General features: G+C 33.1%; 4 protein-coding genes and 1 long non-coding RNA gene across 6 annotated transcripts; 1 reads left to right on the top strand and 4 right to left on the bottom strand.

Annotated features, from left to right (window-relative positions):
• Positions 1–13,604: 13,604 nt before the first annotated feature.
• On the bottom strand, positions 13,605–17,444 carry LOC124930751. 2 transcript variants are annotated; one of them, XM_047471102.1, is made up of 9 exons: positions 17,234–17,444; positions 16,534–16,941; positions 15,987–16,503; positions 15,630–15,900; positions 15,355–15,546; positions 15,109–15,282; positions 14,383–14,583; positions 14,199–14,312; positions 13,605–14,114 (listed from the first exon to the last, which is right to left on the bottom strand). In XM_047471102.1, the coding sequence occupies exons 2-9, from the start codon at positions 16,805–16,807 to the stop codon at positions 13,806–13,808; spliced, it is 2,052 nt and encodes a 683-aa protein (XP_047327058.1). In that variant the 5' UTR covers positions 16,808–16,941; positions 17,234–17,444; the 3' UTR covers positions 13,605–13,805. The 2 variants fall into 2 exon arrangements, with proteins under 2 accessions (XP_047327058.1, XP_047327057.1); XM_047471101.1 differs by having other exon boundaries at positions 15,987–16,941.
• Positions 17,445–20,094: 2,650 nt separating this feature from the next.
• LOC124931838 (transcription factor bHLH48-like) lies at positions 20,095–24,129 on the bottom strand. The gene is made up of 7 exons (XM_047472411.1): positions 23,378–24,129; positions 23,144–23,269; positions 23,006–23,071; positions 21,004–21,072; positions 20,825–20,896; positions 20,502–20,736; positions 20,095–20,417 (listed from the first exon to the last, which is right to left on the bottom strand). The coding sequence occupies exons 1-7, from the start codon at positions 23,792–23,794 to the stop codon at positions 20,380–20,382; spliced, it is 1,023 nt and encodes a 340-aa protein (XP_047328367.1). The 5' UTR covers positions 23,795–24,129; the 3' UTR covers positions 20,095–20,379.
• A 2,416-nt stretch (positions 24,130–26,545) lies between these two features.
• Positions 26,546–29,051, bottom strand: LOC124931492. The gene is made up of 4 exons (XR_007098700.1): positions 28,910–29,051; positions 27,613–27,851; positions 27,266–27,353; positions 26,546–26,973 (listed from the first exon to the last, which is right to left on the bottom strand). It is a non-coding gene; the product is annotated as an uncharacterized LOC124931492 (long non-coding RNA).
• Positions 27,750–30,377, top strand: LOC124931491 (FT-interacting protein 1). The gene is made up of 2 exons (XM_047471969.1): positions 27,750–27,892; positions 27,993–30,377. The coding sequence occupies exon 2, from the start codon at positions 28,015–28,017 to the stop codon at positions 30,370–30,372; it is 2,358 nt and encodes a 785-aa protein (XP_047327925.1). The 5' UTR covers positions 27,750–27,892; positions 27,993–28,014; the 3' UTR covers positions 30,373–30,377.
• A 4,534-nt stretch (positions 30,378–34,911) lies between these two features.
• On the bottom strand, positions 34,912–38,576 carry LOC124929671 (bZIP transcription factor TGA10). Its single transcript, XM_047470071.1, has 11 exons — positions 38,370–38,576; positions 38,144–38,265; positions 37,627–37,715; positions 37,461–37,550; positions 37,318–37,386; positions 37,181–37,252; positions 37,011–37,088; positions 36,868–36,943; positions 36,500–36,771; positions 35,760–35,999; positions 34,912–35,100 (listed from the first exon to the last, which is right to left on the bottom strand). Exons 1-11 carry the CDS (start codon positions 38,534–38,536, stop codon positions 34,948–34,950), a joined length of 1,428 nt encoding a protein of 475 aa, XP_047326027.1. The 5' UTR covers positions 38,537–38,576; the 3' UTR covers positions 34,912–34,947.
• Between the last annotated feature and the right edge of the window lie 33,513 nt (positions 38,577–72,089).

The following is a 72,089-nucleotide window of genomic DNA, read 5'->3' on the forward strand; positions in this document are numbered from 1 at the left end:
AGTTGTCATGTTTAGATTACACATGACTTATACAACATAAAATAAATTACTTGTTATAACAATATGATATGTTTTTTTTTTTTGGTATTCTGCAGCCCAATCTTGTGGACTGACATTTGGAACACGAGAAATTGTGAAGATGAAGGAGACTAATAACATTCATTTTCGTGACATCAATGAACCATCTTCTTTGTTCCTAGGAGCCAACAAAACCCCAATTACCTATGATATATCTAACTTGCCTATGGCCCCTTTAGCTATTGATCAAGAGTTGGAAACTCCTCCTTCATCCATTTTACCCAACAACACCAGTCACTATGATAATGATCTATACGGTGGTGGAGGAGTTAACCCACAACAGACCGATAACTTCTTCAACCTCGACAACTACGTGGATGACTACTCTCTTTTGTACATATACAAAAGCGCTATGAGTGCAAAAAAAGTCGAGAATGGTGGATCTGAGTCTAGTGGCACGTCAAAGAAGGGTCTCATTCTTGACAATCCTCCCATGTTCAATAGGTACATACATGATTAACTCTTAAAAGTATTTTATTGTATAAATGATTTCAATTTTTCTATACTAGCTAACAACATAAATTTAATTACTTGTAGTAATCATCAAATAACCAAAACAGAGAACATAAGAGGTTCAAGCCAAAAAAGGCCTTTCCTTGCTACTAGTTATCACCAACCCAAATACCAAGCATTGGCAAGGTAAATTCTTTCATTTTATTTATACACATTCTCATTAGATTAAATTATATATATTGATCAGATTCTTATAGTTTTAATTTAACTAATTAATAAATGTCAATACAGGCCATCCTATCCTTGTAATGTTGAGACACCATACATGAACACTAGTGTCATGGAAAACACAGGTTCTCAACCTTTCCATTTTATTAACTTCAATTAAATCAACATTTTTTATAGTAAGGGATTTAAAGGAAACGTTATGATTGTGAATTAATATGCGTCGTTTCTTTCAGATGGTAGAGCGTCGATTGGTAGAGTAACTGGGGGCATGTATCCGGTATACATTTCCATTCTTTTGTTTGCATTGCATTACTTAATTTGGTATAAAATCAATGTTCTATCCTTTTGAAAAATGGGCGTGGGGGCAAATTAATCAGCCAATTTATTTTATATTCTGCAGCCAAATTCAAATTATCTGTTTAGAGGAGTGAATCAAGTGTCACATGGGTAAGTTTCTTTTTCAGTCCAATTTAATTTGTTTCAAGTATTTATAACAACTATATATATGAACTTAACAAACTCTGAGTTGCAGCAGAAAAGTAGATAAAGAAGTTAATGATAAACAGAGACAACTGCATTTAAGGGGTTATACACTTGCTGGTATATGTATTTTCATATTATTATTATTATTATTATTATCAATTTATTACAATTGCATGAATTATATATATACAGAACCTCAAGCCATTCATAAGCCACCAGTGATCTGGGAAGGAAATTTTGTAAAAGGTAGCAGCCTATTTAAGTTCAATAACATGAGTACTACAAACAACTTATCTGTTGTGTCAAGTCCGAATGGAAATCCTTATCATGGTACTGTTAGAGGAGGCGAGGGTAACAAGAATGTTAAGGGAAATGAATCGATGATTATAAACTCACAACAAAATGTTATCGACACTGCTGAAAACAACCCTCGTCCGGGGCTGCCCGAGGAGAAGAGCGGGCACATTGAAGCCGACCCACCATTGATAACTTTACCATCACTAGAAGAAAATGGAGATCATGTGGATGCGCTTTCTGTGAAAGAGGATTCTTCCTTGGATTTTTTGGACAATATTGATTTTTCTTTGGTGGGGGATGAATCGATCCCGTGGCCAAAGATCTAGCCATAGAGAAGATTTCTTTATGAGATGATATTAGCAGCCAATGAAGATCATGAGTGAATTGTTATTTATATTTTATTGACTATGTTATTTTGAATGTTTTATTCTTAATTGTGATGAAGAAACAATTTTAGAAGATTGAAGAATAAAAATCTAATTGTCTTGTTCCCACTATTGGGAAAGAACTTATTAGTCATTTAAACAAATCTATTTTTGTGAATGCTCAAAAATGTTATTTTTCTTCGTCCAAAGTTTCTTATAATAGTGTCCTTGAAAACTGTATCCTGAAAATGTATAGCAATGTGTTAGAGCAAAAATCTGTTTTCTTTTAAACTTTAATTTTATACTTTTTAGTTCATTTTTTTTATGATATTACATGTGTTTGCTGGGTTGTGAATTCGATGGTAAGACTAACAAAAATTATCAAGAGTATGCTTAAAAAGTTTTATTAATAACAATTTAAGTTGAGGATAATTATGACTTATATATGAGGTATTCCTTATATGTTTACTTTAGTCTACTAACATTTTCATTCATTTTCTCAATATTAATTTTCATTTCTAAACTATTCACCCCTCTCCAATTTCACACATATTTAATTTTGCGAAATATAATTGTATAATTAAAATTAAATATATTAAATTAAAAAATATTATAATCAAATACATTATATAAACATTCAAAAGGAATATTACATAAACATTAAAATAACATATAATAAAAATAATATATATTACTAGACATTAAATATTTTGACTATGTTCAAATAACCACGAACTATGTCTTATATGTTTTTTTTGTTCACATCGTTGACAAACTATTCCTCTTTTGAAAGGTTTTCATTTCAAGTTGAATATGCAAATTGTGATCTTTCATTATGTTTTTCTTTTCTTCTTCTTGTGTCTTCAATTCATTCACATTTGGAAGAACATCTAATAGGATTAATAAATAATTATGTTAAGATCGTATTTTCAAATTTCAAAAACATGGATAGATAATGACATAATTTAATATATTGTTATTTTTTTTTATGTAATGCATTTTTTTTTATATTTAATATAATATATTTTATTTTAGTGTATAATATTTATTTTATTTAGTTATTTAATTTAGTATGTTTAATTTTAGTTATATATATTATATTTATAAAATTAAATAATTTTTAAAATTTGGAAAAAGAATATTAGTAATTTAGGGATAGAATATAAAAACATGTGTATATAGGAAGGTGAAATAGAATGTTAATATAACTCAATGAATTTTATAAACTAGGCGGATTGACAATAAGTATAGATACTACGCAATAGGTGCAACAATTTTGATTGAGTTTTCAAAAAAAAAAATTAAATATTGTCAAAAATTATTTTATATATTATTTTATTAATTAAATTATTTTATTTATTAATTAAAATATGTTTTTATTTAATAATAAATAAATATTTTATTTTTATTATCATTATTATTATATATTAATAATATTGAAGTATTTTACTTTAAAAAATATTTTTTCTTAAAACACCATTAATCCATTATTAAAATAAATCAAGGTTTATTTAAATAAGATGTAACGAACGAGATCTTGAAAGGATCCGTGTTTCTCACCACGACAGACCTTAGGATGATAAAACCTAGGTTCAAACTAGGGGATGAGATAATGAGGAGGATCGAGACGGAGAATGCGTTTATAATCTCCGCCTCATTCTACTTCCGGAATTTTATTTTACTACCATCCATGTCCTGTTCGGCACCGTTATCTAATATTATTTAAAAAAACAAAAAAATTATAAAATTATATAAATGATGTTTTTAATATTATATACATGATAATATATTAAAAAATTATATTATTATAAAAAATAAATTTAAAACATTTATAAAATAAAATAAATAAATAAATATATGGGCAACTTATCTAGGTGGTCCTCTAATTACTCCGATCGTTCACTTTTAGTCCTCAAATTATTTTTTAAAACAATTCGCCCTTTAACTTTTAAAAAGGTCAACAATGACCCTTCCGTCAACTTATTAGTTAAACATAATTGTTATGGTAGAATTGAGATGAGATCGGAGCGATAAGACATAAATACCATCCCGATATTCAACTACCGATCAAACAAAAAAAACTTCACCTACAGTATAATTCGCATAGAAAATTGCCTGACGGATTATGATCCTTTAAACCATTCACTTATAATCATTAAACTTATATAAAATATCAATTAAGTTAATTTTATTAAATTTAATATTAAACTATTACATATATATTTATATTATTTAAAACTATAAATAAAAATTACATAACCCAATTAATATTGAATCTTCGTGTGAGATCAGTCCTCACCTCTTAATCTATTCGTAGAAAACACAAATCAATATTTTGTGATGTTGTATGTATTACTACCAACATAAATCAATAAAAAAATATAATTAATATTCCATATTTTAAAATGTATCACATATCTAATATAAGCCCACTCAAACAATTCATAATATAAATATGCTTTATATATATATATATATATATATATATATATATATATATATATATATATATATATATATATATATATATATATATATATTCATTTTTGTTAATATAAATATAATTTTTATATTTATTTATAAAATTAAAATTATTTATAAAATTGTAAAATAATATAATCTTCTCTTCCCAAATTTAAAGTTATAAAAATTTAAGTGATTTAAAATAATATAATCTTACTATATTTAAAATTAAAAAAGTTTAACTGGTTTAAACATTTACGTAAATCAGACACAATAACGTTTTTTAAAATTAAAAATTATAAGATTTAAAAATAATTCGAGATTTCAACCGTATTGATTTTACCTATCAAAGGTATCGAGTTGGATTACACTAAATCTCGAAAATTACCACAATTATGGGTTGCTTTTTAAAAATTCAAACATAATTATAAGGTAACAAATTACGTTAACATTTAATGAATGTAGTTTAAGGGTAAATGTCGTATCTAAGAAACGTGCAATTAAAGTGAGGACAATATAGTAAAAGTGTGAGAGGTCGAACTTAAGGATGACAACGAGACAATACTCCATGAGTACTTAACTACCCATTTTGAATCCGTAAGTACCCGAAACTCAACGATACTCAAAATCTCATTATAACCAGTTAAGAATTTTACACATACACAAAAATATTTATAAATTTATATTAAAAAGGAAGGAGACAATAGCAAGTTACTCTTATAAATATGAGTTAAATTTATCCATATAAGTTTGGGGAATGTTATTGTCTATTATTTTATTTTAGTTAATACAATATACTTTATTTTTTCTATTAGAACTATAAGTTGTACTAACAATAGAAAATATGAATATTTAAAATGTCATCAAACACACTCGAAACACAGTGAAATTAATTATTTAAAAAAAATAATTAAAACATAAGTCAAAACATTCACCAATGAATAAAACATAAAATATTAACATTAACGAGTTCGAAGATTCTCAAAAAGATTAATGAGTTTTTATTGATTTTTTAAAGTTTTTATATCGTCATAATAATAGCGTTGTGGATTAATCCATCAGTCGACCTCGATCATTGAACGTCTTACGATTTATTTCGAGTCAAATAGTCTACCAAAAGATAACCGGTATAGAGATTCATCGACTCAATCCAACCAAACTCACCGTTTCTATCCAAACTTTCTAACAATTGACTATTGACTTATGTATCATCCACTCATTAATAATCATTTTCTAAAATATGCTTTGAGAATTTGTTACACCCATATTAATAAGAGAGCTTTGTTAAATGAAACTAAATTCCTGATTTCAAGTCCCTAATTCTTAAATTTCTGTACTTTCTACACTTTAACCCAATGGTTAAATTGACTAAATGACCAAAAAGAGCTCGGATGAATCCCATAACTTTTTTTTTCCATATATTATTTACATATTCACGATCACACTCTTAAAAATAATATACAAATATACTATAAATGTGGACATAGAGGCCAATTACCCATTCTCAACAGAAATTTCAATTTTTTTAATCTCCGATCCCCACCCTATTACAACTAATTGTACTCAATTCCAAAATCCAATAATCCTTCTGAGACAAACATACACATTTGGTCTAGGTACAAACCGACTAAACAAGACTTACCAAAGATGGAAAAACATAACAGAGACTCTTATTACAGACTTTCCAATATTTAAGACAGGATCAGTTATAACATTTCCAGCCCGTGATAAGATCCAAATCATTTATGGAATTTATAAAACCAAAATCCCTCTCCGGTGCAAACAGGGGTGGATCTATGCATATCAGCCCACACCGATTTTTTTTTAATGATAAAAATGTGATATTATTTTTAATTTCTTTAAAATTTTCAATATAATTCATTGTTGTTAATCTAATTATTAAAAAAACGGTCAAACTTACATTTATTCACTCGTTTTATTCAAAATTTTCTCTTTATTTTTTTAAGCCCGCCCTAATTTATTTTCAAGCTCACTCAACTCTAAATCCTGAATTCGTCGTTAGGTGCAGAGAATACACATCTATAATTTTCAAATACCCAATGATATCCTCAATCTCAATCGTGTAAGTTTTTTAAAAACTCACATAAACATGTTATAATCAATATTTTTTTTATTTTTTTCTTGTATTTTTATTAGAAGAAGAGATTTTTGTGAGTTGTGTCATTGATGATTAAAAAGTTGTATTTAATCAAATTTCTTATATATATTTTCATAAATTAATGAAGAATAAAATATTGTTGTAAAATCATAAATAAGATATGAAACCGTGTTCATTTTATTTTAATCATATTTTTTTAATATATAGTTGATAGACCACTTTGCAATTATTAATATCCTAATATTGTATAAATATGTGTAGAACGTTTTATATATCACAAATTTTGAATGATGAAGAAGAAAAATAATTCAATATGATTTTTTTTTTTTAATAAAAGTGAGATTTTTTTATGAAATTAAATTATATAATAATTTAAATATATAATAGACTACCTCATATTATCTTAGTCTTTTGATAATAAATGTACATACTTAAATAACTTCATCAGTTAAAAATACATTTTAAAATATATATAATCAGATTCACATTTAAAAATATGTGTAGAATGTTTTATACATCACAAATTTTGAATGATGAAGAAGAAAAATAATTTAATATAGATTTTTATTTTTAATAAAAGTGAGATTTTTTTATGAAATTAAATAATATATTAATTTAAATAATAGACTACCTCTTATTACTTGAAATCTTTTGATAATAAATGTACATACTTAAATAGCTTCAATATCATTTAAAAATACATTTTTAAATATATATATATAATCAGATTATGTCAGATTCTGAGGATTTAAAAAAAATGATCAAAATATATTACAAAATTAATAAAGTATAATCATTTTCTCAACAGAAAGATTTACTTAATCATAATGGCATTAATGAATAGTGCTCTTAATAAGAAAAAGTAAATAAATATAAGTTTATTATATATTTTCAGTCTCACATTTTCAAAAATAATTGAATTAGTTTCTTATCATTAATACCACCTTTTCTATGTTTGACTAAATTTAATTACAAATATTTTTTCAACCAATCCTATTCTCATTTTTTTTAAAAACATATACTTTTAATTAATTAACCCATTTTTCAATAAACTATTTAAAAATAACTCATTAATTGTTATCAAATCAAATAAACCTTTATTTTTTTTTCTATCATTGCCAGCTTATTATCTTGTTGTAATAAGTCTCCTTTTCATTTTTCTATTTCATCCAACGTCTCTAATTTACAAAATCTTGAGTTTTCAAATTTGAAATCTTTTGGTCTCGTTTGGATAAGCTTATAATTGAAATAACATTTCCTTGTAAAAATGTTTCTTTTAATATAAATAATGTTATAAATATATTTACCCAAAAACAAACAAAGCCTCTTTTTGATATTACTTAATAATATATATTTAGTGAGTTGTTTATTAATAAATTGTGAGAGATTGGAGAGATCGAGGACGAAGAAGGTGGTGATCGATTTTTCATTTTCTAGAGCAACCACACTGTGAGTTAATTCATTCATGTTTTTTTTTTCTTTCATAAAATGAACATTCTTTCTTCTTCTTAGTACACATTTTGTTTATTTGTTTGTACTTTATTAATATTTTTCGGAATGGTTCGATGGATATATATACTAACTATATATTTGCTTGTGTCCTAAATAAAAGAACGGTTCAGACCAGATCGAGCAGCCTGCCTATCATCTATCCATAGGTAATTTAATTCTCTATTTTAATTTTAGTATTACAAATCATTGAGTTTTTGTCTGTCTATTTGATTTATTTCTAGATCTGCCTTGGTTTTTGTTTGTTTTTGGTCTGTAATGATGTGACTTTCTAGATCTGCCTTGGTTTTTGTGTTTTTGGGTATATAATGATGTGATTGATATAAGGTATGCATTTTCTTGCTCGGTAGATTTGTACCTATGGCTTGTTTGATGAAAAGATTTTTGGAATAAAATCCAATTTTTATCCTAAAATTCAAATTTTTATTCAAAAATCCAAACATTTTATTAACTATCAAATTAAATAATTTTATTATTTAAATACTAAAATTACCCTCTAATTTTATCTTTTCTCTCTAAACCATCATTCTCTCACTTACACCATATCCTCTAAAGTCAAAGGACAAATTAGTCTTCAAAGTTTAAAAACTACTTTTTTTTCTATTTTTTATCAAATAAAGGATTTTTGGATAAAACCCAGATAAAACTAAAAAAAAACTCTTTTCTCAAACAAGGATATTTATATATATGTTTGTCACAAAATTGCAATGAGTTGTAATCTGTCCATTTCCTTAAATATATGGTTTTTATAATGTCTTTATTCTTTTCTATATATTATTTTTAAATTGTTCATAAAAACAAGGTGAATTGTAATTAGCTCAACTATCTATAAGAGTCTGATTTAATAGAGCAACAATTTTATATTTAATTTTCATTAATAACTCCTGAGTTGAAGCAGGTCAATGTTAGTGGAAATCATATGAGTTGTTTTCTACTGAACAAATCTATGTTTTTAGTTATGTGACATGTTTTTTTTTTTATTCTTTTAAATTGAATCATATATATATATTATATATATTATATATATATATATATAGTTAGTTAGTTTTTAACTATATAAAAATATCTGATGATTCTTTTCTACTAGGAAAATAACATCCATTTGGATCAATTCAACAATTTTAAAACAAATTTAAACTTGTACAGGAAATGGGTTGTTTAGAAAATCAGACCTAGATCTATTATATATGTAGATGTAAGTATGATTTTTTAATGCTGTTTGCAATTTATTAATTATGCTTCGATGATTTTTGTCGTTACGTGTATGTTTTGTACTATTTCTGTTGTCGTTACCTGTGTATGTTTTTGTACTATTTCTGTTGTCGTTACCTGTGTATGTTTTGTACTCTTTCTTTTGTCGTCACATCTTCTTTAGTAGATTTTGTTTTCAATTACATACTTGTAACATAATTTGTACACTAAATGCTTAATTGTTGCATTTGATTTTATTAGGATTCTTTTGAATAAATTACACTTAACTAATTTATTTTATTCAAAATTGTCTTAACAATGGAAGGTTTTTTGTCACCAAAGCTTGAAGATGGATCCAAAAAACAACATTCCTTCTAACGGCTTCAATGGATCATCTTCCATCGATCGAAACGACAACCAAACCCCGGTTGTAAACGATTCAACTCAACTGCCTGTTGTAGCCCCCTTGGCTATAGAAGAACCAACTATCTCACTCCCATCCCAATTACCCAACAACCTCAACCATGTTGGCCATGATCCACGACAATTTGACATAAGTTCTCTATATCGAGATGGAAGAATTGACCTAAGATTGGTTCAGAAAGCCAGCAACTTCATCAACGAGCAGTACATGAACCAGCAGCAAATCGCCAACAATGCTAGTGCAGCCGCGATTGGTAGTGCATCTAGCAGCACAACAAAGCGGGGGCCCATAATTGACAATGTTCATGTGCTAAACAGGTGGTTAATGCTTAACTCTTAATTAGAAGTTTTTTTTTGTAAATGATTTTTTCTATACTAACAACATAAATATAACTATTTGCAATTTTCATGAAACAAAGTGACACAAGTCAATCAAGCAGGAAAAGACCTTTCCATTCCCCCGATTTCCAAGTCCCAAACTTCTTGAATGGACCTCATTGTCCACAGCCCAAGTACCAAGCATTGACAAGGTAAGTCTTAACATTTTTTAATTGATGCATGTTCTCATATTATGTTACTATGGTTAGAGATTTTTATTTGAATTTAACAAATAATTTGTCGATATAGGCCGCCACATTCTACTAATGACAAGGCACCATGTCTTATTAAGGAAAATACAGGTTTTCTAATGTCTCTCTTTTATTAACTATAATTAAGTAAACATCATTCATATTAAAGACTAATATTATCTTTGTGCTTATTTGATTAGATGGTGGTAAAGCGAAGATTGAACTAGGAACCAGTTCTCAGGTTAACATTTACAATTACTTAAGTTTACATATAGAATAGTGTAAATATATTCTTGTATTATTAAAATAAACATTGTCATTGTCACACTATATATACCCTTAACAAGTAAATAGAAATTGAACATTATTATAGGTATTTTGTAATCATTTTGGGTTAATTTGATTTTACATCTGAAATTGAAATTTGTGCAGCTGCCTAATCAGATTGGAGGAATGAACCAAGTTACAAATGGGTAAGTTTATTATTTAATTTGTTTCAATTAACAACTATATATAACCTAAGTTTATGCATAATATGAACTTAACCACAATTCTGAATTCCAGAAATAATGCAGAGCACGAACAACTTTCTGAGTCAGAAAAATTACATTTGTTATTACAGTTGTTAAAAGATGCATGTAATAAAGGTACTTAAATATTTATTATTATTAGTATTATAACTCATGTCAATATTAGTTTGTTTTATTATTCAATTATCCTTAACTTATTGGGGTTTTCTTATAAATTTGTTTGTTTCAGCACCACCAGTTGTGAACTCAGAGCCCCAAATCTGTATTGGTCATGTAACTGGAGGAGGCGTAATCAATACCAATGAAGTTATGATTCCATACCCAGAAAAAAATAATGTCTGCGCTGAAAACAACCCTACTCAAGTGCTGCCCGAGGAGAATGATCGGCTGATTGAAGCTCGATCGCCACTGATAACCTTTGCACCCTTAGAAGAAAATGAAGATTTTGTGGACCCGCTGCTATGGGTAAACGATGACGAGCCTTTGGTCTATTCGAAGAAGTTGGATTTTTCTTATCTTGGGGAAGACATGTAACTAATGATCGAGTCAACATGAACCTTGTTGGTGGGATGCTTTTAGTTCTTGAAGATCATAAAGGTTGACTTTGCATGATAGGTTTGTTATTTACATTTAAATAGTGTCTTTTGGTTATTTGTCATGGATATTATTTGCTTGCATAATTTCTATTTGTGATGGAGAAGGACAATTTTGAACAATTCTTGGATTGGTTAATTATGTTTTATGGAGTTTACAAGACTTTATGCTGCTTTCAAGTATTTTCTTTAAATACATATTTGAATGAAACCTATTCTAGATTAAGTGATTATTGTTGAGTTAACTTTGTACTATTCTTTTAAGATAGTTTATATAAATAGTAATCTTTAATAAAATTATCTATACAACATTCTATTGTCAATCATACCACTTCAACAATGGTATGTTTTTTGTCACCAAAGCTTCAAGATGGATGGAACCGAAAAACAACATTCCTTCTTACGGCTTCAATTGACCATCTTCTATCTATCCAAATGAACGGCCAAACCCCCGTTGTAAACAATATAACTCAACTGCAATGTGACCCCCTTGCTATTGAAGAACCAAAGATCCCCGCTCATCCGAATTACCCAACAACCTCAACCATGTTGGCTATGATCCACGATATTTTTACATAACTTCTCTATATCGTGGAGGAAGAATTGACAATCTAGGGTGACCATTATTGACAATCTTCATTTTTTATTTTTAAATGATTTCTTTCTATACTAACAACATAGATACTATTACTTGTAATTTTCATGAAACAAAGTGTCCAGTAGAACACAAGGCAATCAAGCAGGAAAATGCATTTCCATATGACTGATTGCCCCAAACTTCTTGAACGACCCTCGTTATCGTTATCGCCAACCCAAGTACCAAGCATTGACCACGTAAGCCTTAAAAATTTTTAAATGGAACATCTTCTCAAATTATTTTATAGTTTGGGAATTTTATTTGAATTTAACAAGTAATTGTCAATATATATGTGTCATCAAATGGTAGCGCATCGACTAAAAAATATTATATTGTGCTTCTTCCGATGGTAACGCGTAGACTGAAAATATTATCTTGTGTTTCTTCAGATGATAGCGCGTCGCTTGAATTAGGATCGAGTGACATTTATCGGTTAACATTTACATTTACTCAAGTTTGCGTATAGAATGGTGTTCGTAAATATATATAATTAAATTATCATTTTAAGAAATTTTGTATTATTAAAATAAATGTTTGAAATGTAAATATATATATATATATATATATATATAACTTGCACGTTATTATTATCATATGATTAGCTAATGATGATCACTTTGACGGACAAGTTTGATTTTTCTTTTTGGGGAGACATGTAGTGATTGGAATCAATTTTCAAATTGAACATTTTTTATCATTCAACTTCACAAATTAATCTTTTTTCCGTTCATTTTCAAACTATTTAACTTTACTATTCAAATTTAGTTTTTCTTTTCTTTTTAATTAATTAATTTATTTACCTCTAAACTCATTATTATTATTATTATTATTATTATTATATATATATATATATATTATTAATTTTTTTGTTAAATATTTAAATTATTATTTTTATAAATTTAATTATTTATATTTTAATATATATTAAATTTCAATTATTATTTTATATAATTTTTTATTATTTTTTAAGTTTTCATCCAATATTATATAAATAAGAATGGTTTAAATATAATAACAAACACATTTCAAAACACATTCAAAGTGTCACTTAACAAAGTCAATACATATTAAAAATATAAACCACAAATATTCATTAACTAACAAACCTAACTTAAAATCTAGTATTAACAATTCTAGAGAAGCAAAAAAAAAATAGTATTCAATGAGATGGATAACTCACGAAAAAACATAATTTGTGAGACGAAAAAACATAATTTGTAGGAGATGTGACCAAGAATGTAAAATATGAGACGTAGTAAAATCGTTAATAATTTAAATAATGATCATTGTAATTATTTTTTTTTATGAAGTATTAAATTATTATATTGTTATGTTTAAAATATTTTAAATTTATTAATATTTATCAGTTATTTATGAAAAATTAAATATTTATTATATTATATAAATATTAATTAAAATATAAATATATATATATATATTAAAATATAAATAATTAAATTTATAAAAATAATAATTAAAATATATATTAAAATATAAATAATCAAATTTATAAAAAAATATAATTTAAATCAAATTTATAAAATATCCAAGATGTTCAACCATTTCCTTAGCAACTTATTAAAAAATTTCTGTAGTAACATCTATTATAATTTTAACTAGATTCAAAAACATTTCATATAGAAACATGAAGAGGGGCAGCCAAACATATACAAATATGACAATTGACATCAATGATATTAAGAATTAATTCATTCTAATTAAATAAAAGTCTTTACTAATACAATACCAAATCCCCATCATAAACTAATGGATCCAATCAAATTCCAAACTGAAAATGATTTTTATTATAATTTTAACTAGATTCAAAAGCATTTATCCTTATATACAAACAAGAAAACAATCACGCCTAATTCCAAACTTCACGAAGGAGTTCATACCTTACAGTTCTTCCATTAGCGACGTCAACAGATGGAGATGATGGGAAATTCTGAATGAAGGATGTTAGAGGTGACTGCAACTCCTCCAATTCCTCATCACTCGTATACCCTTTTCGTTGTATGACAGACGCATTCCTCGAAAGTTGATGAGATTTAGTTCCTGCTTCTGCAACTTTCTCCGCCACGTCCTTCGAACAGGGAGGGGTATAGATAACCGGAGAAGCTCTATAAGGGAAGCTTCCAGCTGATTCTCCAGATATTCTGCGTTCTATCAGACACTGAAACAGTACACATGTAATAATTTATGAACAATGTGGATTTTTAGCATTTATGCAACGTTTGAAACTCGTAAGAAGGGATACCTCGGCATTTAATGACTCTAAAACAGCACCAGGAACAGGGTCTGGGCAGAACTCGTCTGGGGTGAAGTTGCAGAGTATTCGTTTGACCAATGGAAGACCGATAGATGGACAAACCTACAAAAAGTATGTATTATAGTTTAGCCATCTTACTTGTTGAAGTATAAGGAAATTGCAAGATAATAACCTCTTCTCTAACTGGCCGATTTATAAGCATGTCTTTTGGAAGCATCAAAAGATCACTAAGGGAACTGAGAAGGTTGAAATGTTTTGACTCGACATTTCCACCTTGATTATCATCATCTGAGTTGATCTGCTCATTTTCCTTTGATGAATCATATTCATTGGTTCCAAACAGCTCAACAAGCAATCTAGACCAATTTCCGATCTATATGAAAAAAGAAAAAGGGGAAAAAGTCGGAATTTCCGATTAGATGGATAATCTTTTCTGTTTCAAGCTATAACATTAATGCAGGGTGAAACAAGGCCTTGCTTGGTTGGGATTCTCTTCTCAACATAATCACTTCTTTTAAGAATTAATTACCTTCATCAAATGATGTTGTTTTGATTTTAAATTTGATTCATTATGAAATTAGCAATGCAATAACACAGGTCATTTAAATATTTTTCAATCTAAAAACCATTTCTCTCCAAAATTCAAACAAGCTCCAAGTTCCGAGAATTGTCTTAAAGTTAATTTCACATTTACCTTAGTAAACCCTCATGAGGCTTTATCAATGCATTTAACTTCTCAAAACTAAGAACAATTTTCTTTCATTTTTAGTTTTCAGAATTATATATGGAAAAAGAACTAGCAGTTTATAATAAACCAACAATCCATTGGTTGTGACAAAGGCAAGTACAGCAAGATGACAGTAAAAAACAAAAGAAGAAAGGAAGAGAGAATACCCACCGAATTTTTCAGTTGTGCACCTGAACCAAAACTCAAATCCCCCGCAGGTATAGGCAAAACGTTAGGATCGATTATAGGATCTGATAAAGGATCAGTTGGAATCTCGTGAGCTGATTCACGCAGAATAGCATTAAACATAGCCACATCTAGCCTTGAAACACACTGTTCCATGACCTGGAGACATACAAGCATGTTTATGATAGACTCAAGATGGCGAAAATAAGAAGTTTGATGAAAAGAAAATACCTTTCTTGACAATGCAGGGAGGCAGCCACATTCATGCCCGCCTGCTCGAACTGGACAAAGTCGTTTAAGAGCATCCTCAAACGCATTTTTCCAGAGGTCAATCGAGTAGCTTCCTTTCTCATGATCGTCTGACGATAGCATTTTACCAGAATTCGTTTTTTCAGTTGGGGATTGCATGTTTGGAGTCAAAGCCTAGAATCATGACAACATATTTACCATTTACTTGTATCATAATTCATAAAGAAATATCACCACCATATGTACCAGATATTTACCTGCCACCAAATAGACTCAACTATCCTATTGAAAATCCAGTATTCAACTTTCTCTAGTGTGGCTATGAATGTGCTAGTCTCTTGCCAGTCATCGAGGAATTGCGTAAATCCCTGCTTAGAATTACCTTTCCATTTCAAAGATGATAGCTTGCTTTCACTTTTCTTTCCTTGACCTGCTACCTCAAAAATTCTTGAATGGGAGCATGAATTCCCAAAGACTTGCGAGATAATTTCCCTCAGAACAACAGTGTTGGACAACCAGAAAGACAACCTTAGGAAAAGGGAAACAACGTCAATATATACTCTTTGTCATTTTAAATTGTCTGAAAATCTGCTAGAATAATATTTTGATCATACCTTGGCACATCATTGCTGGAGGATTTGGCAACAAAAATAAGTCCAGAGATAGCACTTCTTGCAACTGTTGCCCGTTTGTCCGATGACCAATATTTGCAAGCGTGGATGTATAACCTAGAAAGCCTCCTAGCAGATGTATGCACTTTATGTGCTGAACTTCCATGCTCAGGTACAACAGAATAGAGTGAAATTTCAAGGGCAGCAACTTCTCTTAGCTCCTCTTCAAGTTTCTGAATTCTCATCTCCATCTCTTCAATTTTTTTGTCCATACCAGGTTTCTCTTTGTGCTCATCATTTGAGGCCTCCTCCAATACATCCACTTCCTTTACCTCATGAACAGGTTCGCCGTTAACACTGCAAGGATGAATTTTCACATTCTTTGAGGAGGCAATTTCTGTCAAGCCTTCATTGGATTCAATGCTGTTCTGCAATTCTCCATCTGGATCGGGTTCTCCATTTTCTTTCTTCTCTTCCCTCTCTAAACCAATGGAATTCGCGCTTATTTCTTCCTTATTCTCTTTTTCAGAAACTTCAGATGGTTTTAGATCTTGAGATGGCTCCTCCAATCTGCTGGTATCATCATCATCATCAGCATAATGTATGACCATGTTCTTATACACCTCAACAGGCTCTGTAGTAGGTTGTGAAAGGGTACATGGACTGGGATTCAGTTTTTCTGAAGAAGATTTAGATTCAGCTTCACTCTCAATCAAAGTATTACTGGCATGTTCTAGTGGAAGCTTTCGTTCTCTCCTTTGAGATCTTCCAGAATATTTCTTCTGATTATTGTTTGGAGTTATCTTCTTGTCAACCTCTTTCATAATACAAACTCAGTTAAACTTTAAAGACATCTATCATTTAGGAATCTAGAATCCAAGTTCTTGATACAATGCGCTATCAGTAAATATTCCAACCAAACAACTGCATTCGAATTCAACAGGTCTTTCCCTTGAATCTACATGAATAAAACACGTCAACAATCAAATTGAATGCGTAGATCAACATCAAAAGTAAATGCAGAAAGTTTAACTCCATCCATTCACTAGCTAAGATGAAATTGAACCCAATTAGGGATCTCGAGCAGTCTAAACACAACTGTTAATGAAATTGGTAAGCCATAACACAATTTATTCCTAGTTTAAGGGAATTCCATTGACGGTAGACAAACCAATCCAAAAGAAGTAAGCAGAATTGAAGCAAAGTACATTGGGAAGAAGCAGAAGATAGAAAAGAAACAAACTCACCACCGAGAAATCTTCTCTTAAACTTGGAGTCTCTCAAAAAGGTTCATTGGCACGACGATCGCGTCGCCATCTTTCAAAATTCGTTCACTCTCTCACACAAACACACACACACATGAGACATCCATTAATACAGACTCTCTCTCTCTCTCTTGAATTATGGAAGGTTATGAGTGCGGGGGAACAGCATGATTTAAAAGAGAAGAAGAATACGTAAATACAGTAGAGAGAGATAAACGCAAATGGTGGCCAGCGATGGGCGATGGGCGGCTGGAAGAAGAGCGGTTGTCGGTGGACGCCAGTAAACCGCAAGTTACTTAATGTAAGTAAGAGTTTAATTTATCAGTTAATTCTCACTTTACTCTTACGGTTTCATTTTCACAAGTTTAAATAAATCAATTCAACTTTCTATTAATACTGGTTTATTTCTATTAATTGAAAAATGTGAATATAGAATATTGACCATTTATATACTTATTTTTTACACTAAACTTTTTAATGGGTTGGAAAATGTGTTTGAAGATATTTTTTTTAATAAATTCAATAAAATTTATTATTTTGTTTATTTAATTATTAAAAAAATAATAAAATTTATATTTATTTATTTATTTTATTCCCCACCCCTAATAATATATGTTTCTAAATTCATTTAATTTTTTTTATTTACTTTTTACCTAAAATGATTTTATTTGAATCAAATCTTTCATATAAATTAAAATAAAAGTAATAAAATACTAGTTTTCAATTACCAACTTTTTTTAATAAAATTAAATTTGACTTTATGAAGTAAGTTATAATTTATAAATAATATTATGCAGATTTAATATAATGTCTTTGATAATTATTTATATATATATATATATATATATATATATATATATATAACTATTCATAAATTAACTTTAAAATAATTAATCAAATAAAATCAAATACAAAAATATAAACATACAAATAATTTCAAATGATTTTTTTTATTAAACAAAAACATAAAAAATAATTTATTTCTAAAAAATTCTCCATATATTTAAGTCTTACCATTAACTAATATATTTTAAGAGAATTGATATATAGAGAGCTAATATATTTTAAGAGAATTAATATATAGAGAGAATTTGGTGAGGGAATGACTTGACATCACTTCATTGTTGGAAAATGTAAAAGTGAGAGGAAAAAGAGAAAATAGAGAAATTATTTGATTTTTTCAGCGAATAAGATTATGTCAGTCATTCTCTTACCAAATTCCCTCCCTAATCATTTCTCAAATTTTACTCATATTTTAAATAGGCATTTAATTGTATAAACGGTACATTTAAACATAATAGAACAAATTTTGTTATATTAAAATCCTCTAATATGTTTTTATTATCAATTTATTAGTTTGGACGATTTAATAATTCAGATTCTATTTTCTAATAAAAATGGAGAAATATAATATTTATGTTAAAAGTGGAGAAATATAATATTTATGTTAAAAGTTAATAAAAATTATCTAATTTAATTAGTTGATTATAATGTTAAGTTGAATTGGAGTCTTGATTCAAACACCATTCATTGCACTATTTGGCTACATGTGGTTCCTTTATGATATCTCAATTAAAAAGAGTTTTGATAGAAGAGGATAGAATTTTAAATTCAGATCTCAATAAAATAAATAAATAAACACTTAAAAGAGTTATAAATATGAAATTTGTGATGTTTTTCCTCTAATTTTGTAAGGTTTTATGTTATTTCATTGTGCTTGAGAAAAGCTCAAAGACAAAGAAGGTGGGCCAACCCTAGTCAAGTCGAGTCTTCGTTCCTTTTTGGGGGTCATTTCGTGGGTGAATAGATCGAACCAAGTATTGATGGGGGCGGGCCCAATTATGATTTTCTGGTCGCCCTAGCCAACTAAGCAACCGGTTAAACCAGCTCATTAGCATCAATGAACTTGTTTTCTTTTGCTGCATTATTTAATAACAGTAATCATTCTTTTTAGTATGTGCGGCAAAATAGTGCTCCATTTAAAGTAACCTTTTTCTAATTCAAAATATGTCTGCCATATTAAGCATTTTCACCCAACTAACTGCTTTAATTATACACACATCTCCTCTAAATAAACACTTCTTAAGAGTTGAATCTAATTCTCACCTCCAATTTTAAACATATTTCCTGAATTTGGAAATCTTTGTATAAATTAAACAATCTCTTTGCAGTAATTGATCATGGAAAAGCTTTATTGCCCACTTTCTTCTTCTTCAAGTGTAGTTTTTTTTTGTCAATGGCCTATATTAATGGTTACCCAATTTGGACAACAATGCAGCTAGCCAGCTATGGATGTTTAATTGACTAAATTTGGTCATTAGTTAGATGAAAGAGTTGGATTTGCCCATTACCTAAGTTATTTAAACTCGACCCTTATACATGTTCCAACTCAAATGGCTCGAGAAGACCTTGTTTTACTATCCTAGTTGGTTTATTATATTAATCAAAGAGTTTATTACTATTTTTCAATTCCCGGAATTGTGGGGTTCGTGCTAGCCACCTTTAGAACCAAACCCGGTTCACAAAACAAAAATCAACTCTGGTTATTTAAGAAAAAGAAACTTGTAAGAAAGTGCAAAGAAGAAGCACATCCCGATTTCCACTGAATTTTATACTCTGCTATCATATTATTATTATTATATGTAGATGCTTTCTTCCTATTTAATTTAAAATATTTATTTCTCCAGAATCCAGATCCAGATTTTGGAAGATCTTGGCCAAATCTCTCTATAAACAAATAAATAAATAAACCCCTTTAAGTAAACCACTCATTATGACAACAATTACTTATTCTTAATAATGAAACAAACCCCAAAAAAAAGGAACTAGTTAAGGACATATATGAAACATGATAATACAAACTTCCCTATAATAAATAGTGAAATTTTAAAGTGCATTACCAAACCATATTCAGTATTTTCATACATGAGAAGTATCATATCTTCTAACTCTTCTAAATCAGTATTATTGCTAATTAAATAAATAGGCTAAATTTAAGCCAAACATCCACTTATTGGCGCCAATCCAACATGGTCTTCTTCTCTCTAATTCTTCCACTAACTGCTAATAATACTGTACTGATAATAATATATGTATGTACAGTATTACTATCTTCTACTGGTGTTACCTTCTCATAGCTCCATTTTCGCATGATTTGAATATAAAGATGCTGTGCAAACAATTGCACATCATCATCATCTTGTAATTCGAAGAATCCAGTGCCAAAAAGAAGGTAAATAATTAGTTAACTAACCTGAGTTGGGTGAAGAATCGTAGCTCATTATTGAGTTGTCGGGGGTATTAATGAAATTGGGATTATCCTGTCTTCCCCAAACTGGATGATGAAGAACAAGTCCATCAAGAGGAGGTGGCCACAATTGTTGTTGATACTGAATATTACTTCTGTTGCCATTAAACTGACCTTCAGACCATATTGGCGGTATCATCATTCCTTCTGGGAAGTTACTCTCTGTAGGGGATGATCTATTCTGCCATTTTTGCAATTCATCAACATTATTATATATAACTAGTTAATTACTCATTCAACAGAAACATCATACCATAAAGAAAACTTACTTCTAAAGCCAGTACACTCTCAATGTTGAAATCAATCCTTGGGTTAACAGCAGCAAGTCTCATAGACAAAAACTGATAATTAATTAATTACATAATTAAATAAATCCAATTAGTGCAAAGAACAATAAAATTGAGTTAAATTATATGTAGAATTATTCATCATGATGTGTATGACTGACCTCCACTTGACGTTGTAGGGACTGAACATGATTAATAATTTCATCCAGCACCATAGCTGTACCTGAAATCTGAACAGGATTATGTGTTACAAGGATGGTTGAAATGATAAAAAGCAATTAAGAACATTTCAATCCAAACAAGATCAAGAACCGTATGTTGAATGTCTTCTAAGACAGATTACATATTTCATATGGATCCATATGAGATCTCATTTAGAAACAATGTCAGTTTCTCATTTGGGTCTGGAATATATCCAGAAACAGAAAGTGTTTACAAATAGGGTTAAAACTCAAAACATTCCCAAGCAATGATAAAACTTTGAATATCCTACTACATCATTCACTTTGACCTGATCAATATTCACTATCAAAAGAGTATGTGATTCACTAAACAAGCTTCAATCTTGCACCACTCTCTTCCTCTCAAAAGAGAAATAACTCACACATGAGTCGCAACAAGAAAATCAAGAACATAGCTAACTTAATTGTCAATTTCCATTTAGCTAGGCTTTTCCTAATTGGTGACTCAACTTCCACAAATACTCTACTTGGAGAGCTGTTAATAATCAAATTGAAGGGGCTTTGATTATCATGAAACTGCCTTTTCAAGCATAGTGACAATTTTCATATTGTCCTAAAAACTATGTTTTTTTTTTAAAAAAAGGTCACGAAAATCAATCAAAGTTTTTAAGACAAAAAACAACAAAGCCAATTCAATTTATCACATTGTCCTAAAAGATATCAACATATGTTATTGTCTTCAATCCATTTTCCAATTCTTGTTTGCACTACTACAATAGTTAACAAGAAACGTTTCATCCACAAGTTCATAACCATCCTCAACAGACCGATCATGTCTTTATTATGACAGAAAATGAGGAACCATCCTCTTTGGAGAAAAAATCAAGAGAGTAAGACATTAATAATGAAAAGATTCCAAATAGTTAAGCCTCGGGTAATGGGGATTGATTCATGAATAGAGAAACTAGAACCCAAATAGAAGATAACAAAATCTTACTCTTTCAAGGAAGGTCAACAGACAATCCAATAGAACTTCCACATTTAGTGTAACCGATTGAAGTGGGTGTATAAGAATAGAATTTTACTCAAAATATCACATAATGCAATTCAACTGCCAACAACAGCTGTAAATTGTGACCACAGGCTATATGAAACTGGTCCATTTTCTGCACTTTTTGTTTTCTTATAGAAATTATTGAAGAAACATCAAACCAAAAGGCTTGGGCAGAATAAACACTAAAAGTGGATATTTATTCCTTTAAACTCTTCTCATTTCAATATATTGTTAGGGTTAAAACAAGTAATTTTATTATGGTGTTACTGTTGAGTTTGAAGCATAATCTTTAAAAAAAATTCCCATTTTGCCAAGCTCTCTTGTCAAATAGATTTTATCTTATAATTTGATTTTGAATTTGTGGCTGATTGAAACTAAAAGCTCATATGATCTTAGGTTTTTCTGGGTTTTCTTAGTTTTAAAAATAAAAACAAAAAACAGTTTTTATCAGATCACTGTCATTTTAACAATTAAATTACTTGATACACCAAAATATCATATATTTTGTTTTTATTAAATTTATTTATTTATAAAATAAAATTTATTTTTAATGTAGAAGCTAAGATGGCCTCACTCCACTCTTACTGCTTAAACTAACTTAGTGGATTGAACATTTTGATAATTCATATTACAAAAATCCTTAATAACCTAATTTTTTATCAAACAATTAAAAAAAAATAAAAGACTCAATAAAAAAAAACTTACAAAACCCAAGATCAAACCTGCCTAGATTCTTGTTTAGACGAAGACTTTGCACATTTCTGGCATAAAGTAAAATTAACTTTTGGTAAAAGGTGACAGTGACATTGCAGTATTTTTAAGAGCTTAATCATACTTATGTATGAGCTAGCTATTATAATAATAATAATAAGATTGATCTGAAAAGGGGAATTCTTTAAAAATAATTCAATGAATTCTGCAACCTACCTTGTCACATCCAGGGACCAGTTCTTGAAGTAGCTTCATACGGGCATTGATTTTCTCTCTCCTAGCCTATATCAAAATCATTATGAGATCAAATTATGATATTAATAATAATTAAGATCAAATTATGAGAGAGCTTACTCTCTCAGCTAAGCTATGACTATCTGTAGCTTGCCCCCGACGAGCTCGAACATGAACATATGGCAGCTTTTCGCCGTCTTCCTCGTTAATAACCACGTTCTTGCATTTTTTCCCGGTTCTTTTACACTAATTCATTCAACATACATACTGGATTGCATTAGCTTGTTTCAGTTAAGAACAAATTAAATAAGTAAATAAATAAAAAGTTGATGATTAGTGGTGAATGGTGATTACCTTCTTCTCCATCTCCTTTCTCTTGGTTGATTTCTTATCTGTGCTAGTAATCAATTGTTCATCATGTTGATCTATTGATATCATTGGCTTTGGCTCTGAATCGACAGGCTCTTGCTTCACCTTCTGCGAATTAGCGCTTGAATTTGACGGAATTGAGCAGGTCTCTGAAGTTTCCGTCCCCGCGGCGGCAAAGATAGAGAACTTCGCTGCACGTTCAAGTAGAGCTGCGTTCGACGGGAAAGTGGGAGTGCAATTGAGCGGGTGAGAATTGTAAGTAACTCGATTATTGTTCCAATTTTCGGGCGAATTAGTCGGGCGAGAAGAAGAATCTAAGTGCAATAGCTCCATTGCTTGATTAGCAGGAAGTCCGAGAAGAGCAGTGAAGGAACTTCCTCCGGTCTCCGGCTGTGCAGCCATGAACAGATTCGTGTCCAATACGTTCACAGCAAGTGGATCTAGCTTCAGATCCTACAAGAGGCAACTTCTATAGCCTCCTGCAAACTACTTCTCAGGCGGTTCTTCGTTTGATTTGCGTGGATTCTTGCTCCTTTTTCTCTCTCTTATTATACGAGAGATGAGCGTATGAATGAATGAATGAATGAATGAATGAGAAAGGAAGAAGATGAAGGATGATCTGGAAAGCGCAAGGCGCTGTTCTAGTAACTGTAGTAGTGTGTAGTGCGGGGACCGTACACAGGCCCCAACCCGACACTGTTTTAATCGGTAGAAGATGATCAGTCGTTTTCTTGCATTTATATTACATCTTTTCCTTTTCATCAAGTTTTGAATTTTTTATTTTAATTCTCATATAATATGATCAATTTATAACTAATATAAACAACAATTTAGATAATAAAAAAATTATATGATAATTTATAAAAGTTTCAAAGGTTTTCGAAAGAATCTCTACCCGAATCAAAGAGTACGAGTAACAAATGACCCCAACAAAAAACTTAGTAATATTTGAATTTAAAAACTTAGAAATTTTGGAGACATCAAGAGAGGAGAAATAAGTCACTTTACTGTACTAAAAAAGAGTAGTGGCAGGAGAAAATGATAAATCATAAGTTGTAATTTATTGATACAACAAATGCTATAATAATTACATGGATAATAAGTACATACATAATTGAGGTTGAGGGATAGAGATATGAAAAGAAAAGAAAAACTACATATATAGTTAAAAAAAACTTAACTTTTCAAACAAACATAGTAAAACTATAATGAATCACTCCTCCATCAGGACCATGGACAAAGAATCTCTGACAAAGATCAAATGTCGAAGTTGAAATCATTGTTCGTATCATAGATCGAAGTCTAATGTAGGGATTAGGGTTCTCTGCTACCAAATATTACCTGCTCCATCGGTTCCCTCTCAGGGGAGGGGTAAAAATAGATTTTTTTTTTAACCCCTCCATGTGAGAGGGAACATGAGAGCCAGGAATGTTTGAGAGCAGAGGATCCAACACGAAATATAGCATCATCTGCAACTATAACTACAAAGAATGAAATCCCAAATAAAGCAGAGGAAGATACATGTAAGAGGTTATTTATTGAAAAGTTATGTGTCTCTAACCCAAACTGTAAGATGGCACACACGAACCAACTCTAATTTCATACAAGAAACTTCAAGAAGATAACGTAGATAGATCCAAAGTTTTATCTCAATTTCTAGTGTTGTTTTTTACATGTTAAAACTTTTAGTGGTAAAATTGGTTTGGGTAAATGTTTATATACAATCTTAAATACATTGACTAATAACAATAATAATATTCAACAACTCATCTATGAATGAGAATTAAATCGATAGGTGTTTATGCGGTGACCATATTTCATCATTTATGAGAAATAGAGACATTTTATCATTCATGATTTTTTAACTTAACCTATTTACTATATAAAGGTAGTCAAATTTTGAGAGTTAAAAAGATATTGCTATAATTTTGTGTCCTTTGGCTTATGCGCTAATAAATACCTAAACAGGTCTTTATGTTTTTTCTTAACATGGGTTTCGCTCCACTTTGGATGGGTCATCCCCGAAAAGATCAAATATCAACAAAGGATCCTCCATTGAAGAAGATCTCACCAAAAACAAACGTCAAAGAAAACAAAATTAAAGAAGCCCCCCCGATAGCCATGAAGACCACCGGAGGAGGGGAGGACAATCGCCGGCCCTAAAAATTTAGGGAGAATCAACTAGCATTTAATCATAACTGAGTAAGGTTTCTTATATGTTACAGAAAATTTGAAGTGGACTTGGCCATTTACCAAGCAGCTGGGCCACTTATGTTATAATATAGAATTAATGAATCACTTCTTAATTTTGTTTTCATTAGTGTGTAAAGTGTTAGGGTTTGGATATTAGAATTGGACCACAGAGGATTAGCCCAAAGTTGAATGTAATTAAAACCCAGAAGTACGCTTAAGGAGTTAGGAAACCATCTTCATCGATGGCCCAATTAGTGTATAACGGTAGATATCACGTCGCTTTATTCTCGACAAAACTATAACAAGTACAAGTGTACAACTAATAAGAAATTTAACATTAGGTTTTCCTAATTCCTTCCTAGCTTATTGATGTTCAATTAGGCACTGGATGACCTGGCAATTGACTAAGCCATAGGTTAATTATGTGTGGCAAACCATAACTAAGCCTATTTACAAAAAAAAAAAATCTTCCTAAGGTTTGACATGGCCTTAGAAACCACACGAAAAAAACCTAGTGCAAACACAAGCATGCATTTTGAAGAGGGTAATTGCAGGACATCATAAATGAGGCTGTAGGTTGATATAGTCATCGGCTGTTCATCGTCACTGGACCTAGACAATGACCAATGCAGTATAACAACTCAATAAAGTCGGCCGTAGCAGTCGGACAGTGGGCCGGTCGAGCGGGGACGAACTATGTATAGTCCCAACAATGAAAATGACCGGACATGTTGTTTTGTCCTACACATTTTTTTTATTTTTTTTTCTGAATAACCGGGATTAAGCTATATATAGGGAGAATGGATCCGAAAACAGTAAGTGGGGGCATCGAATTAGTGACAATGAAATAAGGGCCCAGTTTTCTTAATTAAAAATGCATTGGTAATAAAGTCCAAGAAGGTAAAGGGGCCCAGAGGCTTACCAAAATTATTGGCCCATTCAACAAACCTAAGAAGGATGTAGGAAATCAATGGTCCCCACGAACCAGCTGCTATTATTATTAGTTAAGAGAAAAAAAAAAATGGTTGTGTGGTAAGTACAGAACAAACTACAAACAAAGGAAATGGCACTGTCAAGTGTCAAGTTGCATTCCACAATTTATTTATCTATATTTAATATTACTGAGTATGCAAAAGGGGTCCCCTTATGCAAGTTGAATCACAAGTAGAAAGTATAACCACTTTCAATTAAATGGGCTCTTTATCTGTTTATCATATCTTTATAAACAGATGCAAACTATAAAGTATAACCCGAAGGTTTACCTGGGCCCGGAAAACCACACTAATTTGGGCTTTATTTGGGAAGGCATAGGCCCAACATGAGAGGTTGTTGTTTGGTTCCAAAGGTAAGTTGGGTTCTTATCATCCTTAATCCATTGGTATCATCATCTGTTTAATCACCAACAACACATGTAAGTAACTTTATTGAACTAGAAAGATCAAGAAGTGCGAAAAAACATGTCATGGAATAAAAATCTTTGAGCCACATTTGGAGCGGGGAGGAAGAGTAACTAGAAACTTGAATTACAAATCTAGGGCCAGGCCAAAAGTTATTGTTTTACAAAAGAAGCTTAAAGAAGGTTCCAATTTGCAGTTGCAGGAAACTGGCTGTGATGACAGTTGAAAATTGAATAAATCAGCACAGAAAGATAGAAGAGAATAAAGGTAAGAACAGCTTTACCTGTCATGGACTTATTCCATGAAGCTTTTGTGCATGGCTTTTTCTATGCTTTTTACTTCTTTTTTTCTGTTCTGTTTCCACTTCTCTTCTAGCAGTGTTAAATAAAAGAATATTAGCATTCTGTGTATGAGAATATATGAGTAGTAAGTTAAGGGTAAAGAGGTATTTTCTGCTACTTTCACAATAGAAAAGAATAAAGGAGGAAAGAATCTATGAAAGATAAAATTCGATGGCTTTTTCTTTATGTTCTCAAAAAGTATCTTTGTCTTCGTGAATATGATTATTGATATAGAATAAGCTTAAATTACTTCTTTTATGATACAATTGAAACTAACAACAATAGTCACCTTTTAAGCCAAAGCGTTGTAACAAAGCACATGAAAATGACCATAACTTTAGCATATATAGCATTCTAGTTGTTGCTGCCATTTAGTTCAATATCAATAACTCACAAGAAATAGAAAGCTTAATTTCAGCCTTGAGATAGCCAAACCTGGAGAGGGGAGTCCCAAAAGAGGAAAGAAAGATCACTTGAAGATTTGATTTCCTTCTAAAGTTCTGTGTTCGCAGCCTTTTACATGGTCAACTGAAAGAGATAAACTATCATCAGAAACAGAAAAAGAAAAGGTAACATTGTCTCAAACACAGCTTCTTTGAGTTCACAAAGGCCTTTGAATTTTCATTACTAATCAATCATCTATACTTGTGGCTCTTTCTCCTATAACAGCAATAGGTATTGAATATATTCAATGGCAACCAACAATCAAGATGAGTTTAAACTGAAAGATACAAATCCAAAGCTAGGGGAGCGGTGGCCACATGGTGGACTGCGTGGTGGAGGAGGATGGATTAGCAGCGAGAGAGCAGCAAGCACATATGACCTAGTCGAACAGATGTATTATCTCTATGTTCGGGTCGTGAAAGCCAAAGATCTTCCCACAAACCCTGTAACCGGAAACTGTGACCCTTACATAGAAGCGAAACTTGGGAATTTTAAAGGGAAGACTCAACATTTCGAGAAGAAAATGAATCCCGAGTGGAACCAGGTATTTGCATTCTCAAAAGAGAAGATACAATCCTCGGTTCTTGAAGTTTTTGTGAGAGATAGAGAAATGGTTGGACGAGATGATTACCTTGGGAAGGTAGTTTTTGACATGAATGAAGTGCCAACTAGGGTTCCACCCGATAGTCCCTTGGCACCTCAGTGGTATAAACTGGAGGATAGACGAGGGGAGAGCAAGTTGAAAGGAGAGATCATGTTAGCAGTATGGATGGGTACCCAAGCAGATGAAGCTTTTCCAGAAGCATGGCATTCGGATGCTGCTTCGGTTCAAGGGGAGGGTGTTTTCAGCGTCAGGTCGAAGGTATATGTTTCTCCTAAATTATGGTACCTTAGAGTAAACGTGATTGAAGCTCAGGATGTAGAATCCCAAGACAAAAGCCAGCTGCCTCAGGTTTTTGTCAAGGCTCAAGTTGGAAACCAGATATTGAAAACCAAGACAAGTCCAACCCGAACAACTAGTCCATTATGGAATGAAGACCTACTTTTTGTGGCAGCTGAGCCATTCGAAGATCAATTGATACTGACGGTTGAAAACAAGGTGAGTGGTTCGAAAGATGAAATAGTGGGAAGAGTAATCTTACCACTTACCACGTTCGAAAGACGGTTGGATCATCGAACAGTTCATGCTCGCTGGTTCAACCTCGAAAGATTCGGATTTGGAATGCTGGAGGGGGACAGGAGACACGAGCTAAAATTCTCCACCAGAATCCACCTCAGAGCTTGTCTAGAAGGCGCTTATCACGTTCTAGATGAATCAACCATGTACATAAGCGATACTCGCCCTACTTCCAGGCAACTATGGAAGAGCCCAGTCGGGATCCTTGAATTGGGAATTTTAAGTGCTCAAGGACTTTCACCAATGAAGACAAAGGAAGGCAGAAAGACTACAGATGCCTATTGTGTGGCCAAGTATGGACAAAAATGGGTGAGAACGCGAACAATCTTGGAAAACTTCAATCCAAAATGGAACGAACAATATACCTGGGAGGTTTACGACCCTTGCACAGTGATCACGCTGGGAGTCTTCGATAACTGTCATCTGGGAGGTGAAGGATCTGGAAAAGACTCGAGAATTGGGAAGGTAAGAATCCGGCTATCGACCTTGGAAACGGATCGAATTTATACCCACGCATATCCACTAATTGTTTTGCAGCCTTCTGGTCTGAAGAAGATGGGTGAACTGCAGATAGCCTTCAGGTTCACCTGTTTGTCTCTAGCAAACGTAATATATCTGTATGGCCAGCCTTTACTGCCGAAAATGCACTATCAGCATCCATTCACTGTGAGCCAGCTGGACAGCTTACGATATCAGGCCATGAACATAGTAGCAGTAAGGCTTGGCAGGGCCGAGCCTCCATTAAGGAGAGAAGTCGTTGAGTACATGCTGGATGTGGACTCTCACATGTGGAGCATGAGAAGAAGCAAAGCTAACTTCTTCCGAATTGTGTCTCTCTTCTCAGGGCTGATCTCCATGAGTAAATGGCTCAGCGATGTTTCCCACTGGAAGAATCCAGTAACCTCAATCCTAGTTCATTTCCTCTTTTTCATATTGATCTGCTACCCTGAGTTGATCCTTCCAACGATCTTCCTTTACATGTTTCTGATTGGAATATGGAACTTCCGGTTCAGGCCAAGACACCCACCTCACATGGATACTAAACTTTCTTGGGCAGAAGCAGTGCACCCCGACGAACTAGATGAAGAGTTTGACACATTTCCTACCTCGAAAGCCCAAGATGTAACAAAGATGAGATATGACAGGCTTAGGAGCGTTGCTGGGAGAATCCAAACCGTAGTTGGAGACATGGCTACACAGGGAGAAAGATTTCAATCTCTGTTGAGCTGGAGAGATCCAAGAGCTACCTGCCTCTTCATATTCTTATGCCTAATTACAGCAATAGCACTCTATGTTACTCCTTTCAGAATAGTTTCTCTCATTGCTGGACTGTATCTGTTAAGACACCCTAGATTTCGAAGCAAGATGCCCACGGTTCCAAGCAACTTCTTCAGGAGACTGCCTGCTCGAGCTGACAGCATGCTTTAATCCAGCACCAGGTTCATTGCTAATGCTACTTACTGTTTAACATATATATATATATTTATCAATAAAATTCACCATCTGTCATAAACACAATTACACTTCATATTATCCTTGTACTATTCCCTAGTTCTATCGATTGAGCTGTTCTTTAGATAGCAGCAAAGACACAATTAATTACCGTGTGAGTAATTAAAACTCAGAGCTTTTTCGATATAATGAGGAATTTGAAAAGAGGGTTTTCAGCTTTGTATAAAAATATGTAGATGGATGATTAATCATGAAAAAAATAGTCGATAGCAAAGAATTACCTATGGAATGTTTCAGAAACACTTGTTTACCGAGAGCCGACGGAAGAAGAAGGTCGTGCTCCGACCTCCGATCACCATATGCTTCCCCAAGAACTTCTTTATTGTATATGGATTGGAACGAGAAGAACCCTCCATTTCTCAGGCGAATCCAGATTATCTAGTATGGAGATTGGATATATAGTTCTAGGAACAAACAAATCCATCTCGATGTTTCTTTCCTAAAAACAAAATAAGGAAAATATTTAAAAAATATATATTTTTCTTTTTAATATAAAAATTAAATAATATTTTATGCATTTAAAAATTAAAACTATATTTTATTATGTGAATGATAAATATAATATTTTCTTTTTAAAAAAATAAGTTTAATGAAAGATGAATAAAATATTAAAGTTTGATTTAAAATCTAAATTTAAATATGGGTGAACTGTAAAATCAAAATTAAATTAAATTTATTATAAAAAAAATAAAATGATGAATAGAATTTAATAAATTTGATTTAAAATTTAAATTATTATGCAAACATTAAATATAGAAAAATATAAAAATTAAATTAAAGTTATATAATGATAAATATTAAGGATAAGGAAATAAAAAAAATATATAAATTTAATATAAAACTAAATAATAATTTTTAATATAAGAAATATATAAATTAAAAAAAATAAACTAAAACTATATCTCGTTATAAACTAATAATATTTTTTTTAATATAATGAAATACGTGAATAAAAAAATATAAAATTATTTGTTAAAAAAATATTTAGGCACATAAATCTTCTTTATTTTGTAGTTATCCAATAAATTAAAAAGGGAAAATAATCGATTTTATCTCTCAAAGAGAAGCAAACGGGTTCAAGTTTTCTTGAAGTTCAAACAAATAAATCATGGATAACCAAATTAACAATAAAAGTTTTCAGTTTTTAATTTTACCAAAGATTTATCAATTTATATGATGGCAATGGAGTTGAGTGCATAAGAATAAATTAGGACTAATTTTGGACGAGACACGAAAAACAATTCGAATCGAACACGAAAAAATCAGGAGGTTAGGGTCATTTTTTTTTCGGGTCAAAATTAGGTCGACCTATTTAACCTAATTAAAAACACGTCAAAATTGGGTCGACTTTACATTACCCAAAGTAGACCCGATAACCCGTTTATAAATTTCTTTTTAGTTGAGTTTTATGTTATTCTTTCTTATTCATTTATTCATTTTCTTTTGTAAAAAATTTTATAAACAGATTTGTAATTTAATTTAATTTTTATTTTATATTGATGTCATTTTAATTTGAAATAGAGATGTGAATTAATTGCATCGGATTTGGTTCGAGTTGAGTTAGATATATCGTGTCAAACGAGTCAGATTCATGTCAATCACAAATAAACATGTCAGGTTTAAGTTAAAATCATTTAACCTGTTAAACTGCCAACAAGAACCCGTCAACCTAAAAATTACCTAGATTGTCATCCCTAGAATAAACATGCATTCTCGTCCCGTTTTACTTTAGAGATTTTTCTACTAACATACATATTTATTCGATTTTGAGAAATTTTCGCGAAACACTATTTATATTATATTCTTTAAAAGAAAATTATATAAACGAATTTTTTATATAGTATATTAAAAATTCATATTATTATAAAAAATAAACTTAAAACTCTTTTAAAATATAAAAAACAAATAAATATAAATATAGTAGTGATTTTATATATTTAATTGTGTTTAAAATGTTGGAGACAGAATCGAAGTGAGATCGAGCCGGAGACACAAATACAATCATCGCCTCATCCCCTTATCCCGACAACTATCGGTCAAACCGGAAAAAACCGGACAATTTTGATAAAAAATCGCATTATAATGGTCATCTTCTAGAATACTTAACGACCACCTTATGAAGGTTTGGGCTTGAATACTGACCTTAATAATCCTCTATGGGCCTCAACAGATGAGTTTGATCTCTTGACTCTTAAGAGACCGTTGGGCTTCAACAAGCATCTCGGATCACTCATAAAATAATTAGCATTCAAACAGCAAATGAATTCAAATTATTGAATCATGCAATACTAATTAAGCACCAAACCACTCATCCACTCATGGTTAAATTCTTGAAGAGAATGATATAAACTGAAAATATAAAGGGATCAAAACCTGTCCACAAGTTTAATTTCTTTATTATATTTTAAAAATATCTATATACATATGTACATTGATTTGTTTCATAAAATTTCTTATACTATTTATATTTTTGTTAGAAATATCTTTTTCTAACTTATTTGATTTTTTTTCTTAAAAAAATTCGTTTAATTTTATTTTAGCATTTACTTCATTTGTTTCATAATTTTATTTATTTTTTATTTTTTTAATTATTTTTTTATTATTTTGTTTTTTCAGATAGACAAATTGTGTGGTTAATTATAAAAAAAGTTACTATGTCATAAATACTGTAACACTATCAGTATATGTCAAGGGAATGGGTTTTAAGATTTAGGGTAAGTTCGTAAAACTATATATATTATAAGTTTAAACAAATAAACTTTTTTTCAAATGACTTTGGAGCTGAACAATATAAAGGAGGTCAGGTGATTTGTGTCATAAAATTTTTTATATTATTTATATTTATTTATTTATTTTGTTAGAAATATCTCTTTTTAACTTTTTTTTTTGTTTTTTTCCTAGATTCTCTCAAATTAGTTGAACCACTAAATTAGATATTCATATTTTTCTTTATTTATATAGTTAGTTTTCATTTATTTAAAACCTAATTTTTCTTCAACTATATTATTTTAAATGTATAAATTATATTTTAAATCGAATATTATCATCACTTTTTAAATTTCGTATATTTATTTTATTTTAGTAAAAGTATTTATGAAACGGTTCGATTAATATATTCACTTATTACTCGTAATAATGTAATAGTCATATTCTTTATAGCCCATGGAAAAATTAATGGAATCGCCTTTGCAACTATGCCTTAAAAGTGAAGAAATTCTTGCTGGAGAAATGAAACATGGTCCTCTAGCTCTTGGTTGATGAAAACCTTCCCATTATTGTTATTGCCACCCTTGCCTCAGCCATCAACAACAAGTTATTCAACAACTTCTTTAATAATACTATAATGAAATAAAGCCCTCGTCAATGGCTGCTCTAGCCACCGACAGAGACAGCGGAAAACTCTCCAAGATCCTTAACATTAGAGTTCTGATACCATGTTAAATTTCTTGAAGAAAAATATAAATTGAAAATTGTATTATTAAAGTTGTTCTCAAAATAATTACCATTCTCATTTATATATGAGTTCTAAAATAATACTTGATTTGAGTTACTTAGATGGTTCAATTGACTACCCAATATATATGATCAATCCACACCTGCTTAATTAATTATCTACTCATCAGCCATCATGCATATTTGTTGATTTCATTTTAGAATATAGACAACAAGTAATAATAATAATAATAATAATAATAATAATAATAATAATAATAATAATAATAGAGAAAATCATTTAAGCTCCTAAGTTTCAAAAGTTTTAATTAAGGTAACATTTAATTTAATTAAAATTATCATTTTATATTATAAATATTAATTATAACTATTTTTTGTGTTAATAAATTAAATATTAATTACAAAAAAATGTAAAAAAACAAATTTCTATTTGTGTGGTTTATCTGTGTTGGAGAAGGTCCACCCATATTTGATACTTGAACGTTCATGTCATTATATTTCAGTAAAGTAACAAATATCAAATTTTATAATATTATAGATCATGTACGATCCAATTTTATTCATATCAATTAATGGGTGTAATAAGTACTATTGTGTTAATAATTAATATTATATTTTTTTTAAGTTTTAACACCAATATTGATATGGTTAATTAGTTTGACTCCCTTATATTAATTGACGTATATTATATAAAACCAGTGAGAAGTACGTAAATGAAATTATTGGCTTAAATAAAATATAAAAGAAACTTGTTAATTAAAATAAATAGATCAGAGCTAGCTGGTACATGCTTATTTCCTTTCCATCTATTCATGTACGCCATTAATTTTCATTTGATCATATAATTATGTGTGTAAGTAAGCCATAAGATATAAAGATGAAATTAAAGAGGCTAGGCGCATGGCCATGGCATAAAGTTTCAAGCCAGCCAGCTTCTATCGAAGTCACTTGGTTCGCTACTTACTACCGATCTAAACTAGCTACCGGATCGAACACATCGACTAAATATATATTTTTTTTTAATTAATGTCCTAAGTACTACTCTTGCTGCCTTGGCCGAGCCACCCAAAGCGAACTTAGGGCTCGAAGACGATGAAAGTACTCTCCTATCCCCAAGAAACATCTTGCAGCCTGTCGGATTGTCAACAATTGGTGTAACCTGTGAATTGTTTGCTGTCTCAAATTATCCGCCTGCAAATTAAAAAAAAAAAAATGGACATTCCAAACAAATTATTAGTCTTAAGAGGAGAATAATAATATTGTTGTCACGTTCATGTCACAAACACAAGACAAAGACATTTCCTTAAGCTTCTTTGATGTGAAAATGTTTCTTTTTTCACATTTCATACAATCATAAATAGTGGGTCCATTACTGAGACTTAGATCATGGGCCCATAAGATATCATTGAAAAAAAGACAATATTTTTTTTTTGTGACTTGACTGTGAGAAGAAAGAGTTGAAGAGCAGTGTGAGATTAGAGTATACCCTAGGTTTAGGTGCATGGGAAACTTCTTATGAGCTGGAGGAGGAGTAGGTAATTGGTGGAATTAGGTTTTCCAAAACAGGCCACCTAAGCCCAAAGATTCTTCTACTTCATGGGCCCCACTCATAATAGACAACCCAATCTTCCATTTCTCTTTTATTGTTGTTTTGAGTTTAGGTCAAATGATTTATTTATAGATTAGTTATAATAAGTTAATGGATGGATCTATGTTTGAATTCAATAAAATAGAAAAAAAAAATGTTTAAATGATTAATTTAAGTATAATTACTTTTTTGAAAATGATTTATACAAAATGATATAAATAAAACTCGTTTAAGCTCAACGAACAAATTTAAGTATAATTACCTGTCGAACAAAGCCTTCGATGGTGGAGAGCTTGTTCATGGCAAGAGCCATCTGACCCATGTAGTTAGCCATGTTTGGAGGACTGATCAAGGCATCTGAGGCTATTGTTTCCGACAAAGATTGGTTGAGTGATTCCAATCCTTGAGACAATGCTTCCTCGGCTTCATGTGTAGATTGTTGTAAACCACATATGGCTAAGAGTTGTTGCTCAGTCACTGGCTCCACTTGATTCAAGATTATCTTGATCAGCAAACCAAACCCATGAAAAAAAATGTGAGTTTTGTTAATGCATGCAAATGTTTTTTTTTTTTTTTAAATAATCAATTTATTAATAAATAACAAAAGTACAACAACAAAAAAAAAAACATCTAAATCTTAAACCCTAATCTAAAATTAAGAAAGTAATGATTATACAAACAACAACATTCATTTCAATGGCGATAAATTAAGAGAGCCGTGTTTCTCTCTCTCTTCCTAGCTCCCTTAAACCGTATGGAAACTGACATGTCTTTATGAGTTGGGTTGGAATACTGCCTAATTCAAACCCTACTAGGAAACAAATCACGATCCGTTCATCATTTCTATACGTATTTCACGTTTAAATAATCTTCTTCAATTCACCAATGTTGTACGTACCTTTCTTTTTTAACCTAGAGCTAGCTAGCTAGCTAGACCATCTCATTAATTTTCTTTCTAGTAGGGTTTGTCGGAATCAATACACATTTTAATTAAACATATACCTTAATGACCTCAGAAGGTCGGAAACCGCCCATCCACATGAAACATCGCTCGGCCGGAGTCTTCCACATTCCAGAAATAAGATGAAAAACGTCACTCTTTGCTATCATACTCTTGAGGTTAACAATTTCATCGTAATGAGCAAGACAGTTTTCGACGAAGAGACGGAGATCGTTCTCCGGAATATGCTCCTGCACGGCTGCCTGAAGTTCGCACAAAAGCCGGTGATGCTCCTCAAGCCACCGTGCATACTCCAGGTCGAACATGGCAGCATCTAATTAACAACATATAAAAAACAACCAAACAATTCAGCACAAGTTATAATAATCATGACATGAAGAAATTAAATAATGATAATAATAATTAGTACCCGAGCTTATGTTATTAACTAGGGAAATTCCTTGATCACCTCCTCCAACAGCAGAACCTCCACCAAGAAAGAAACCCTAGGGAAAAATTATATTAATTAAACTCTGATCAATATGATCATGATCAATTCGATTTTAAGCTCACCTGAGATCTAGCCCTTTGTAGTTCTTGTTCAAGTTGTGTAAGCCTTATTCTACTTGATTCTAGTTGCTGAACATAAGCCTATAATTAAAGAACAAAAACAACATTATTTTGATTGTTTTAAGGGCATTAATTTATAAATGGTTTGATTGAGTTGATGTCAAACAATGGACCTTCTTCCTAAGCCTGCTTTTCCTTGCTGCTTCTCTATTCTGAGCCAGTCTCCTCAATGTCTGCCTCAGAATATTCATGATAAGTAATCAAAACTTTTTTTTTTCAAAAAAAAATATTTAATAATAATGAAATTGACCTTAGGGTCTGGAGTTTTAGGTCCTTCTTGGTCTGAACTTGAAGTTGGCCCTTTCTTGTTTCCCTCTCTCTAAATAAGGAAAGAGAAAAAAATAAATCATAGAATATAATTAATTAAATTAATGTTTATATATATATATGTACCTTGACATGAGTTTTAGATGGTCTTTGATCAAGTCCAGTTTTGCCGGAAACACCAGCTGCCGGAGAGACTAATCCGATGACAGTACTTGCCTGTTAAAAATAAAAATAAAAATAAAAAAATAAAATTGGATAACGGAATAAGTAGTATATATTATATATATAATACCTTGCAGTTGGTGGAAGAAGGATGAACGTGCATAGGCTGAGAAGGGAAAATATTGAGAGTTGGAGGAGGTCTCATGATCTCTGAGTTTTCTGCAAGAGAATTATTATTAAGAGAGAGAAAATAAAAACTATTGATGGCTATGGCTGCAGAGTGGTTATTAATTTCTATAGTACAAATATTTATCATGCAATTGTTGTTAATAATCTGCACGCCAATATGTAGTATAATAGTACTCCCATTCCATATTCGAATAAAATCTCAACGACAGAAAACGAAAACTGCCTCAAATCCCCTTCCCCTTCATCGTACAGTCAGAAATCCGATCAATTATCTGTTACATGTCATGGTCCATCTCCAATTCCCAATATATTTTTAATTTTCAAATAAAGCCGAAAGACTTTCCGGTCTGTTGATCTGGTCAACTTCAGTTCGTACAAACTTATAACATGTATTCCTCATGACTTTCCGTTTAATTAATTAATCAAGAAAAAAGAGAGAAAGAAAAGAAAAAGCTTACGCCTTTGTTGTGTTTCATGGCCGCCGGCATCTGATGAAGATGGGTCTGCTGCATGTCCATCGAGATATAGGAAAAGGGCTTGATCTAACTCACCCAGTTCATAATTTCCGGCGTCTTTAGTACTTCTGAATATCAGTCCAAACACACACATAAACGAATTAAAAATTGAATCTTTATATATTATTGACCCAGTTAGTGTGCGTGTGTTTTAGATTGATTTCTTTACATGAAATTTCCAGTAATTGCTGACGGAGACGACATCGTATTGTAAGAAACCTGCGGATGATCATAATGATTGTGTTGGTGCTGCTGTTGTTGTTGGTGTTGGTGTTGGTGATGTTGAAACTGTTGGTGGTGGTGCTGCTGCTGGTTGCCTTTATTTGCAGATGCCATGAATGAAAAGAAAGAGAAGATTTTGATTTCTTTGTGTGATAGATCAGCTAATGGACTATACAACTGTTCTTGCTCTTGTTCTTGTTCTTGTTCTTCATGATGATGATGATGATGAAGAAGAAGATGGGTCGGTTATTGGAAGCTAGGTGGAAGAAAACGCGAAGAAGAGATAGTAAGAGAGAGAGAGATTAGAATTGAATGCTAAAGAGCAAAAGACAAAGTTTCTCATATATCATATATTACTTACTTTGGTGTTTCTAAAGGGATGAGGACGACTTTTTTTTTTTGTGAACCGAAATTTCAGATAAAGCGGTCTCCAGCTATCAAACTTCAACACTTTCTCTATCTCTCTCTAGAAAATTATAAATATCTCTCTCACCCTTCTTCCGGAAATGATTCCACCTGACAAAACCATCCATCCTGTTTTCTATACATTTCAATACCACGCATGGGCCTTTTTATGAAACCGCTTATGGTTTGTTTGTCTATGAATTGACAGAAAAGCCCTCGCTTCTTGCTTCTTTCTTTTTCACTTCCAATTTGTTGATCCATTCTTCTATAATTGTCCGAGGAAGAAAGTAAAATTAAGGGCTTGTTTGATTGATGTGGGATTTTATTTAAATAATCAATTTTATTGGGTTATTTTTTAAGGCTTATTTAAAATTCATTTACTTTTCATAAAAAATAGTTTACAATGCATATTATTAAGTTTTATACATCAACCAAATTCAACATGAATCTAGAACATTGTGGGTGTATTTTGAGGTTTTATGAGTTTTGAGGAAAATTATGATGTTTTTTGGTTAAGGTTTTAATTATATATAACATAATAATTAACTTATAGTAACTAACATATATATATAACATAACTTGTACTCTTATCTTATGATTTAGTTTTCTCAACTTTTGCACTAATTATTATAGATTATTGATATTTTTTCTTATAACATTTTAAATTGTTTTTTGAAAAGATTCCCTTAATTATCACCCCAATCATTTTTCTAGATATTTCCCACCCACACCAAATATAATTAATATCTATTATTGTTCAGGAGAATTATATTCTTAGTTAGGCTTATGGTTGATGTCTAGAGTCTTATGGTTCAATAGGGGTCTTGAATGGATTTTATGGTACATATGAATAGAGTCAATATCGTTCTTGTCATGCATAACGTGTTCTTGGGAACCCACCAAGGTAGTCAAATGGAAATAGTCTGTTTAAGAGACAAAAATGTCACGGATTCGATCGATTTCAACTAATTAAAAGCATTTTGAGTTGAAGTATTGATGTCATGACTGTGGTGTGTTATTCTAGTTTTCCTTAATTAAAAAAAATGTTATTAGGACCGTTGAATTTTGGCTTTCCGTTGTTCTCTTTAATCAACTGGTTTGTTCCAACATTCATAAGAATTAAGATGCCGTATAACATCTTCACCCTCGGGATATTTTGTTATTTCTTGTTACACGAATAACATTTTTTTTTCTAAATAACTATATATTCAAGCAAAATATTATTAGCCGGTGTAAAAAGGAGAAAATCTAATTGCTCGATACAAAGAAAAACACAAACAAAAGAGAAAGCTTATATTCATATTTGGTGGATTGAATTTCTGTTTACAAAGATATCAAAATTGTAACATCAATATTTATCTTCAAATTTATTTTGTTTGTTATAAATATCTAGAAGAACCTACAACTGTAAAGCATCAAAGTTAATTCTTAATACTTTGTTTCATTTTACCATATTTTAGTCATGCGTGACATTTGACTATTTTGAATTGTATTTCAAACGTGTTACACCATTATTTATGATCTAAACAGTTAGTCATCACCAAATTCTCCATCTTTCTGAAAGAACTTGGGCTTGGGATGTGGACCCAACTGGAGTTTGTGCATCATGTTTAGCCTCGATCAAGGTAACCTCATAAATCTAAATTAGTTTTTGATAAATTAAATTAAAATTACATTCTTACAAAAAAAAATTACCCATCTTCCTTGACCGTCAATCTTGTGAGATGTCTTTGATCTGATGGTGGATGAAAATTAGAAGTTTGCCTTACATTTGGCAGATACAGTTTAATTATGAATGGGAAGCTTCAGATTATTTTTCAGGGGTATAATGGTCTTTATGTTTTGGCAACTTAGACATGACTTGATGGCAAATGCTGTGTTGATGAGAAATCAGATTAGTCTTTGCATGCTATTATTATTTTCTAAATCAAAGAAAAGAAAGAACATGACAAAATTAGACATAAGTTAATAGTCTAACATTGTATTAAACTACTCAAATAATCTAAGGACTTTTTGGGGTTTGGGATGTTTAAATAATTGGTTTTAAATTGAGATTATAAAAAAATTAGGCTATTTAATTAAGGACTTCAAAATATTAATATTTAATAAAAAAAATTATATATATAATATTTTAATTGATAGATTAATTAATTTGAAAATGATAAGTAATTTGAAAATTACTAAAATAACCCCTAATGAAAAGACCTATCAAATAATTAATACATGTATACTAAAATGTCACTCTTCTATTTAATCCATTAAAAAAGGGAGTAAATTTGTCCTGGTTTGTTCAAATCAAATGTCAAACAAGGCCAATAATAGACTTGATTTTTTACCATGGTTTTATAATTATTTGTTTGGGGTTCTTTGACATTTGATGTGATTTGAATTGTCTTTTAAATACTTTTTTACTGGTAATTATGTTTTTGTGTTATTGTCTGCTAATAAAACTGTTATAAATATCTTTAGAAAAAGAGTTTGTCTTCTTGAGATTTATCTTAGTACTTATGAAACCTTTAATTATGATAATAGGGGTAACTTGTTTGTGGTCTAAGACTTGTATTAATGCTTTCTTTGTCTCTTTTTATTTTTTATTTTTTTTATTTGAAGGTTATATTGGAGAGCATTGTGCTATATATATATATATATATATATATATATATATATATATATATATATATATATATATATATATATATATATATGTTAGATAAATTCATACCGGTTCAAATAAACCTAACTTAAACAAACTTCCTATGCAGGAACGAGGAACCGGACCGGATGAATAAGAAAACCAAGTGAAGTAACCGAACCGGTCAAGCTATCAAACCGATCAAGCACACTTGGAACGTGACTGAACAGAGGAAGGATCGGCCAAAGCCTAAAAGCCAAAGCTCAAAAAGCCGATCAATCCACAAGACCGGAAGAAGTCCGGTCACTTCACTATCAAAAGATATTCGGCCAAGTCAAGCGGCCAACCTAGGCCAAGTCAAGAGGCCGACCTGCACAAGAAGACACTTTGGGTATCTGCTGAGAATGATACCAAAGGAACAGACTGAATACTTCCATATCCATGCAAGTCTGAGGAAAGACTGTAGACTGCAGAAAACAGTACTACCGGATCCTTCTACTTCGGGATAAGCCAGAAAGGAAATCTTCAAAGTACAGACAACTGTCCAAGCAGACAGTGCCTACATTGAGTAAAAGACAAACCCAGCAGGTTTGCTTTAACAGACCGGCAGGTCTGAAACAGGATGCCAGGTCTGAGATTGACTGTCAGGTCTGAGGAGAAGACCGGCAGGTCTGAGACACTGAATCACTGCACCGCTGACCAGCCAATCAGATTCAAGGAAGTGAAATATGACCGTTGGCATATTTCACCTATAAAAGGAGGCAGTTGAAGAAGAGTAAATGCAGTTACTAGAGTTACGAAGTGGGACATTAAGTAAGACAAGTGAAGCGTTGAGAGCATTTACTACAAGTGATAACAGTGTGGTATTCTAAGAAAGCCTAAGTGCTAAATTTTAAGTGTGTGTTACAATTTCGGTGTAAATTGTAAGAGTGTTATCGAGCAGGAAATAAGTCTCGATCGGATTGTATTTGTATTCCTTAGTGAATATCCTTCTCGCGGTTTCGAGAGGAAGGGGTGACGTAGGAGTTTTATCTCCGAACATCCATAAAATCTGTTGTGTCATTTACTTTCTGTTGGCTTCTTTACATAACCGACTAATCTAACAACATCATTCAGAACCGAATCTACATTAACCACACCAAGTATCCAGATTGCCGAAACCGACCCACCATCCTTCAAATCTCCATCATCCGAAACCGACTCCGCCTATCATACACGTGTACCGCTTCAACTTGAAAGCAAACCTCTTCCGCGCTTGAACCTAGTTCAAGGGTTTGTGACAGGTTGTGTAGTATTGAAACCCCGGTGTTAATCTCTAACCGGATTAACCACCACCCTACGAGTGAGAACCGCTAACCGGTCCAACCCCCGGTCCACCAGCGGCGACCTAGATCCTAACAATTGGTATCAGAGCAGTTAGTTTCAATACTCAAGCAAACATGTATCAAGATAGGCCTCCAATGCTAGAAGGTGATGACTTTGCCAACTGGAAGGCACGCATGCACCTGCATCTAGTCACCTTGGATGATGAAATGGAATCCATTCTGACCGAAGGACCGATATTCATTGACAAAGAAAGAAAAGAATGGACTGCTGAAGACAGGAGAAGGAACAATCTGGACAACCATGCAAGAAACCGGATCTCCAACAGCGTGGACAGAAATACATACTGCAAGATCAGAGATTGCAAAACCGCGAAGGAGACTTGGAACACGGTCATCCAGATTTTTGAGGGAAATGAAAGAACCAAAGAGAACAAGATAATGGTGGCCACACAGAAGTTTGAAAGCATCAAAATGAAACCAGGGGAAACTATGAAAGAATACAGTGACCGGTTCACTGGTGTATTAGATGAGTTAGCAAATCTGGGTAAGAAGTATGACAACAAAGAGGTCATCATGAAGGTTTTGAGGTCTCTTCCAAGTGCCTGGGATATAAAGACGATGGTCATGAGAGAATCAAAGAGCCTACGTAAGATGAAATTATACGATGTATTCGAAGATCTCAAGGCTTATGAGTTCGAAATGAATTCCAGAACTGAAGAGGAAGTCTCGGCCTCAACGTCAACTAGAGCACTGTTCACATCTACGGAACCGGCTGCACCTGCTCCTGCTCCTATATCTACATCTGCACCGGTACCGACTCCTGCACCTGCACCGATCAGAACCGCCGAACAGTTTACTGAGGACGCCATGGCCATGCTTGCACAGAAGTTTGGGAGGTTCATGAAAAGGAGCCAACCGACAAACAACTACTATGGTGACAAATCCAATATAAGATGTTATAACTGTAATTGTATGGGACATTTTAAGTGGGAGTGCAGGAAACCAAGGAGAGATACCCAGAAACCAGATTACCAAAATAATCGGAACAACCATCAACAAACCGGTGAAGGAAGTGAAGTACCGAAAGCACTGATAGCCGATGATGGAGGAAGCCTATGGGCTCACAGTGACAGTGACGATGACCTCACATGTCTCATGGCAAATGAGGAACAGGTATTTGACTCTCCTTGTGATGAATTTACTAAAGATGAACTATATGAAGCATTGAATGACATGGTAGAAGAATATAAGAACCTACTGACCATGCTACCTAAGCATATCAACCTTAAAGCCGATCCCATAGTACCGATCCCAGTAGCACCAGAGGTACCTATCATAACCAAACCGGAAGCTATACAACCTAATGATATCCATACCCTAGAAACCGAATTAGAACTTAAGATCGAACAACCTAGTGAGTCAACTAGAGAACTAACCGAGAAAGAGAATGCCAGATTTCAGTATACGATGGCCGCCTATAGGAGATCTAGCGATATAGTAAAGAACCTGAATAAAGAATACAGGCATCCACGTTGTAAGAATGGCCTAGGATACACAGAGAACAGATCTAAAAACCGAAAATCCATGTGGAAAGCAAAGCTTACAAAAGGAAACCTTCCCTTTATAAAATTCCTTAAGAGCACCTGTACAGCTGAAGAAGAGGAGACCGCGTATTATAGGGAAGAAAAGACAAAGTATGACTATGTTGGCCCAACCGATTCATGGCTTGACCTTGAGAAAAGGAAAGCAGAAATCCTCAAATATAAGAAAGACTTCCCTGAACCACGTAGGTCAACCTATAGATCATCAAACCAGAGACCATCATCATTTAGGTCATCTGTAGGGAAACCGAAATACACCAGACCAAGTGTAAGGAGAACAGTTGAAACTTTAGCAAAGAAGACCGTTCGGTTTATCAAGGTTTGGGTACCTAAGGGACTAATCACATGTGGACCCAAGTAAATGTGGGTACCAAATAGTTGTAAATATGTAATTTTTGCAGGATTCAAATAAACGGTTAGGAAACTCTGAATGGTTCTTGGACAGCGGTTGCTCCAGACACATGACCGGAAATAGCAATCTGCTAACCGACATCAGATCAGTAACCGGTGCTCCAATTACCTTCGGTGACAACTCTAAAGGTAAAACCGTGGGCAAGGGTAAGATTGTCCATGGTAACCTAACCATTGATAATGTACTTCTAGTTGAAAACCTACGTTTTAATCTACTTAGCATTAGTCAGATGTGTGATGCCGGATACACAGTAGAATTCCTTAAACATGCATGCTTAGTTAAGAACTCTCAAGGAATAGTACTACTAACCGGAAATAGGATAGGTAACATTTACAAGGTAGACTGGAAAACTAGAGTAGAACACCCTATATGCATGATAGCTAAAACTGATCAAACCTGGCTATGGCACAAAAGATTAAACCATCTAAACATGAAAACCTTAAACTACATTCGTGGTAAGAAACTAGTTGAAGGCATCCCAGATATTGTATTTAACCAGGATAAGGTTTGTTCAGCATGCCAGATGGGTAAACAAACTAGGTCATCATTTAAGAGCAAAGGAAATCTCCAATCTAGCCGATGCCTAGATCTTCTTCACATGGATTTATTTGGACCGATTCAGGTCATTAGTCTAGGAGGTATGCTTTACACCATGGTAGTTATTGATGATTACTCTAGATATACATGGGTAATATTCTTGCCATCTAAACGTGAAACGGTATCAAACCTAATCAACCTCCTTAAGCGTTTGCAAAATGAAAAATCAACTCGTATAAACTGCATTCGAAGCGATAGAGGTACCGAATTTACTAATAGCACATTAACTGCATATCTTGATGAATCCGGCATTAGACACGAGTTGTCTAGTGCCAGGACTCCTCAACAAAATGGCCTGGCCGAGAGAAGAAACCGGACTCTCAAGGAAGCCGCACGGTCCATGATAGCCGACTCCGGCATTGCTCAGAAATATTGGGCTGAAGCTATCAACACTGCATGCCATACACAAAACCGGTCTTTGATTAACAGATTTCACAACAAAACACCGTATGAGGTTTATTTTAACAGAGTTCCCAAACTTAAATACCTCAGGATTTTCGGTTGTAAATGTTATATTCATAATAATGGTAAAACCCAACTTACTGCTTTTGATGCAAAGACCGATACCGGCATTATGCTGGGATACTCTTCAGTAAGCAAAGCATATAGAGTGTATAACAATAGAACTGCAACCATGGAGGAAACAATTCACGTTGTTTTCGATGAATCGGTTGAAAGCAACACTGCTTCATGCTTCGATCTACATAACAGACTGGAAAATAACGATATTCATTCTGATAGCGAAGATGAGACCCCGGTCTTCAGGGGATTTGTCCATGACCTAATGGGTAATATTGATACCCAGCCGGATCAAGCTGTTTCACAGCAGGAAGCTGACACTTCGGTCCAACCCGAGGAAGCCGGTCGGTCTGACAATCTTGGTCAGCCTACCGACATGTCTAGCCTTGATCAATTAAACGGTAACTTGGTAGACACCCTTGAACTGAATCTCAGAAGAAACAGTAAACATCCTCCTGAGCAAATTATAGGTGACCCTTCAGAACCTGTTCGAACTAGGAGTCAACTTCTGGAAGGATATTTTAACTCTGCTTTTATATCCCAGATTGAACCGAAAAGAATAGATGAAGCATTGTCAGATCCGGACTGGATCTTGGGAATGCAAGAAGAACTAAACCAGTTTGAGAGTAGTAAGGTCTGGTACTTAGTTCCCAGACCGAAAGATAAATCGGTCATAGGAACCAGATGGGTATTCAGAAACAAACTCAATGAGGACGGTTTGGTCACGAGGAACAAAGCCAGATTAGTGGCTCAAGGCTACAAACAGGAAGAAGGCATTGACTTTGAAGAGTCATTTGCTCCTGTAGCCAGGATTGAAGCCATTAGGATCTTTCTTGCATTTGCTGCTTTCAAAAATTTCAAAGTTTTTCAAATGGATGTTAAAAGTGCATTTTTGAACGGTGATATACGAGAGGAAGTGTATGTTGAACAGCCACCCGGCTTCAAGAACGCTGCACTTCCAAACCATGTATACCGACTAAACAAAGCTTTATACGGTCTAAAGCAAGCACCAAGAGCCTGGTATGATACGCTAACCGCATTCCTATTAGAGCATGATTTTACCATCGGTTCAGTGGATAAGACTTTGTTCAAATTTGAAAAGAAGGAACATATCCTACTTGTTCAAATCTATGTAGATGACATTATTTTCGGTTCCACTGACCCCAAGCTCTGTGATAAATTTTCGAAAATGATGACTGACAAGTTTGAAATGAGTATGATGGGAGAATTAAGTTTCTTCCTAGGTCTTCAGGTTAAGCAACTCAAGGAAGGAACATTCATCAGTCAACCGAAATATACCAAGGAGCTTCTAAAGAAATTCGGTATGGACACCTGCTCCTCGGCGGCCACTCCAATGAGTTCATCCATTAAATTGGATAGAGATGATGAAGGGCAATCAGTAGATCAGATTGCATACCGGGGCATGATCGGTTCCCTGCTATATCTGACAGCAAGTAGACCGGACATCTTGTTTGCAGTTGGTGTATGTGGGAGATTTCAAGCAAACCCAAAGCAATCCCATTACACAGCCGCAAAGAGGATACTGAAGTATCTAAAGGGCACACCGGGTGTCGGTCTGTGGTACCCAAAGGACTCATCATTCAATCTAACGAGCTACTCAGACGCAGACTATGCAGGCTGTAAGATTGACAGAAAGAGTACCAGTGGAACATGTCAGTTCCTTGGTGACCGACTGGTATCATGGCATAGCAAGAAGCAGACATCCGTGGCTACATCAACCGCAGAAGCTGAATACTTGGCGGCCGGAAGTTGCTGTTCTCAACTTCTCTGGATCCAACAGCAACTGAAGGATTTCGGCATCACAGCCGAAGAGTCCCCAATTTTCTGTGACAACACAAGTGCCATTGCGATTACATACAACCCGGTTCTCCATTCCAGAACCAAGCACATCGACATAAGGCATCATTTCATTCGAGAGCATGTCACGCTGAAGCATATCCGGCTGGAATACGTACCCACCGATCAACAAGTAGCCGATATCTTCACAAAACCTCTACAGGAAGCTAAGTTCTCTCAATTTAGACTTACTCTCGGTTTAACCGACATCAGTCAGATCCTTCCTAAGGACACTTAAAAGGAAAACCGGTTTCGACAGATAAAACAAGTAGTTCTTCTTAAGCTGCTGATCTTTGAATCCTCAAGATGCCTATGGAAGAACCGCCCAGCTCATCAGACATAGTAAACCGACCGGCTACTTGGTGGAAACACCAACTAACCGCATCGGGATGAACAACTGATGACTGACCGGTTCGAAAGCAGGTCATCCCAGATTATTTGAATTTCACAGATGTGGAACAACTACCAATGTTTATAGATATCTGTTCTGAAATGTTGCCTTTTTCAAAAGAAAACTGGTCGCGCCTAAAAAGACGTGAAGATCTTTTGATATCTTTCACGGTTCAGGCCTATGACCGACACCTAGACTGCAAACATACCTATTTTGGTGAAAAACCTTTTATCCTGCAGCTAATACATGTCATTCCATTTAATGCCTGGACAATAGGGTAGCCCCTAAACTAGTATTTAAAGAGAGCACTATCTCACTCAAACACTCACAAGACAAAAACACCCTCTCTATCACTAAGGCAAAACACCCCTTCTTCCTCTAAGGCAAAATGTCTATCTTTACAAACATCTTATAAGTGAACTTCGAATCATGCACCAGTACAGATCACTATGATCTATACCGAATGATCAAGCAACTGGAGGATACCGGCCTCCAGCACTTCCTGGATGATAATCAACTCATCTATCCTCAGTCAGTCATTGAGTTTTTCAACAATGCCAGGGTGTACCGTGGGACACCCTACTTCAACACCCACATTCAATCAAAAGTGGGGGGTGCCCTATTTGACTTCACCGAGCAAGACTTTGCTCGGTGCTTCAATCTGCCCAAACAAGGGCTCACGGACCTCCATCCTCCAGCCGACACCAAGGCTGAAGTCTCTCTCTCTCTCTCTTGCTCAGATGAGCCCGTCGATGATCATGGCTCCAAATATCCCTTGAGGGCTGAATACCAGCTCCTCAATGACATAATTGGGAAGAGCATCCTCGGAAAAGATGTAACCTACACATATTGCACGGTAACGTTCAATATGATGGCGGCCATCATAACAAGGACGCCGGTCAACTGGTCCAGAGTAATATTCGATACCCTGATCTGGATAATCGGTACCAGGTCGGTGGCGTTCATCCCCCAGATCAGCCGGCTGTTTGAAGAGCTCGGGGTACCAACCTGTCCAGGCGAAGGTTTGGACCGCAGCCAAGTGTTCACTAAGGAAACCATCGACTCGTTCTACGATCGGGTTGAAGAGAGGAGGAACCGTTAAGTCACTCACTCTTGCATCCGGTCATTTCGCTTCACGCACCGGATGCATTATTGCTCAACTCGAATTCGATCATATCGGCTTTATCCATTTCGGTTCTATCTATGTTTTTCATATTTCGGCGTTATCTCTACAACTTTCAGTCTCTATCATTTATGTATAACATATTTCGGCTTTATCTCCACCACTTTCGGTTTCTATCTAATCAATGCTGTTTATGTGATAAATGCACTTAATGAGACAATCTAATGAGCTAACCCCCAACCACCTGAATATTTAATATCCAACCAAATCAGTTACTTTACAACCAATACTTACCTTGGGTTCTGCGATTTGCTCCTTCCCCATGTATCATTAAAAGGGAAAAGATTCCCTTTCTTAATAGGACAAAACTGAAAATCAATGCACAGATTTTCCCTCCAAAACCAACTCTATATAAAGAGCTAATCTCTCCTCATCTTATCACATCCAAAAGTGAAAAACACTTGTATTAATCTCTTGAATCCCTCTCTCTCTATAACACAATCATGCCGAGTCGCACTCTGGGAAACTTTCTAAGCGTGGATTTCGGCTCCTGCTTGGCCGAATGGGACTACGACCACCCAAAGAAACACATGTTTGAAAGTCTCATTGTTACCGGTCTTCAAGCCTTCCTTGGCGAATCCGGTCCCATACTGACTGAGGACGTCAAGGAATTTTTCAGAAATGCAGTCAACTGGGGAGACCGCATTGTAACAACTGTCAGGAATCATACCTTCCGGCTTGATGAAGCCGAATTTGCCTCCCTCTTCAATCTGCCCAAAGAAGGGTTTTCTGATTTTCCGGCCTTAGAGGGCACTGATGAATACTACTATGTGTACCGCTGCTTAGGAACCTTCGAGACGGTGGACACCTATGGGTTAAAAACCCGCCTCGGTCGAAGCACTCAGCTACTCCTTGAGATTGTCACTCGGTCCATTCTGTGCCAATCTGTAAATCAGCGGTTCTCAAAGAATACCTATAATATGATGACCCACATCTACAACCACACGCCCATCAATTGGGCAGCGGTCCTCTTTCAAACTTTGAGGAAAATGGTGCGGACCAAGAAGGGTCTCGGCTTTGCACCCCACATCAGCAGGCTGATTCTCAAGTACCGGCCAGACTTTGGACCGGGCACACCGGCACCCCCCTCAAATATTCTCGATAGAGATGCCGTGGTGGAAAAGTACTCCAAAATGGTGTTTACTGATTAAACACCTTTATTTAAATGTCTTCCTTTCGATCCTATCGGTTTCCATCCTAATAAAATACTGTTTCAGTTTTGATCGCTTCTCTTTACTCTTTGCATCTATCTAACATAACCGGCTTCACATCGTTCGTATCCGGTTTCATAAAATATGCTTAAAACTGTTAAACACCGATCAATCAAAAATCTGAAACACTATTAGAAACCGATCTGTCATTCGGTCTCAAAGAAATGATTGCGTGACCGATGACATAGGCAAAGAACTTTGGAGGGAAAATCTCCCGCCCAAAGACACCGCACACAGTCTCGTACGAAACCACGTCCTTTCGTTTTGGAGGGAAATTTTCCCGCCCATTCATGATGGGACGGTTTGGCTTCCAAACCGCGCCTATAAAAGGGAGGCCTTCGTCATATTTCTCTTCATTCTCACAAATTCACTTTCTCTCTCTACACTTCTAAAATCCTTCGAAGCCGATTTCTTTCATTTTCAGAATCCTCAAAACATGGGTCGTCGTGATGCGGCATTGTTCAAGTTATATTCTCAAGTAGATTTTGAGGAGATTCGGCAATATGGAACGACCGAGGCAAAAGAAGTAGCTAACCGGCTGATTGAGACCGGTTTGGAATATCTACTTAACGGTCCTCACATAATATACAGGGAAGCGGTAGAGGAGTTCTTCAAAACCGCAACCATCTCCTACGACAGGATCCTCGCAACGGTGTGCGGTTCTCAGGTAGAGATTACCGAGGCAGTAGTGGCCGAAAGTTTGCGTCTCCCAACTACCGGCATGGATGCTATGGCAGAGATGGACGAGGATACATATAGAACAGCCTGCCAACTTCTATCAGCAACCAACGAACCGCTTACCACATCCGGAAAGAAACAGACGCTGAGACCGGAGCTCATTCCGGCATGTGACGTCTTTGCCAGGGCGATCCTGGCAAGGGGAGGAAATTTCAGTAATCTAACCAGGGACAAAATAAAGATGATTTTTCGTCTGATGGATGGAACAGAGATTAACTGGGCAAGGGCGGTGTTCAGCAATCTTATGGCAATGGTGAGACCGGATTCGGACAGGTCTTGGGGATACGCCGTACAACTCGGCAAGATATTCTTACATCTGAAGATCAATGTTGGTCCCGGTGTTGGGATAATAAAACGCAGCATCATTCGATCAAAGCAATTTCTTCCACGAAAGCCGTCGGCCTCTAGTTCCTCAGGTGGCCCGCAAACAAAGAAGAAAGCCGCAAAGAAAAAGACCCCGGCGAAAGAAAACACCGGAGGAAAGAGGAAGGAAAAGGTAATCTTCGAAGAACCACCGCAACAAACAGAGGATGAGGAGTGGGCTGATGAGGAAGCCGAAACAGAGGGAACCGAATATGAAACGGTCCATGAGGACGATCTCTCGGCTCAAAGTCCAACAGATGCCGAACAAAACGTCAATCCTGAGACCACCGAGGGTGGGGAAGGGAATCATGAGGGAGCCGATAATGAAGGCCTCAGCAGGGAAGAAGCCGATGAGGCCGAGGCCGAAAGACTAGCCCAGAATATTTTTCAGGGCATTATCAAAAGAAACGTGGACGTTATCAGTTTGTACTTGGAATGGCACGATTACCGGTTCAACTCTAAATATAAAGATATCCTACAGGATTACGATTCGGTAAAGTGCATCAACAGATTGGAGGAAGTGGAGGACCATATCTTAAGCCTCACAAAATCCAATACCATTCATGAGGTACAATGCCGAACTGGCCTGCTGATACCGAGAAGCCATCTTCGACAGATAAGAAGGCGTATCAGAAAGATTAAGGAAGAATATGCCGAAGAGGGATCGGTGTCTACCGTAGCACCGCTAGTATTAGAAAAGCTCGAAAAAGGCAAATTGGAGGTACACCAAGAGATAGCGCGGTTAGAAGCAATTTGCGCTCAGAAACAAGTTCCGGTGTACACTGCTCCGGTCGTCGAAGACTTTCAAATGGACTGGGCATCAACTTCGAGAGAAGATACCGCGACACCGAGGGACATCGAGACTCCGATGCCAGAAGATGAAGAGGCATCGACTCCAAGAACTGTTGAGGTATCGACTACAAGAACAATCGAGGTACCGACTCCAGGAACTGTTGAGGTACAAACTTTAGAGGATGTCGAGGTACCGATCCTGGAAAATGCGGCACTAAGCTCGGTGGATGCGGTCACATTAGAAACACCTACTGAGGTTGTTGAGATCCTAGACTCCGATGTTGAGAGAGCCGATCCTAATCAGACCGAGCAGTCCGCTCCCACTCCTCCACCGGCAGCCACCGTCTTAGTTCCTTCTAAGGAATGGATGGACGATCTATTTCAAAAATTTGAAGTAGTTGTTTCGAAGCGGATTGAGGACCGCCTCCGGCAGTTTGACACTTCAATATCAGAGAAGATTGATGACCGAATACTTGACCACAACGTCTCCAAGCTTCAACCGCTCAAGGACAGATGCGAGAACGCATTCGATTCGGCCATGCAGTTCGCCGATGTAACAAAGAAAGTTGTGGATCATCATCAAGCGCGTCTGGCGGAACTTAGCACCGGACTATGGGAAGAAGCCGGTGAGCGACAGAACTGTGCTCATCATATTTTAGATCTGGAGAGTCTCACGTCGAAATTACAGAAGGATTTCGAACGGGTTGACCCAACAATTGAACGAGTCTCGGCACTAGAAAAGAAGAACGAAGATCTAGAGGCCGAGGTAAAGGCACTTACTGCACAGATGGCCGAGATCCTGAAAGCTAAGGAAGCCGCGGATGCCGCGGCTATAGAGGCCGATGCTCTAGTTGCTAAGAGAGTCCAGGAAAGGCTGGACGCCGAGGTTGGCAGAGACAAAGAAGCGCCGCAAGCGACTCAGCTAACCGCGCCTCAGCTGACCGAAGATGAAAGAGAGGCCGAGAGAATAAGAAGGGCTGAGAGCATGTATCCAGGGTATGCTGAGCAAATAGCAAGACAAGTCGCAGCGGATGCCGAACGATTAGAAACGGAGCAGCGACGGCTGGCAGGATTTGCAAAGGAAAATGAGAAAAAGAAGAAGGCAGCCGATTCCGTTTCAGCACCAGCAACTTCCGTCTCAGCACCGGCAGCCTCAGCTTCGGCATCAAAGAAAAGAAAGCGGCCGGCTAGTAAGAAAGTTCGAATTCTCGAGACGCTCAACACGATCTCTGAACCGGCAGAAACGGACCCCTCGCAGCAAGAAGACCTAATCGAGGAAGAGGTCGTAGAACAGTTGCGGTCTCGATCAAAAAGGCCACAATCCTCTCAACCGCAACCGCCCCCACCACCGAAGAGAAAGAAGAGCGCCTACGAATTCACGGACTCAGAATAGGGACTCTCTTTCCTTTCTTATTTGTCTTAAGTTTTTAGGCTTTGTCTTTTTCGGTTCGCTATAAATATATATAAAGTTATTTTTGAATACCGGCCTTATTTTGCATTCTTACATAGTTTTGATAATTTTAAATAAAATAATCAAAAAGGGAGAAATTGTTAGATAAATTATAGAGACTCTTCCAAAACCAGAGATTCTTTTAAAACCCCTCCCTTAAAATTTTTCGAAAAATTCTCTAAGTCTTTTTCAAAAATCGGCCAAACAAAACAACCGGCCTACGGTTGCAAACTTACATAATTTTGATAATTTTAAATAAAATAATCAAAAAGGGAGAAATTGTTAGATAAATTCATACCGGTTCAAATAAACCTAACTTAAACAAACTTCCTATGCAGGAACGAGGAACCGGACCGGATGAATAAGAAAACCAAGTGAAGTAACCGAACCGGTCAAGCTATCAAACCGATCAAGCACACTTGGAACGTGACTGAACAGAGGAAGGATCGGCCAAAGCCTAAAAGCCAAAGCTCAAAAAGCCGATCAATCCACAAGACCGGAAGAAGTCCGGTCACTTCACTATCAAAAGATATTCGGCCAAGTCAAGCGGCCAACCTAGGCCAAGTCAAGAGGCCGACCTGCACAAGAAGACACTTTGGGTATCTGCTGAGAATGATACCAAAGGAACAGACTGAATACTTCCATATCCATGCAAGTCTGAGGAAAGACTGTAGACTGCAGAAAACAGTACTACCGGATCCTTCTACTTCGGGATAAGCCAGAAAGGAAATCTTCAAAGTACAGACAACTGTCCAAGCAGACAGTGCCTACATTGAGTAAAAGACAAACCCAGCAGGTTTGCTTTAACAGACCGGCAGGTCTGAAACAGGATGCCAGGTCTGAGATTGACTGTCAGGTCTGAGGAGAAGACCGGCAGGTCTGAGACACTGAATCACTGCACCGCTGACCAGCCAATCAGATTCAAGGAAGTGAAATATGACCGTTGGCATATTTCACCTATAAAAGGAGGCAGTTGAAGAAGAGTAAATGCAGTTACTAGAGTTACGAAGTGGGACATTAAGTAAGACAAGTGAAGCGTTGAGAGCATTTACTACAAGTGATAACAGTGTGGTATTCTAAGAAAGCCTAAGTGCTAAATTTTAAGTGTGTGTTACAATTTCGGTGTAAATTGTAAGAGTGTTATCGAGCAGGAAATAAGTCTCGATCGGATTGTATTTGTATTCCTTAGTGAATATCCTTCTCGCGGTTTCGAGAGGAAGGGGTGACGTAGGAGTTTTATCTCCGAACATCCATAAAATCTGTTGTGTCATTTACTTTCTGTTGGCTTCTTTACATAACCGACTAATCTAACAACATCATTCAGAACCGAATCTACATTAACCACACCAAGTATCCAGATTGCCGAAACCGACCCACCATCCTTCAAATCTCCATCATCCGAAACCGACTCCGCCTATCATACACGTGTACCGCTTCAACTTGAAAGCAAACCTCTTCCGCGCTTGAACCTAGTTCAAGGGTTTGTGACAGGTTGTGTAGTATTGAAACCCCGGTGTTAATCTCTAACCGGATTAACCACCACCCTACGAGTGAGAACCGCTAACCGGTCCAACCCCCGGTCCACCAGCGGCGACCTAGATCCTAACAATATATATATATATATTATTTACTCTTAAACAATTATTATATTAACTCTAATGTCAAGAGACCAAATGTTTTATATTTAATTTTAGTAAGAACGACTTAATTAAATTTAGATGAACGTGACTTAAAAAAATCTTTGTAACTTTATAAATTAAAAAAACAAAAATTGTCATAAGTATTATTGACTTGTATTTAAGGAATAGTTTGATAATTATTTTAACTACTAAGGTAACACAGCAGTAAAAATCAGCTTAAGAGACAAAAAAGTCACGAGTTTGATTCTATATAGAAAGAACCATGATGGTGTCATGTGAAATATCATGCTAATTCTCTTTGATTCTAAAATATTTATGAAATAGTTTGTAAATTTTAATAATAATTATATATAAATATCTCATTTTATTGGCAAAATAAATATCTCATTTTATTGGGAAAATATAACATATATTTTGTGAGTAATAAATAGATCATCAAGTCATCATATTTATTTTTAAATTTCTAATATTTAATATAAAATATTTAATAGTTAGGTAAGCATATGAATTCAAAACTGTTAATTTAGTAGTATTAGAAACTAGTACTTGCAAATTTTGAATTCAAGAATATGTTTTGGGTTTGATTATTTTCTTAAACATTTTGACTTAAAATTAAATCACATCATTAATTGTTTTAATTTATTATAAAATTTCAAAATCAGCATCCGTCCATCAAAATCATTTTATGCTACCAATCATGCCCAATTGATTAAAGCTAGTATTTACGTATTGATTTAGTGGTAGCTAATTAATATCATCTATATATACACCACATTGCCAACACGTATCATATTCCTTCAGTCTTTTCTATAAGAATATTAATTAATTATGAGCCTAGCCTAGAGTATGTGCATTTGTGTCTATTTCCTTCTAATAAAAATAGACCAATATTTATTAACACTTTTATATATGAGTCTCTATTTTATTTGAAATATGAAATCAATTATTATTATTTATAAATGGTCGGGATGTAAAAACAGTACATGAGTATTCACGACGGAGGTCATTCTTGTTCAAGAGGGTTATAACATTCTAGTTACTAGGCTTCACTATTTTTATTAATTAATTAATTTATCTAAAATTATTTAATTTGAATCTAAAAATTAATTTTTAATTATTTTATAAATTTAATTATTATTATTTTAAAAAATCTTTAATTATTATTAATACATTAATTAATAAATAATTGATAATAATTTAACTTATAAGATTATAATAATATATATTTATTTATAATAAACCATATTAAATTTATTTTAATCTCTATTCATATTAAACTGATAAATAATTAGTTTTAAAAAGTTTTAAATTGATAAAAATCATTAAAATAATATTAAAAAAATCTAAAAATATAATTATATTAATCTAATTAAATTATTTTGAAAACAAAACACAACTAAGGAAGAGATACCACTATTGATCCAAGATGTTATTGTTAGGACGAAGTCACTGGTTTTGATAATTTAGTTTTAAACAATCAAAAAGAGAGAAATTATTAGATTAAAGTTGTTAATTAACTTAATTAGGATAATGAATTAACATTATAAGAGTACAAGGTTTTAAATATTTATTTTAAATAATAAAAAAAGGGGAAATTGTTAAGTTAACATCTTTGATCAATTTTTAGTGTATAAAGAAAACTAAATTGTGTCATTAATTTTGTAGGATCAAAGTGAAGAAAATCGTAACAGAAAGCTGTCTAGATCAAATTCGGTATTTGATCAACTTCGGTATTCTACAAAGATGCGCGTCCGGTATTATATCGAGATCAGTTTTATATCACTTCGGTTTTCTACAAAGATGCGCGTCCGGTTTTATGTTAAGATCGATTTTATATTGAAATCGGTATTTTATGAGGAGCGCGTCTAATTTTATATGATAACTTCGGTTATATAAGCTTCTGGTATTTTACCAGTTTGGTATTATATCAGAATGGTTCCGATTTTTATACAAGTCCGGTTTTATGAAGCATTTTTGGTATTTGATCAAGCATTCGGTATTGGCGGTCGGTCACCGAAGCTAAGCTAATCTTATAGAAGACTGTCACGCGCCAAAGCAATTCAAATCCCATGTGATGTACGTTTCCAGTACACCACAATCCCATTAATGATATTCGGCGCACTATGTCATTCCAGTACATCCACGATCAAAGGCGCATATTCTCTGATATACTATTCTGCCTCTGAAGCAAATGTGTCCGTTGACTTTTTCCTATTTAAGGAGAAGCTGGAGGACAATTTGCAAGAACTTTTGACACCCGGTCTTTCATCTATTTTGAGCTCTCAATTTTTCATTGCATTCACAAGTGCTTAAGCTCTCAAATCCTAAAAGCTTTTCAAGTCTGCTAGATTGTAAAATTGTATTACATATTGTTCATTCTGTGTAAGTTTTCAGTATTGTAAGTTGACAAAATCTGTTTCTGTCAACAAAGTGTTGTGTGCTAGGAGTTCGAAAAAAGACAATGTCTAAGTCCTGGTTGTCCGGTTGGGTTTGTGTACGCGTTGTAATCAAACTAAATCTTTTAGTGGAATCTTTCTCAAGTTTGAGAAGAAGGGGTGACGTAGGAGAGTTTGTTCCGAACATCCATAAAAATTGTTGTGTCTTGTGTTCTTTATTTCTTGTATTATCTTATTTCTTATCTGTAGCTTCAAGTCTAAACAAACAGTTCTGCACTTGACTTCGTTTAAGAGTTTGTGAAGACTTGCGAAAATAGAAACGAATATTAATTTCTAACAGAGTTAATATCAAACGAAGGTTTTCGCGGTTAACAATACTTGGTCAACCCTTGTTGACTCATTTCTTTACCGTTATCACATTTTATGATTATATATATATTATTATATTTCTTCTCTTATCTCCTCCTTTTTATAATAATTATTTTCTCATAGAAATTAATATTGTAACATGGGCAATGAATTTGATTGTCATGAAGGAGAATAATAGAGAGGTATGGTGTTAAGGAGAATAAAAAAAATCCAATAATGACTTTAACACTTAATATTTATGAACATCATTACACTTTTAGAAATTGTAAAAAATAATATTTTTTCTTCTTGATAAATCCATGGAGTCATATCAGATTCTACTTAATATTCATATTAAGTGAAAAACTTGTGCAGACGAGGAATAATAGATCAAACTCTTTGAAGCCACGTCAGCGTCGGTGATTACCGAAAATTTAGTTGGAAGTAAGAACAAGTATATTTTTGGTATTTTTTAAATACGGGATAAAATATATATTTTCTAAAACTCAAGTGCTGTCTTCATACCTTATTTTATTTTTAATTTTATTCCATTCAAAAATTTTGTTTTTTTATTTGTGATTGTGTGTAGAAGGGTAAGACAATTGTTGTTGATCAATTCAATATTTCTTCCTTGTGCAAAATGGATTTTTTTTCTCCTTAGTTTTGGTTTCACAAGCTATTATATTGTGGTTTATTTATTCTACTTTCCCCTTTGACAAGTTATTGTTTCGTTAAGAGTTGGTAGATTTAACTAAAAAAATATATAATACATTCCTTTATAATTTAAATATTCAATACATATATCCATACGAAAGAGGTTATTAAGGACTTGCTTAATGTAAAAGGTTATATGGGTTGGATTAAATTATTCAAAAGTAATAATTTATTTAAAAATTAATTATCTATCTTGTTTGAAAATAAATTATTATTATATAATAATTTGTAATGGTTCTCGATATTTTATAGTTATATAGAATCAAATGACCTGATTTCTGTTCAAATTCTCAAATTAAGCTATTTTGTTTATTTATTCTCAAGTTAATTTAGTTTATTATTTAGTTTTTTTATTTATTATATTTAAATTCATTATTATATATATTTTTAAATTATTATTTTTTAAATTATTATTTGTATTGTTGACCTATGTAAGGGTTTTTGTTCTTGTAGAAAATAATGTCGATATCACTCTCCATGTTCACGTATAGTTGATGGTGGTATAATGTGCATGCAATCTTGATTGGGTTCAATACATAAATACATATCACAATTTAACATTTTTTGAGATGTGGTAGTATGATTTTCACCCCATACCTAACGTATCATATTTTGAACGACGTTTCCAATAGCATTTGATTGAAAGAAATATGATAATCTTGTTACCAATGAAAATTTGAGAAAGAAGAAAAATTAACGAGGTCAAAGCAAGCGTATTTGAACCGAAATGGATAACTCTCGAAGGACCATCATTTGTGAGAGGTGTGGCCAACAAGATCATACGAGACGTGGCCAACGATGTCTTGAACAAAATCATCAATAATTTAGGGAACGTGGCCAACGATGTCCTGAACAAAATCGTCAATAATTTAGGGAACGATGATTCTAATTGTTTTTATGAATGAATAATTGTTATATTGTTATGGTTAAGATATTTTAAATTTATTAGTATTTATCAATTATTTATGAGAATGCTAAAGTTAATATTTATTACATTATATAAATAATAATTGAAATGTTAATATATATATATATATATATATATATATATATATATATATATATATATTAAAATATAACTAATTAAATTTATAAGAAATAATAATTTAAAATATATATCAAAATATAAATAATGAAATTTATAAAAATAATAATTTAAAATATATATAAAAAAATTAATTTATAAAATAATAATTTAAATTTATCAAATTTATTGATAATTTAAATATATATATATATAATAATGAATTTAAATGTAATAAATAAAGAAATAAAAATAAAAAATTGAGTTTGAATAAAAAATTAGAGTTAGTTTGGATTTGAATAAATAAAATAGATTAGTTTAAGAAATTAAACAGAAATCAAGTAATTTTGGGAATTGATTTCGGTTAATTAAGGATGTGACTTAATGAAATAGAGATACTTTTTCAAATTATTGTTTGCAAATAACTAAAATATATTATAAAAGTTATATTTAAAATTTTAAATAATTCAATGACATAATTGATGGATTAACCCGATTTAGAATTACGTTTTTCCTCAATTATTTTCCTTGTTTTTTTTTCTTGAATTATATTCTCTCTTTTTTTAGAACTTTTTATTGGTACTCATTAGTGAATATATGATTATCTTTAAAATTTGAGATTAATTTATTATATATATAAGTAGCTTATTATTAAAGTATTATCACTTCTTCCCTATTGTATTTTTACACATATATTTTATTTTATTTTATTTAAAAAATAAAAAAATATAATATAAATAATAGTGGTTTAAACATAACGACAAAAACAATACAAAAATATAAGTGTTTACCTAGTCACCAAATACACTCAAAACACAACGAGATTAACTATTTGAGTGTAACAATGAAAATATAAACAAAAAATATTCACCAACGAACAAAACATAAAATCTAACATTAACGAGCTCGGATGTCTTTTAAAAGATTAATTAGTTCACCATCGGCCTGCACCGATTTTTCAGAAGAGATTTCCTATATCGTCAAAATAATAACGTTGTAGAGTAAATATATTGGTCGACCTCGATTACTGAATATTCTACGGTTCATTTCGAGCCAATTAGTCCAACAGAAAATAACCGGAATAGGGACTCATCCACTTAATCAATTAAATTGAGCTCATAGTTTCTATTTATACATTCAAACAATCGTCGATTGACTCAGGCACCACCCACTCAATTCCAATCATATTCTAAAATAGACGCAAAATTGTTGTCACTCATTTACACTAAAAAAAACAAGTGTATATATATAATACTTTTTTTAAATACATTTACTCTTAAAATCTCAATTGGTATTGAAGTTTTGATTTTACAATATTTGACCATTTTGCTCAACTTTATTTGATTTTGGTTTATATAATTATATATAAATAATTAAAGAAGTCAATTTCTTTTTTAAAGTTTTTGGTTAATGTAATTAATATGCATATTTAGATGATTATTTGAGCAAATAATCACAATATTTGTAATATTTAAAATATATTATAAAATTGTAAATGAGTATTTTTGACAATTTACTAGTTGTTTCTCCTCTTACTATCTCCTAATCCATGAAAATATTTGGTAATTAAACTCACTTGTGACTTGAGAGAAGTTAATTTTTATATGTTTCTTACCGCAATAGAAGTTTCTAGCTAGTCCATTTTTGTTTCTATAATTGGTTTGTGATATCTAAGTTTAGAAAGAAAAAAAAAATGATAATGATTTAAATAATATAAATTGTTTAAAGGGTAAATTACATTTTCTATATTTTTATATATATAACTGTCATGTCATATAGTCAGAATTGTTTTTTATTCCAAAAAGATTATCACACAATCTCACTTGGATTATTATAAGCTATATATGTATGTTCCTTGCTTCCTTTGCCAAATCCCTTCAGACTCTTGTTTAGCAAAAGAAGATCCCATATATATATAAATAAATAAATAAAATAATAAGATATAAAAAAATAAATAAAGTATGGATTAGGTATATAGTTAGAAAATATATACATCTACATGAATAATTAATGCTAATGATATAGTAAATAAAATATTAATTAGGACTTAACTAATGGGAGCAAGTCAAACAGCTAGAATTCCTACCAACTCCTCCAATCGGAACAGTGACATTTTCCATCTGATAATGACCTTTATTGAGTTTATAATGAAAATGCAAAACCCTAGTATTTAATATTTCATAATCTTGATTATTTATAACTACTTAATTATTTTAATAACTTATTGACTATTAATGAACTTGTATATTTAATAGAAAGAGTTGTTAAATTTCATTTAAAAGGAAAATTATAAAATGTATGTTATTAATGAGATACTTGTGCATTCATCTAGCTAGACTCTATCAACTTGCAAGAGGGCTGGTACGGTTAGGGGGAAATATATCTTGATATCCAAACTTTAATCCAAATTCAAAATATTAATTTTAGTTGGTAATCTAAATTCAAAATATTAATTTTAGTTGGTTTTGATTGGGTTTAATTTAGATTCTCAAATTAATAAACTTAATTTAATTCTCTCATATTAATTTAATATACATTAATCATTTTTTAACTTTAATATATTCTCTTAATTTTTAATAAGTTGATCTTCATTATAGTCAAACACGTTTTGACATTTTTAACACGTTTAACACGGTTTTTACACGTTTAACATGTTTTTCAAATTTTTGGCACGTTTAACACGTTTTGACACATTTAACACATTTTTGACATATTTAACACGTTTTTAGTATGTTTAACACGTTTTGACATGTTTAACACGTTTAACACATTTTTAGCACATTTAACACGTTTAAACACATTTTTAGCACGTTTAACACATTTTGACAAATCTAACACGTTTTTGGCATGTTTAACACATTTTAGCACATTTAACACGTTTTGACATGTTTAACACGTTTTTAGCACGTTTAACACGTTTTTGACTTATTTAACACGTTTAACATATTTTGGCACATTTAATACATTTTTGACATGTTTAACACGTTTTTGGCACATTTAACACGTTTAGGGCACATTTTTTATACGTTTTGGCACATTTAGTACGTTTTGATATGTTTAACACGTTTAACACATTTTGGCACATTTAACACGTTTTGACAAGTTTAACACGTTTTTGACACGTTTAACATATTTTTAGCATGTTTAACACATTTTTGGCACATTTAACACGTTTTGACATATTTAACACGTTTTGACAACTTTAACACGTTTTTGGCACATTTAACACATTTTTGACACGTTTAACATGTTTTTCACTTTTGACATGTTTAACACATTTTGGCACATTTTTAACGCGTTTAACACGTTTTAGCATACTTTAACACATTTTTGACATGTTTAACATGTTTTTAACACGTTTAACACATTTTTAATAAGTTTAACACGTTTTTAGCATGTTTAACATATTTTTGGCACACTTAACATATTTTTGGCACATTTAACATGTTTTTGGCATGTTGAACACGTTTTAGAACGTTTAACACGTTTTGGCACATTTGACATATTTTGGCACATTTAACACGTTTTGACCCTTTTAACACACTTGTGACAAATTTAAAATTTTCGATGCGTTTAATGTCAAAATTGTGTTAAACGTGTCAAAATTTGTCAAACATGCCAAAACGTGTTAAATGTGTCAAAACGTGTTAAACGTGAATACATGTCATGAAGTGTGAAAAAATGTTAAACGTATCAAAAATATGTTGAACTTGTCAAAACATGTTAAACGTGCCAAAAACATGTTAAACATGTTTAAAATGTGTCAAAATGTGTTAAACATGTCAAAAACGTGTTAAATATACCAAAAACGTCTAAAACATGTTAAACGTATTAAACGTGCCAATATGTGTTTTTGGGGGGGGGAAACGGTTAGAACCATTTCATTAAAATTTCAAAAGTGGGAGGGTTATAAATCAAAGCTAGACAAACTCTAACTATGATTAAGGATGACAATCAAAAGACCCTAAAAAACTGATTAGTAACATTCAAACATTCTAAAAAAACAGAGATTACAAACATAAAAGACTACATTCAAACATAATTATCCCAGCATAGCATATGCCATCCGTTTTCATTGAGATTTTTTTCCCCCTTCCTCTTGCGATGAAAGGAGGTTGTATTGAAGAGGATGATGAGTGTTGTTGTTTCTCATTTTGAATTTTCTTTTTATACGAGCCCGTTCTGATTTGATAGAAAGAATTATTTCTGAGAATTTTAGGGCTTTTATCTTTGTTATCTTCAACTTGAATTTATGTGTTATTGTCTTCCTTATTTTCGGCTTCAACTTCAGACTTCACATTGGTTTTGGAATCTTCTTTATCAGCTTTAGAATTTCTGTTTCAGCTTTGAAATTCTGAATATCTTCCTCTTGAGTTTTCTCAACAACAACTTGAGGTTTATCTTCCATTTTCATCTTGATCCTTCGCATTATAGCAAATTTTATTTTACTTTTTACCTTGATTCCTTTTACTTTCTTTCCTTCATTGTTTTTCTTTTTCCTAGAATTCTTTTTACTTCATTTTATATATGTTTGATCTTTGAGTTTAGCCTCCTTTATTTCCTTCTGTGCCAATATGTGTTAAATGTGTCAAAAACGTGTTAAATGTGCCACAAATGTCTTATATTTGTCAAAACGGGTTAAGCGTGACAAAAACGTGTTAAACATGTCAAAATCGTATTAAATGTGTCAAAACATGTTAAACATGTTAAAAATGTGTTAAACACGCTAAAAATGTGAAAATTATGTGAAAAAATGTGTTAAACGTGAGAAAAAATGTGAAAAATATGTTAAACATGTCAAAATGTGTTAAACATGTTAAAAACGTGTTAAGTGTGTCAAAAATGTATTAAGCGTGCAAAAATGTATTAAACGTGTCAAAAACGTGTGAAATGATTAAAATAAGTTATACTTATTAAAACTAAAAAGTATTAAGCGAGTCAAAATAGGTCAAATGAATCAAATATTTGTTAAATGAGTTAAAAACGTATTAAATTAGGTAAAACGAATCAAATAATTGTTAAACGGATCAAAATGTGTTAACGGGGACAAAAACGTATTAAATATTAAACGAGTAAAAAAACATAATAAATGTGTTATAAACTAAAATTTAGTTTGGGTTACCCAAACCATATTATTCATTAATATGAGTTGGATAATGGGTTGACCAAATTTAATTTAAGTTGAATATGGGTTGGGTAATATGGGTTGAGTTTACCCATTTGCACACCCCTCGTCATGGTACCTCGAACACTTCACAAGATGAAAAATTGTCAATTTAGAATTTCTTCGACATGTTGAACCTCAACTTACTCAATTTCTCCTCTTTTGGGAAGCATAATGTTTATCCCATCATATATAATACATGTGCAACATATATCTATAAGAATGGATGATGACTCAAAATGAGTTTTGTTTTTTTGAAAGAGCGAAACTATTCCATAGATTCACATTTATATAAAGTTTGCAAGACTACGGTGAGATTTCTTAATAGTCATGACAATAATTTCTTGTTCAAAATGGATTAATGTGAAAATAACCGCACAAAACAACTCAAACTCACAAACAAGAGAAAACTCAAAAAAGAAGACAAAGCTCTCTGCAAGTCGATTGCTCACCGCTCTAATAGACCAAGTTTGACAGAGATCTTAGTGATCTATCATATATAATTAACTACGATTTGAATCTTGTAAACTTCTCTTTTACTCTTCGCTTTTTGTTTTTCAATCTTGTTGTGTGTGTATATGTTAAAGAAGATTGTCACCTCCTCAATAATAAATTAAAATTTACATCTTTGTGAAAAGCATCTATGTTTCTCTAATAGCTAGACTTTTTTGTGCATTTGTATAATACATGACTTGTTCACTTTCTCTTTTGAACCTAAATGAACTCTGATGAGTTTGGTTCTTTGTGATTTGGTTGATGTATTTGTGATCCCTCTAATTATTAGGACGTCTTTTCTATCCGCCCCAACAATGATCTGATTAATGTAATAACCTCACCCATCTTGACTCTCCCCAAATCATTAAGATCAAGTTTTATTAGTTTATTTTTAATTATTTTAATCTCTTTACTCAATATTGGTAATTAATTCAATATTGGTAATTAATTTGTAGTTTACTTTTATTATTTTTTTAATCGAATCAACTATTAGTTATTTTATAAAATCCCGGTAATTTATTAACATTCATACCTAAACTTAATTCAACTATATTTAATATATACATGTTCGTCAGGCTATTGTGCATTATTAGAAAAACTTACAAAAGGGAATTCTATAAAATACTTAAAGATGTTAATTATAATATGTACCCAACGCAAAAAAACCATTTAACATTGATATTGTTCCCTTCGCTATAAATCTAATGGAGTCGTGGACCCTTTAACTACGGTTTTTCATCCGGTCTTTAAAACAGTACTTGATCTTGTCGCTAAAACAATTAACCGGATCAAGGGAAGATTTATGTCCACAACATTCTTGATCATTTAAAAAAATTTAATGATGGTGCTAGAGCTTGTTGTTATAAGTCATTAGTGACAACGATAAACTGAAGTCAAAAGCAAATTAATAGCGACTTGCTGCACGATGTGAAATAGTCTTGAACGATAGTTTGCTCACAAAATTGTAATAATTTTTAATAGTTACTCTAAGCCTTATTTAGCTAAATGGTACTAAAGTTTAAGAACTCATATTTGCAAGGTCATGAGTACTATTGATTGTGTCTTCTTCTTTTTTAAACAAAAAGTAAAGAAATTCAATAGTTTATATTTATGAACAACATTACACTTTTAGAAACTGTAAAAAAAATGATTATTTTTTCTTTAGTTATACAATTTTAATAGAAAAATAAATTACATCACACTTGGAAGGAATTACAATTCACAATGAATGAGATGCATGTTTGAATGCTTACTTTAAAGTGGTATAAAAACGACTACTCTAAATTTAGAAATGAGTATGTCTGTTGTTTTAAAATTATTTCCATTTTATGCATATTTGTAATTTATCTAACACTCGACATATAACAATTATTATTACATACACTAGCTACTATGTGTACACATATGCATTTAGGTAGCTTCATATATTAATTACTTATGTTAAAAGTTTGTCTTATTTTGATCAATTTAATATTAAAATAGAGACCAATCTTGTGTGTGTAAAAGTGTGGTGCACATTGTCATTTACTCATTTATGGATCTTAAAAGAATTCAACCTACAACTTAGTTTTTAGTAAGTTATGCATTTTCCAAAACAATTTCAAAATTTAAGTTTGATTTTATAAAGATAACAATTAAAAATAAAGACTGTAAGATAACAAATTAATATACATATATATAGTTTTGTGCTTGTGCATTTGTCATTGTTAACACCAAAAATTAGGTTACCCAATCTTGTTCTCCTTCCTCAAAATAGTAAATTTAACAGAATTATCCAGAACTAATACCAACTTGCCCGACTTCCTTGAGCACTCCTTTCGAAGAAGACACAAACCCTAAACACGCATTTAAATTCTAAAAACAAATTAGTGTAACATTAATTGATTTATTTAGTCGTGGTGCTTGTTAATTAATAAAAATCAATCTAACCTCACAAATAAAATAAACCCTATAGAAAATATGCAACATTTATGAAGTAATTTAATAGGCACCAAAATTGCTGCTTAATTACAAGCATGCGTAGACTAAGTGACATAAGCAATTAATTTAACTAGCATTTAGCCCGTGCATTTGCACGATTATTAATATAAAAATCGTGAAAAAAAATTACGGATAACATTTTTTATTTTATTTTTAACCGTTTTAAGTTTATGGGTGGGTCAACCCACAATCCGACCCAAGTATCCATTTACTCAACACCTATATAGATTAGGAGGAATGATAAAGCCAACGAATGGCTAGCGAAAGCAAGGCCACGAATCCTACGTGGCCTTGCCAGCTAGGAGAGAGAAAGAAAAAAAAAAAAAAAAAAAAAAAAAATTAAAACGTTTCTGCTCCTCTTTCACCCAATAGGGTTTCATATTTCTGCATTTCTTTCTCTCTCTGAAAAACTTCATTTATTTCTCTTCTCCAGCTCCGGCAGCATTTATTTCTCTTCTCCGGCTGCATTTATTTCTTTTCCACGGCTGCATTTACTTCTCAATGGTATCCTTTTTAAGGATCTTTATTATTTTTTTAATAGATCCAGAGTTTAGATTTTATAGATCTAGGGTTTAGATTTTACAGATCTAGGGTTTTACATTTTACAGATGTATATATGGGATTTAAACGGTTTGAATTTTCAGGATACAGAAGCACCAAACTTGCACAACCCAGTAGATGAAGAACTTAACCTGAACAGATCCACCCCCGTTGAACCCCAAAGGTACCCTGAACAGATCTAGTGGTTTCGGGACAAGAAAGGGTCCTTCCTTGTCCCGAAATGGTTGGTTTCGGGACAAGAAAGGGTCCTTCCTTGTCCCGAAATGTGTGGTGTCTTGTAAGAAAATGCTGTGTTTTGGGTAAAAAAATTTTGTGTTTCGGGACCCGAAATGAGTCGTTTCGGGACAAGAAAGGGTCAAAATCAACCATTTCGGGACAAACATTGTTTTGTTTCGGGACCCGAAATAGGTCGTTTCGGGACAACATGGTGGTTTCGGGACCCGAAAGGTGGTTTCGGGACCCGAAACGGGTGGTTTCGGGACCCTAAACGGGTGGTTTCGGGACCCTAAACGGGTGGTTTCGGGACCCGAAACTGGTGGTTTCGGGACCCGAAAGGTGGTTTCGGGACCCGAAACGAGTTGTTTCGGGACCCGAAATGGGTGTTTTATGGACTTTTGCTTACGGTTTCACATAATTTTTGCAGTCACATTCCTAGTGTTGGAATGACATTTTCCTCCGAAGAACAACTTCTTGAATTCTACACATCATATGCCCACTTAACGGGATTCGGCATTACCAAATTAGGGAGCAAAAATGTAGGTGGTAAGAGGAAATATTTCAGCGTTGGTTGTGCCAAGAGTTTTATGAAAGAATCGAAGGCAAAAAATAAGTTTCATCAGCCTAGACCAATAACGAAGACAGATTGTAAAGCAAAGATTAATGTTGTTGTTCGAAATGAAGGGGAATATGTGATAACAAGTATTTCTCTTGAGCACAACCATACATTAAGCCCAAAGAGAATACGTCATGTTAGATCCTACAAAGTGATTGACGGAAATGTAAAAAGAAGATTGGATACAAACGATGAAGCTGGAATAACTGTGGCCAAAACATTTCAATCACTTGTAGTTGAAGCTGGAGGGTATGAAAACATGTCTTTCGATGAGAGGACATGTAGAAATTACGTTACAGAAGCACGACGGTTGAGGTTAGGGATTGGGGATGCTGAAGCACTCACTAATTATTTCTTAAGAATGCAAACCAGGAACTCAAACTTCTTCTACCTTATTGATTTGGACGAGGAATCCCGAATTAAAAACGTGTTTTGGGCAGATGGTAGGTGCAGGGCTGCCTTTGAAGATTTTCATGACGTTATCTCTTTCGATACAACCTATTTGACAAATCGCTATGACATGCCTTTCGCTCCGTTTGTTGGTGTTAATCATCATGGTCAATCCATTTTGCTTGGATGTGGATTATTGTCAAGTGAGGATTCAAATTCTTTCACTTGGTTGTTTAGAACTTGGTTGGAATGTATGCATGATAGACCTCCAAATGCCATAATCACAGACCAATGTCGATCCATGGCGATTGCAATTGAGAAGGTATTTCCTAAAACTCATCATCGATTTTGTTTGTGGCATATAATGAAGAAACTTCCTATAAAACTTGGAAGCCATACTGAATATCATCTAATAAAGAAGAGGCTGAAAAACATAGTATACAATTCCATAAATATTCAACAATGTGAAGAGGATTGGAATAGATTAATTGAAGATTATCAGTTGGAAGATAATGTTTGGTTGAAATCTTTGTATTTGGAAAGATCTAAATGGATACCTGTTTATGTCAAAGGACAATTTTGGGCCGGCATGTCAACATCTCAACGGAGTGAAAGTATGAACGCATTCTTTGATGACTACGTGCAGTCCAAAACATCTCTCAAACAATTCGTCGAGCAATATGATAGGGCTCTGTTGCGAAATATCGAGAGAGAAAAGAAATTGGATTTCAAATCTTTTAATTCTTTGATACCAACTGTAAGTGGATTTGCCTTTGAAAGACAATACCAAACCTTCTACACTCCTGATATATTTAGATTGGTTCAAGAAGAAGTTAGAGGTTTGATGTTGTGCGACATCTCAGTCATTGAAGAGGAAGGGTCAGTTAGTATATTTAGAGTTGAGGAAATCATTCTGGGGGTTAATGGAGAACATGTAAGAGATGTTTCTTACAAAGTACATTACACAGAAAATGATTGCAATGTGAAATGTCAATGTCGATTGTTTGAGTTCAGAGGTGTTTTGTGTAGGCATATCATGGCTGTATTGAAAAAAATGAGGGTGAATGAGGTACCAATGCATTATATAATGGACCGGTGGCGTAAAGATATTAAGCGTGGGTATCAAAATATCACCAACATTTATGATTCAGATATGTCTGTTGAAGAAAAAAAACGTCACAATAGTCTAACTCGATTGATGCAAGAGGTTCAACAAGTTGGAGTAAAATCTGAAGTCAGCTGTTCTTTTTGGATGAACGGAATAAAAGGCTTGATGGAACAGTTTCTGTCACTTAATCATGGAAGCCATACTGAAGCATCTAAAGACCAAAGCACAGAAGCATCTCCATCTCCATCTCCATTTCAATCTCCAGCTACATCCATTTTGATACACTCTCCTAACAAAGTTAGAAGTCGAGGACGACCACCAACAAAGAGGAAACAATCCTTAATTGAAAAAATCCCCAAGACTTCGAGATCAAAAAAGAAGAGAAATACGGCCACAACATCTACAGTTTTGGATTCAACACAACAACAACAGCAATGGAATGATCCACTTTCAACTCAATTATCCTTTACATCACTTTTGTCCTCTCAAGTATATGTCGAAGATAATGCGTGTGGGGATAACATTCAACGAAGATAGTATTTATTTGATAATGAAGAGAGTACTTATTTGATAATGTTGTTGTCACTTTGAATATTTTTACTTTTTTATCATATCTTTAACGAAGATAGTACTTATTTGATAATGTTTTTATCCCGAAACCACACGTTTCTTGTCCCGAAACAACTTTTCGGGTCCCGAAATCATCCATTTCGGGTCCCGAAATCATCCATTTCGGGTCCCGAAACCATCCATTTCGGGTCCCGAAACCACCTTTCGGGTCCCGAAACAACTTTTCGGGTCCCGAAATCATCCATTTCGGGTCCCGAAACCATCCATTTCGGGTCCCGAAACCACCTTTCGGGTCCCGAAACCACCTTTCGGGTCCCGAAACAACTTTTCGGGTCCCGAAATCATCCATTTCGGGTCCCGAAACCATCCATTTCAGGTCCCGAAACCACCTTTCGGGTCCCGAAACCACCTTTCGGGTCCCGAAACAACCAGTTTCGGGTCCCGAAACCATCCATTTCGGGTCCCGAAACCATCCATTTATACTATTTTTGTCCCGAAATGGCATTTTCAACTCATATTATACTTGTTTTATTGTCACGAAATGACATTTTCAACTCATATTATACTATTTTTGTCCCGAAATGGCATTTTCAACTCATATTATACTTGTTTTATTGTCACGAAATGACATTTTCAACTCATATTATACTATTTTTGTCCCGAAATGGCATTTTCAACTCATATTATACTTGTTTCTTGTTTTTTAACTCATACTATAATTGAAGACTATAATTGAAGACTATAATTGAAGACTATAATTGAAGACTAGAAAATAATTGAAGACTAGAAAATAATTGAAGACTAGAAAATAATTGAATACAAAAAATTTATACTTGGCTTATAATTGGTTGAAACAACCTATATGTATCAGGACAATCTTCTTTTAAAATTTCCACATACTTCATGAAGAGGTTCCTCAGATTTCGGTTCAAACTTGAACGGATGATCATTGCGGTGTATTTGGCTCGC

This window comes from Impatiens glandulifera, chromosome 3, assembly GCF_907164915.1.
Source record: "Impatiens glandulifera chromosome 3, dImpGla2.1, whole genome shotgun sequence".
In the NCBI taxonomy this organism is placed as follows: domain Eukaryota; kingdom Viridiplantae; phylum Streptophyta; class Magnoliopsida; order Ericales; family Balsaminaceae; genus Impatiens; species Impatiens glandulifera.

Excerpts from the sequence above, each read along its gene's own strand:
- LOC124930751 (XM_047471101.1), bottom strand. The coding sequence starts at position 16,807 with ATGAAAGAGGTTGACAAGAAGATAACTCCAAACAATAATCAGAAGAAA. Across the intron at positions 15,283-15,354 it reads TCCCTGCATTGTCAAGAAAG|GTCATGGAACAGTGTGTTTC; the intron begins GTATTTTCTTTT and ends GTATGTCTCCAG. Across the intron at positions 14,584-15,108 it reads GTGCACAACTGAAAAATTCG|ATCGGAAATTGGTCTAGATT; the intron begins GTGGGTATTCTC and ends TTTTTCATATAG.
- LOC124931838 (XM_047472411.1), bottom strand. The coding sequence starts at position 23,794 with ATGGCTGCACAGCCGGAGACCGGAGGAAGTTCCTTCACTGCTCTTCTC. Across the intron at positions 21,073-23,005 it reads TGGTCCCTGGATGTGACAAG|ATTTCAGGTACAGCTATGGT; the intron begins GTAGGTTGCAGA and ends AATCCTGTTCAG. Across the intron at positions 20,737-20,824 it reads AGAGTGTACTGGCTTTAGAA|AATAGATCATCCCCTACAGA; the intron begins GTAAGTTTTCTT and ends CAAAAATGGCAG.
- LOC124931491 (XM_047471969.1), top strand. The coding sequence starts at position 28,015 with ATGGCAACCAACAATCAAGATGAGTTTAAACTGAAAGATACAAATCCA.
- LOC124929671 (XM_047470071.1), bottom strand. The coding sequence starts at position 38,536 with ATGGCATCTGCAAATAAAGGCAACCAGCAGCAGCACCACCACCAACAG. Across the intron at positions 37,716-38,143 it reads CCATGAAACACAACAAAGGC|AAAACTCAGAGATCATGAGA; the intron begins GTAAGCTTTTTC and ends ATTCTCTTGCAG. Across the intron at positions 36,000-36,499 it reads GACCTTCTGAGGTCATTAAG|ATAATCTTGAATCAAGTGGA; the intron begins GTATATGTTTAA and ends TTGCTGATCAAG.